A 51,450-nucleotide genomic window follows, 5' to 3' on the forward strand; every position below is an offset into this window, starting at 1 on the left:
TCCTTTAGTGTTAAAAATGGTACAATTAGTATATTTATATTTATGGCTAAATTTTTTGTCATATATTTTTATTTTTAGTTTGTACCTATTTTTAATTTGCAAATATTTTTTAATTTGTACCAATTTTCTTTTCATTTTTAATTTGTACCCATATATTAGTTTCTTTTTGTGCCCATATTTTTTAAAAGTTTTATTTGTGTTTGTACCCATGTGTATACCGTCACGTGACATTGTATATTTAATCAATGATAGAAAAATTACATATGGTTTATTTATGTTTTATGCCTAAACTTTGTATCATATATTTATATTTTTAGTTTGTACCCACTTTTAATTTGCAACATTTTTTTTTAATTTGTAGTATTTTCTTTTTAGTTTTATTTTGTACCCATGTATTAATTTCTTTTAGCGCTTATATTTTTAAAAATTCATTTTTACTCATAATTTTTAATCTTTTATTTGTACCCTAATTTGTTTATAATGTACCCATTCTTCTTCATTAATGTACCACTTTGTTATATGTGAAATGTACCAATTTTTTTAACACTATGGATACATTCTTTTGCCATTTATTATTTCTTATTTTTACATAGTTTTTATTCATTTATTCAATCAAAATATTTGAATTTTTTTATTGTAACCGTTTCTAATTGTATTATAATGAGGGATTTTAAATTTATAGGATTATAAATCTCATAAAATATCAAACAATTAATGTCAAAACTATAAAAATATAAATATTAATAGTAATATAATAAGGTGTACAAAGTCAAGGGACCTTGATCAAACTTTGAATACTATTAAGGTTTTAATCAAATAATGTTTAAAGATTAGGGACCACATTCAAAATATCTCATTTATTAATCTTCAACTTCAATGTTACAAGATAGCATCAAAATTGAAAAGAAAGACATCACTCAAACACTCAGAAGTTCTCTCTCTCTCTCTCTCTAAATATATATATCCAGACGTAAAGATATATATATATGTGTGTGTGTGCGCGCGCGCGCATGTGTGTATCTAGACGTAAAGATCTAGCTATATATATATATATATATATATATATATATATATATAGATATGTGCGTGTGTGTATCTAGACGTAAAGATCTAGCTATATATATATATATATATATGCGTGTGTGTGTATCTAGACGTAAAGATCTAGCTATATATAGCTAGACGTAATGATCATATATGATTAATCAATGACATCGTGATTAAGAAATTTAATATATACTAAAACTCAAAACTAACTGATTCACTGTTCATAAATACAGTGTGCTTCCTATTTTGTCCCAGCTAAGTTTGTTTTATTACGTTTCTGCCACGTCTGAGAAAATATATATACAATTTATTTTTTTCTTTTTCTTCTTCTCTCTTCCCTCTCGCTGCCCCGTTGCGACTCACCGTTTGAACGAGAAACCCAAAATCATCAATTTCATCTCCTTCTCCAAATCAACACAACCATACCTTCCAAAAATCTTAATCCGCACCCGAACCCTCGAACCCAGTTGGGTTTGACGTTCCCGGCGACTTTCATAAGTTTTCCGGTGGCGGCCGGCCCTGCAACCACATCTATTCGACTCAGGAGAGTCCCAACAATAACATTCGAGTTTTGCATGCTCGAATCTGCCCCTAGAACGAGGAGTTCCATAAACCCAGCTAGCGGTGGCGGTGGGTTTTTCCGACGAAGATCTTAGTTTTCTCTGACGGGTTTCAGGCCTTTCCAACCTTTTTTGGGTCCGGCGAACGTGATATTCTTACTCTACACCCTAAAATTAGCTTAGGTTGTGAATTTGGTATGAAATGGTTGAGTTTTAAAGCTAATCGGAATCTCTGTGTTTTCCGGTAATTAGCACCCCCTGGGTATGGCATAAGTTGCTTTTCTTTTCTGGCAAATTAGCATGGGAGTCTGATTGCTGCATTGCATGGATATGTGCATTTCTTGAGTTTTTTTGTTTTGTGTGTTGGATTAGTTATTGTTGTTATATTTAAGAATTTGAATCTGTTCATAGTTATTGATTTCGTATTATTATAGCATGATGCATGAATTGTGGTTTTGGGAAATTTTCTGAATAGTTTGTTCTGCTGCTGGGCTTTGAGTATCAATTCATTGGGGATTCTGAAATCAATTAACTGAGGAAAGAAGAAGTAAAAAGGGCAAGGGAGCTGTTGAGATGGTTCTCTTCTCTCTTTTTTAAATTTTAAATGATGTATTCCGGTGATATCCCTCATCAATTCAAAGTAAAAGATCTTAGATTTGAATCTCATGAATGACGAATTCGATACCAAATTAGGCTGCTTATTATGTAGCTTAGCCAAACTCGCTCTTACTTTAGTATAAAAATATTGATGTAGCAAAAAAATAATAATAATAATAATGATGTATCTGATTTTATTTTGGTGGGTCATGAATTCAATTTCTACATGGGCTCATGAGAAGTAATCTCTCATGACGGTTTGGAAATGATAATTTGTTGAGAAACTTTTTTTTATTCTGGTTGGACAAAATAGGCTGATTATCTGCAAATTTCTTGAGGTTTTCAATAGGGCTGTTTACCAACACTTTTGCATGTAAATAGTATGTACATACACATTAAGTAATTGTACTTTTTCAATCCCGCAGCATCACGCGCGGGCAATGGTTGCTAGTACAATCTAAAACCTTTGAAAGACTCTTTGATTTCTCAATTTTTGACAAGCCATGTTTTCTCCTCTGGTTCGAAAACTGAAAGCCAACAAATCAACAACCAAGTTCGGTAAAGTAACAAACCTCAACGAAAAATCAAATATTTGGCTTCTGGGTAGTCGAGAAGAAGTAAGATTTAATTACTTGTGGAAGGTTAGAGAAATTGGGAGCAGCATGAGTGAGGACATCGAGAAGCGGAGATAAAAAAGATGAGGAAGCAGAGATCGAAGGGATCACAAAGCAGAGATAGAAGAGATTGCGAGGCGGAGTGTAGGACAGCCGAGATAATGAGGAATAAAGATATGAAACAGAGGGTAAACAAAATTGTAAATAATTTGAACAATTAACATTAAAAAGCACATAACACCAATTGAAAGCAAAGAAACACCATTGATCAAATTTTTACCTCTTTTCTTCTGCCTTTGTATCAATTGTGAACAAAAATTATTTGGCTTCAGCCAGGACAGAGGGTTGAAATTTTTGGGATACCTATACACCAAAGAAATTTGTTACAATACACTGACACAACAAACAATCATTCATTAAACCTAATTAACAAATATGTACCCATTATCTTTATTCAACCATACAGTTTACCTCATCACTTGTTCTTTACTGCCCTCTAACTAATAAAGACTAATTATACATGCATTTGACGAACAATACTTAAAGTAAAAGCAAGAAGAAAGGTATTGACAATACGTCACATTTACAGACCAACAAATAGTATTAAGGATGGTTTATACATATTTTTTGCAACTATATAAAATGATTTGATCTGGCTAGGTCAAATTCAATAATTGTTGCATTAGCAAATGATTATATAGATAATAATTTTTCTCTAAAAAATAATAAACAAAGAATGGGCATTGACGGTTTCCTTACGATCTAAATCCAATTGATTAGTGGTACGTGGTCCATATCTCTTGATATATATATATATATATATGTATATATATATATATGTACACACATACATACACTACATACATACATACATACATACATACATACATACATATAGATATATAGGAATCCTTTTACAAGAGGGATCTCATTTTTTTTTTTTAAAATTAGGAACACCCTCTTAACTGTTGGATTTTACTTCAATGAAATTATGTGGTTGAGATTGTGTGACCTATGTTTTAATCTCAACCACACAATTTCATTAAAGCCAATCCAACGGTTAAGAAGGTGTCTCCATTTTTTTAGAAAAATGGGGACCCCTCTTGGTAAGGGGCCTATATATATATATATATATATATATATATATATATATATATATATATATATATATATATATATATATCTAGACGTAAAGATTTAGCTATAAATATATATATATATATATATATTTATATATATATATATATATATAAATCTTTATCTGTGTTTACCTTGACTTTGAGATATTCGATGAATTGACTATGAGTAAGAATTCTGTGTCATTCAAAATCAGTTGTTATGAAAATAATGATGCAGATATACTTTGAAAATAAGTTTGATTGCAAAACTTACATTGGGACTTACAATTAATTTACTGACGATTGATTCAGCAAATAAGAAATTGACTAGTGAAAAAGATATTGGTGCACGCAAACATCCTTGACATTTGAGAATTTAAATTGTTTACAATTTGATTTTCTTTGAATAGAGTGTGAACCCAAAGAAATTTTGATTGAGAAAAGATTTAGCTATACACACACACACACACACATATATATATATATATATATATATATATACACGTAAAGATTTAGCAAATTATTATTACCATCCACTGATTTAGCTATATATATATATATATATATATATTTGCAGTACAGGATGATCATGTATGATTAACATTGGAAATTATTACTGATCTGCTTTGGATTTTCACAGAAAGAGGGTCTTGTTTCAGTACTTAAGTATTATCATTACCTTACAACCACTGAAATTAATCAAAATATCCTAATAAAAAAAGATGAATAAGTATCTGATTTGACCATTTATGTCTTGATTGCATGCACAAACGCAGCGCTTGGTGTTTGAGAATAACAAAAGAAAACCCTTTTGAAAAGGTTTTCGCTAATTGGACAGAACGAGGTAAGTAACATTTCATCACGACCATGTTAATTCAGTACAGCAGTCTTTTGTGATTAGTAATTTAGTATGGATAAGGATTAAGGGTGGCCAGAATATCAAAGTTGCAAGCATGACCTGGTTCTCGGAGACGTTATGTCATGGAACCAAGTTTTAGTTTTATAGGTTATGCCATGCAACCAAGTTTTAGAAAGACGTTAATAAAAATAAAAATCCACCCAGAGAAGCTGATCCTCTATCAAAATCATAAATCAAATTCAGCAAAAATTCTCAAAAATCTTACAGAAATCCACTGGAATTCTCAGGAATTTTCAAGTCCTCTGAAATCTCTCACTTTTAAAATTCTAAAGATCCATCACTCCAATCTCTAAACTAAATTTTGATTTCATCTAATACTCTAGCAGTAAAGATCAAACACTCAAATGTCATGAAACCAAACCAAATCTGCTCGAATTAAATTCTAAACACTTCAATTCAATCTCAAAATTGAAAACGAACACTTCACTTTTACAAAAGTTGAACAGAGGAAAAACAAGACAAAACAAAGTCTCACAAACGGCCACATCGACAGCAAAATTGCAACAGAAAGAGGAAAAATGTTCAATCAAACCATTGGATAACATCTTCTCAGGCAGCCAAAAAAAAAACCCACAAATTCAAAACCACAAAAATCCAATCTAAAACATCGAATCACACACTGAGATGCACAAAAAAATATATTAACAAATGCGATCCAGAAGACTTCCTCTTTGATGATTCAAAGAAAAACCTCTATTTCTGCGATAACCGTATCGCACAATACCGATTTCAACCCTTTTTTTTTTTTTTTTTTTTTCAGCAAACGCCAAAAAACGCGAGCCAAAAATGAAATTTCTAGGAATCCAATTCCTTTAAACCACAAAAAACACACTGGCTAATTCACTTGGGCAAAGAAAGATGAGAAAATCAAAAGCAGCGAAAGAGGAAGCTTTGAGGCACAAAGAAAAGCAAGGCAAGAGCAGGCAACAACAGCAAGACAACCTAAAGAAGAACCAACAAAATCGAAGCAGGAGACCCGGCGTTGATGGACGCGTAGCCTAGGAGGGCAATTCCGTCATTTAACTGTGCAACAAATAGAAAAAACGCATGTTGGAAAACCAAATGAAGGGCATTTTAGTCCGTTCGCTTTGAGTGAACACTGAACGCAGGTTTAGGTTTTAGTATAGGAATAATGTGTGAACGCAGGTTTAGGTTTTAGTATAGGAATAATGTGTGCCGCCACACAACCTCCTCAATTCTATTGCCGCTTCTTCCCTCGCAGGCCTTTCGGCACTACTCAACTTGATGCAACTCTTTGCAAGCTCCGCAACTGCTCTGAGTTGCTCTCTGTTTCCCTCGTTTACAAGTTGTGCCACAACGATCTGAAAGATGTCATTTTGTTCTACAGAAGAAACGAAATGGGACGTTATGATTCTTTGATTTTCTGGTCTGTTAAAAGGCCAACGGCATCTCCCCAGTTTGAAGCCCCAGCAATACGATTCCAAAGCTATAAACATTGCTCTTATCTGTCAACTGGCCTGTACAGATATATTCCGGGTCTAGGTAACCAAGTGTTTGCTGCACCAATGTGTTCATCTGGATTCATTACTAGGGACCTGGACCAACCTCGAAGGACCAAAACCAGAGGCATTGTGCACAAAACAATCAGTTAAAAGTATGTTGGAAGAGTTGACATTTCCATGAATCATAATTGGTTTCAACGAGTCAACTGCAGAATGCATATAAGCAAGAGCAGCTGCAGATTCTGAGGCTACCTTTAAAAGGACATGCATGCCAAGGCAATGCACTCTTCTCGTCAGCGTGATGAATGTAGTCGGACAAGGTCCCATTGCAAGGGCAAGAGGGACGATCTCATTTACGTACATGCCTAGAATGAGCTTTACCGGAAAGACTTTTATGTGTTTGATGTAGCATCTACCAGTTTTCCTATGGTGATAATTATATGCCTGGTTTGTCTTTGAAATGCCATCATAACTGCAGCGTCTGAGTTCTGTGGATTTGTTGGCCAGTATACGCCCGCAGTTCTGTCAGAAGTGTTACAGTTCGGAAGCTGGGCTTAGAGTTCAGAAGCTAAGAGTATTGGAAGACTAAATTTGTAGATAAAATTTGTAAACTAAATGATGTATCATAAATAGGAAATGAACACGTTTATCAACGGTTAAATAATAAAGGAAAACTAATGAAAATGGTTTGAAAACTTTGAGTTTTAACGATAAGGACAAAATAAAGAGTAAAGTGAATAGTACCATGTTTGACTTTTTAGTGTAAAAATATGTTTTTTCGTTAAATTGAATAGTACCACGAGTTTTTCGTTAATACTCCCAAATAATAATCCATTATCAAATTCCATATTATTTTACTGAAAATATAACTTTAGCCCTTGAAACTAAAGTTTTTTTACATAAAATCCGATATAATCTTTTTATCTGAATAAAACCCAATGATTAGGCTCCACATAAGCAAATTCATTAATTTTGTTTGCCTTTACACCTTTTGCATTTTTCAGATGCCTAAAATACCCCTAATAATGTTATACGTTCCTTGAGATTTCGTCATTGTTTTTAAAATTTGCATAAAATTAGACAATTTTAATTTAATCTTGTCATTTTCTTACCAAATGAAAATCTGAAAGAGCATTATAAGATAATCTATATTTAAAAAATATAAATAAATTATTTGGACATGTGTAATAGTAATAAATTTGCCTTGTGTATGTAATGACACATGCAAAATAATTTACCTATAAAATAAAAAATGTTTTTTGATTCAAAATAAATTTATCTATATTTTATATAATAATATAGGTAAATTATTGCACACATATATATTAGTAGTAAAATGTGCCCAATATATATAATAATGCATGAAAATAATTCATCTACAAATAAAGGAAATTTGATTAAAAAATAATATATCTATTACTTTTTGTTTATGAATTTCAATTTCTTTTTTTTTATTACAAACATAATGTACCTATAATATAATTTACCTATTGTTTAATCTTATAAGAAAATAATGTATCTACTGTTTTATTTTAATGGAGATAATTTGTCTTGGTTAAATTTTTATGAAATAATTTAGGCATTGTTTAACTTTACTAAAATAATGGAACTACTATTTTAATTTATCTACAAAATTAATGCTATTTGATTCAAAATTAATTTACTTATATCTTACATATAGATATAGATAAATTATTTTTAACATGCATATATAATAACAAACAAAAAATGCCTAATGTATGTAATAATCTAGGTAAAATAATTTACCTACAACATAAATAATATTAATTGGTTCTTTATTGTTTTTATCAAACAATATTATTTGATGCAAAATAACTGATTGTACAAAGGAGTTTTTTTTTTTTTTCCATACGAAAAATGTGCCCATAATTGTTTATGAACATGGCTAATTTAATATATATATATATATATATATATATATATATATATATGTTCCTAATATTTATCACACAAGAAATGTAAAATTTTCATAGGGGGTTAATTGCTAATCATAATTAGGGTGAGTAATAATATTTATTGGCATAATTAGGGTTTTGTGGCATAAGTTGTAAATATGTGATAATAATTAGTTACATATTTGTCTACATGGTATTCTATTTGAAATTTGAATTTTATTTGGATGTTATTTGAATGTTTAATATTAGATGGATTTTTGTTTGGAAAATAGGAGTCTCAAGGGCCTTTTTCTAAAGAACCCGTATAGTTTAGGAAGTGTTAACAGTTCGGAAGCTGGGCTTAAAGTTGGCTTCTGATAATGGTGCCAACAAAAACAATGATATTGAGCTAAACAAAGAGAGTTTGCGCAGGAGATGATGTCCTAGTTTCAGAATCATCCCTTCCATCTCCATTTTTATCTTCCCTTTTATTTTTCCTAACTTACTCTTTTCTATTTTTTTAAATTTGACGTGGGATGCTCTTTCTCTCAAAGTTTTGAGAGACCAACTCCTTAATTATTATCTCCATCCATGTGTTCACTTGCGCTCCTCCTTCCGGTTTCTTCCCTTCACGCGGCATCAAATCTCTAGCTTTTTTATTCGGAGGTCAACGGTTAAGCTTAGTATTATATATATATATAAATGCACGTCATGAATCTTCCTTGGTGCAGAGAATATAATATTTTCAAGCAGTTTTATCACTAACAAGCTACAACATATCATGTATTATTAATTTAAATTGTTAATTTATATTTCAGTTTTGAGGTTATTTCTGTTTTTTGATCGACTTATTTTGACACTTATTGGCCTCGTTGTACATAATGGTTTATCTGTGTGGACTGCATTCAGAGGATAAATTTTTACGCCTCTCACATATATCCCAAAGGAAATGTTGTTGCGGACAATTTTGTTAACATGTGCTTGTCTCCAACTTTGGTATGGTATCATTCCCCTCCACTGGCAGCTCGTGCTACTTTAAAAGGACATGCCAAGGCAATGCACTCTTGCCGTTAGCATGATGAATGTAGTCGAACAAGGTCCCATTGCAAGGGAATTCATAGACTATCTCAGTTTTGATTTATACACAGGTTGTCTAGATTAATATATTTTAAAGGAATTTTTTTTGAAATGTCATATGAACTTAAATGTCTTTTTCAATTTGTCATATGAACTTAAATGCCTTTTTTTAATTTGTCATAAAAACTAAAATTTAAGCTCATACCAAATTTTTTAAAATCATTATTTTGATATCTAATCTTAACTCCGTTAAGTTTTTCATAAATTGATATGCCAAAACCTATCATTGACTACATGAAACTAAAAATAATGGAAGAATTCGTCGAATTCGTCGATTTATCCTATAGTAAAGATACTAAGCACACGTGTTTAATGAACACTTCTTGTACAACTAGAAAAAGAATATGTTTGCCATAATGTTTTTCCCTGTTATCGATAGAGGTATATATACAGCAGTATTTTCTGCAATTACATTTAAAGATCTATAACCTAATTTAATAGAGGAATACATAGCAATATTTTCTAAATTACATTTACAGACCTATAATCTAGTTTAACAATGTAGAAAAGAATCAACTAGCTGATTATACTGCCACCATTGCTCAGTATCGGCCCTACTCTTGCTAACTTTCTGTTCAAAATTATTCCTAAAATTCTTGCTGATCGACTCAGCCTTATTGCCACTCGTATTATTTCTATCTAGCAAGTGATATTTTTGAAAGGTAGACGTATTTCTGATTGCATTGGGCTAGTTTTAGAAGGGTTCCATTTTATGTACAAAAATGTTTTTGGTGGTAATGTCGGCATAAATGTCTATATTGCTAAAATTTACTTTGAATTGAAAATTTCTTCTCCATATGCTTTTTAGCTTTGGTTTTTCTCGTATTTTTGTGGACTGGTGCATGTTTTATTCAATTTTGGTAAACGGCACATCACATGTGTTTTTCTCTTGCTGTCAGGGAGTACATCAGGGAGGAGAAATTTTTAGGTGTACCGGGTACACCAAAAAAATTTCGTGTACCCTCACTCATAAATGGTGGACCCTCACTTTTTGTACCCTCAATAAATAAATAAAATCAAACCATTATGAGTGAGGGTACACGGAATTTTTTTGGTGTACCCGGTACACCTAAAAATTTCTCCATCAGGGAGACCCTCTTTCTCCACTTCTTTTCTATCTACCAAAGAAGGCTATGAGCAGGGGATTATCTTTGCTTTTCTCTACTGGACGGATGCTGCTATTTCAACTCCACGGGATTGTTGCTTGCTTCTATTCACATGTTATATATGATGATCCTTTTATTTTTTTTGTTGTGGGAATGTTCGATCTTTTCGTGCTCTTCAAAATTTCGTGGATAAGTATGGTTGTGCATGGGGGTAGTTTGTTAATGCAACTAAGAGTACTGTTTATCTTGACTTCACCTCTACCCATTGTAGAGCGCATGTTTCGAGACATCTTGGCTTTCGTTGGGGTGTTGTTCCTTTCACTTATCTTGGAGTACCCATTTTTTTTGTAGCAACCCAATGAGAGTTCACTTTCAAGCTTTTAATGCTAAAGCTCGCCTCTTGGGTTGGAAATGTAAACTTTTCTCAATGGCTAGAAGCCTAGACAACTTCAACTGGTGCAATTTATCAAATTTTGTTTCTCAATACTTTCTCAATTTATCAATTGCCAACTTGCCTTTTAAACCATTTTTTTGCTTGTGCAAAGAATTATATCAGGAGACTTGGGTTCCGAAAGTTGGTAACTGTTGATTGGAGTATGGTGTGTGGACTTAAGCAGGAAGGTAGGTGCTTTGGTCTACTCCTTGGTTTCCCCGGAATAAACTTAATACATATGATTTGGTTAAAAGAAACCTTGGTCCTGTTGCATGTGGATGAGTTTTAAGGGATAACCAGGGTCAGTTTCTGCTAATGGATTGGTCGTTACAACTCTTTTTTGCATAATTATCAACGATTATTATTGGTGTAGAGTTTGCATATCAGCAAGACTGGCATTGTCTTTGGTTGGAAAATGACTCTTTTAGTGTTATTTTCGCTCTCTAATCGACTGATTTTAGTCCTCCTTGGCCTCTTTGTATCCAATGGCTATCTGTTGACCACATTTAGAAGACGATTTTCTATGCCTCTCACATATATGTTGCGGACAATTTTGTTATCACGGGATTGTCTTCTCCAACTTTGGTATGGCATGATTTCCTTCTGTCGACAACTCATGCTACTTTGTTTTTGGACTATATTGACTTGCATGGCTTCCACTTTTCAAATTAATGTGCATCTTGGCATATAGGTTTGTCTCACTTTTTTTTTTTCCCTAACCTTATGGTGTTGTTCAACTTGTTTTGCACGTTTAGACATTTTAGGGTTGATTTTAGAGGGGTTAGGTTTCATTTTCTCACCTCTTTTCCTTGTATCTTCTTTGTTTTCATTAAAGTTTATGTCCTCCATTCTTTTTTATGTAATTTTTCTCCTCTTTTTATCTTGTTTTATGAGGAGTAAAGTATATTTTCCACTTACTAGGTGTAACTTCTTGTTTTGTTATCCATAAATTTTACCACATACACCGCTGAGATTTTATAAAAAAAATAAAACATATAATCTAGTTTAACAATACAGGAAAGAATCAACTAATAAAAGGCTGTATCAATTGCATATTCATAGAGCTGATTATACTTCCAAGTACATGGGATGTCGTAGACTTACCAACACTTCTTACTTAGCATAGCATCAACTGTTAGCTTTTAATTTTCGATTACGCATCATCGGCTCCAGCGCTTTTCTCTCTCTCTCTCTCTCTCTCTCTCTCTCTCTCTCTCTCTATATATATATATATGTATATATCCATCCTTGTACTCATCATGCGAACTGCATTTGTCATAGGCATAGGAAAAGAATCACCAATGTCGTCGTCGATCAGCGTGAAGATTTTAATTAGCTTGAAATTTGTAGTCGGCTTGTTATTGTCTACTGTTGGCATCTTCCATTGCCAAGCTTTGCCTCCTCGTTACACTTTTGTGGTAATTAGCTCATTTCCTTTCGATGCAGTTCAATTCTCAACTAGATGATGTGCAGTTGATGGTTGGATTTCTTCTTTAAATTAATATAAAATTAATTTGATCATCAACCGCCACATCATGTCATGTACAAATATGGCTTGAAAAAACATGATCTTCAGTTTGTTTGCAAAAATCAATTTTAGGTGGAAGAAACTCCATACAAACGATTGTGTAGCACAAAGAACATCTTGATGTAAACGGCCAGTTTCCTGGACCAACGTTGTATGCTCATGCTGGGTATACTGTCGTAGTGGAAGTCTGTAACAAGGGCAATCGTAACATTACCATCCACTGGTAATTCATCAACTTTATACAATGCATGTGCTCTCATCTGGCTTTTAGTTATTTTCATGATACGAGTACAATTATGATCCATCTATATTTTAGGCATGGAGTTAAGCAACAGAGGAATCCATGGTCCGACGGTCCTGAATACATCACGCAATGTCCTATTCAACCAGGAGCCACGTTTACCCAAACAATTATATTTTCCGCTGAAGAAGGGACTCTATGGTGGCATGCTCACAGCGAGTGGGATCGAGCCACCGTCCATGGTGCTATAGTCATATACCCCAAGAAAATAGCCACTTACCCTTTTCCCAAGCCTCACGCAGAATTTCCAATCATCTTGGGTATGCAAATCAATTCAAACTTCAAACCCACAAACCCACAAACCGCTTATAGAATAGCTTAAAGTGCTTCCAAATAACTAAAAATGCTTGTGACAACGTTGGTAGTTAAAAGGTTTTTTTTGGGCATTTTCTACTGGTACTTTCATTAAAAATTTCGATGTACTAAAGAAATGATTTCTCGTAGAAGAGCTTACGATCATAAGTGAACTCTATATAAACATTTCCAAATTCATGATTCTAATTTGCAGCAAATCGTTGATTTGAAAATTGTAGGAGAGTGGTGGAAGAAAGATATCGGACAACTTTATAACGAAACGATTCAGAGCGGAGGGGACGTTAATACTTCAAGTGCTTTCCTCATCAATGGTCAACCTGGCGATCTCTATCCTTGCTCAAAACTAGACACATTCAAGCTCATAGTTGATTATGGCAAAACCTACCTACTCAGACTAATCAACTCCGCCGTGCAAGAGATGATGTTTTTCACCATTGCCAATCACAACGTCACAGTTGTAGGCTCAGATGCTAGCTACACCAAGCCATTTTCAACAGATTATGTGACCATATCTCCCGGCCAAACCATTGACCTCTTGTTAAATGCTGACCAAATCCCCAACAACTACTACATTGCTGCTAAAGCCTACGTTGGCGGGGCTGTGGTTTCCTATGACAACACAACCACCACTGCCATACTCCGATACCACAAAAATTCTAATTCAGCCCCTACTGCCTTGCCTAATATTCCTTCCCATAATGACACCAACGCATCGGTTCACTTTACCAGTAAACTCAAAAGCTTGACTGATAAAAACCACCCCGTTGACGTGCCACACAAGATAACAACTCACTTGTTCTTTACACTCTCCGTCAACTTAATACCCTGCTCGAATAATTCATGTGCTGGGCCACTTGGGAGACGTTTTGCCGCCAGCGTCAACAACATTAGCTTTGTCAACCCCACAATTGACATACTGCAAGCTTACTATTACCATGTCAATGGGGTATTTGGAACTCGCTTTCCAAATTACCCACCTTTGTTGTTTAATTTTACAGCTCAGAACTTGCCGTTGTACCTACTGACGCCAAAGCGAGCAACGGAGGTGAAAATACTGGAGTACAACTCAACGGTGGAGATTGTGCTTCAGGGGACAAATGTAGCGGTAGGAGATGACCATCCGATGCATCTCCATGGATTCAGTTTCTACGTTGTGGGATGGGGGTTTGGGAATTTTGACAAGGACAAGGACCCTTTGACGTATAATCTTGTCGATCCTCCTCTTCAGAACACCATCGTTGTCCCTGTAAATGGTTGGACTACCATTAGATTCAAGGCCGACAATCCTGGTACGTAATTAATGAAGACACTCGTTATCTCTAGTAAATATATTATGTAAGGGCCATTTGATAATAACCATATCAGTTTTCAGTTTCCAATTTTAGTTTACCAGCCCTAATTAGTTATATTAATGAATGATAATTGGATCATATGATAAATTGTTCTTGTTGTTGTCGTTGTATGTAGGTGTTTGGTTTATGCACTGTCATATTGATCGACATATGTCATGGGGCATGGAGATGGCGTTCATGGTGAAAAATGGAAAGGGCCTAGGAGCGCAAATGTTACCTCCGCCACAAGGAATGCCTCCATGCCAACAATTGTTATAAAGCTTTCGAGCTGGTTATGTCCATGGCAATAAATTGGGATGGTTTAGTATTGGTGTGCTTTTATTAATAATAAAAAATAAATTAAAAAAAAACTACTTTTGTTGTGCTGTAGAAATAATTAACTGTAAAATAGAGTAGCAAAATATTTGATAAATTGTATTTCCAAAGTGCTTTGAGTAAGAAAAGTTGTGTCAAAGTGTTTGATAATTTTTAAATAAGTGGCTTGATTGTGTGCAATGACTAAAAATACCTTGAATGTAGGAAAAGTTGTACTGGGAACTCTTTGGATTGGTCTTGGCTAGGATATATATTTCAGTCGATCTTACTTAATAAGATAAAACTTTGTTGTTGATTTTTTTTTTTATCTGTATTATCACCAATTTGGGGGCGGTCGACTACGCAAGAACAAGTGGAAAATTTTCATCAAAATATGACGACCAATGCGCATTGTATTAGTACTAAAATTAAAATTTACTCGGCCTTATTTTCCAAGATTGGTTCAACTGTCAAATATATTTTGTTCATGAAAAAGAAACATTGCTGACAGCCAGCCAGATTTCATATGCAATGGATTGTTTAAAACAACTCATAGGGATTTTCTAGTACTCAGCTTAATCTGTACTATAAAGTTTTAACCGGTAGGTAATTGTTGAAAGATATTCTATTAGTCGGGGCTTCCCTTCCCCTACAATGGATTCATACTCTCAATAATTGTTGACGAGAACTAGCCGGCTTAGGAAGAATGTGTGCCGCCACACAACCTCCTCAATTCTCTTGCCACTTCTTCCATCGCAGGCCTTTCGGCACTACTCAACTGGAGGCAACTCTTTGCAAGCTCCGCAACTGCTCTGAGTTGCTCTCTGTTTCCCTCGTTTACAAGTTGTGGCACAACGATCTGAAAGATGTCATTTTGTCCTACAGAAGAAACGAAATGGGATGTTATGATTCTTCGATTTTCTGGTCTGTGAAAGGACAATGGCATCTCCCCAGTTAGAAGCTCCAACAATACAATTCCAAAGCTATAAACATCGCTCTTATCTGTCAACTGGCCTGTATAGAGATATTCCGGATCAAGATAACCAAGTGTTTGCTGCACCAATGTCTTCATCTGGGATTCATTACTGGGGACCGGGACCAACCTTGAAGGACTAAAAACGGAGACTTTGGCCACAAAACAATCAGTTAAAAGTATGTTGGAAGAGTTGACATTTCCATGAATGATCATTGGTTTCAACGAGTCTACTGCTGAATGCATATAGGCAAGAGCAGTTGCAGAGTCTGAGGCTATCTTTAAAAGGACATGCCAAGGCAATGCACTCTTGCCGTTAGCATGATGAATGTAGTCGAACAAGGTCCCATTGCAAGGGAATTCATAGACTAACATGGGAGCTTCAGTCTCTAAGCAGCAGCCCAAGAACTTCACCACATTTTTATGGTGAACTTTGGCAAGGGTGACGATCTCATAGATAAAGCGCTCGATTTGGCCCTCGTGCACTACTGTTTTCCTCATGTCTACAATCGCACCGTCTGACAAAACTCCTTTGCAATCTAATGCACTTTCTCCTAGACAAAAATTATGACTCTGGTTATAATAGGCAGCGGCCGCCTCTAGCTCCTCGGCTGTAAAAACTTTTGTGCTTCCATGTGAAGCAATATGCTGCTCTAACAATAACCCTCCATTTTGCTGGAAGAACTTGGCTTTGAGATTAATGAACTTCCGTTTCTTCACACTGGAATAAACCCCAGTGATCCCAAGCGACATAAATAAGCAAAAAATGCCAACACCTGCAAGTTTAACTTTAATTATATACTAACATATGCATCACAACTGCTAGCAAATTAAACAAATTAAATTTTATGTATTAAGTTATCAAGTATGCTAGAGAGAGAGAGCAGGGGAATTAATTGTGGATGTACCTAGAGTGAGCTTCACCGGAAAGACTTTTTTGTGTTTGATGTAGCGCCTACCAGTTCTCCTATGGTCATGACTATATGCCTGGTTTGCTTTTGAAGGGCGAAAATAATATTTTGATCGATTCACTCTAATCGTTGTGTCTCCTTCTAAACCAACAAAGTTCTGTAACGTATACATATAGACTCGTTATAAAAAAATAAAAAAAAATTGATGTTAATTTTTTTCAATTGTTATACAAAGGAGGTCAAGAAATTTTACCCCAAGATATACTGGAAAGATCAGATCATCATAGTAAGCGTAACCACTGCAGATGCCATCAAGATTTGCGAAGGGAATGGTGCCATCGGGATTACTTGTTCCTGAGAATGGTTCCGGATTTATTGGCCTGTAGGAAGTGTTACAGTTTATTATGTCAGGCCAGCGTACGCCTGCAGTTCCGAAGCTGGTGTTAGAGTTGGCTTCTGATAGCGGCGCCAACAAAAACAATGATATTAAGCTGAACCAAGAGAGTTTGCGCAGGAGATGATGTCCAAGTTTCAGAATCATCCTTTCCATCTCCATTTTTATCTTCCCCTTTATGTTTCCTAACATATTCTTTCTCTCAAGTCTCCGCTAGCTTCTAACTGAAATAGTGGTTTATACAAAATTTTGAGGGATCAATCTCCTTGTCTCCATCCATGTGTGTTGACAAATGCACTTGCGCTCCTCCTTCCTCGTTTCTTCCATTCACGCGGCATTGAATATCTTGCTTTTTTCATTCGGAGGACACGGTTAAGCTTAAGTATTATATGCATGTGATTAAAGGACGCCTGCTCCATCGTGGTCTCTTCCTTGTGCAGACTAACTTTTTCAAACTGTTTATTTTGTATATCTCGATTAATAGATCATTCTTATAAAAATTCAATTCAACCCGAAATCATTTGCCTATATTAATTATCACGATGAAATTTCGTTGTTTTGTAATAAAACAAAGTATTCGTTAATTTCTTTGAACCCAATTATATGTCTTACTTCCAATTTGGCTAATATTTTGCAAAAATAATCCATGAGGTGCAACTTGAAAAATAGACGGAAATTTTAAAATATCATATGAACTTATACGCCATTCACAATTTGTCTTATAAACTAAAATTTAAGCGATTGTCATATCAATATTCCAAAATTATTATTCTGGCATATCACTTTAACTTCGTTAAATTTCCAAATAAATTGAGTTCAAAGTTATTTTGGACTTTTGACCTCCTTTTCACATAAGTTATTTTTTATTTTTTCTATACAAAAATACATTTACACTAAAGGATGAGGGAATTGATTGGTTTCAGACCTAGGAATTTTTGTTAGTAAAAAAAACATGTTGCATTGGTTTCAAAAGCTTATGATGAACCACTAAAATAATATATTAGGCTCACTAACGTGAAATTTAGCTAAGTGAAATATTTGAGAATTTAACGTGGTCAATCATGTCGATAAAAAAATAGAGTTAAAATGCCTAAATATTGATATGCAAATAGCTTCAAATTTTGGATGAAAAACTTAACGGAGGACGAGCATGACAACATGAGCTTCAGATGGTCTAATTTCAAATTTTGTAAAAGAGTGGGTCTAAGAATTTTTGTCGGTTTGGAGGGCTTTAATCCGTGCCCCCATTATGGATTCGAAAATGGCAGCATGAGCTTCAGACGATCTAATTGGTTGGAGTAGCGCTAAGGCGGTGGTTGCTGGGAGTGATGCCATAACTAGTTGCAAGGACGATGTTAGAAATTTATTTTAGTAGGAGTATCTCGAAAAATAACTAAGAAGACATTATTATATGATGGTTTATAATCCAATATGATATCATGGATGATTTCAAATGATGGTGTATCACAATTTCAATAGTACAAAAAATTCAGTCTAGTGGTAGTGGAAACTAGCAAAGTGATGAGAAAAATATTACCACATAATAGGGGAGAGAGTTTTTCGGTTTAAATGATTAAACAAGTGCACTTTTGCTCATATAATATTTGATATGGAATGAAGTAGTATGAAGGTATGTTGAACATTAGATACATATATTTACTACAAAAATAATGCATGTATATTATATAACTGAAGTCTACAATTTAACAAACGAATTACTTGAATAGAGACATCTGCCAAAATGAGGCTTGATTGAAACGGAACGCCCTTATCCTTTCTCATAAAACCCAAGTAAAGTAATGAGTCGCCAGTATTAAAAGCCCAAAAGTGTCAGCCCAAGTTATAAGTGCCGCTTAAGTGGCGGCCAGCAGTGCCAACTCGGATCCAATAATATTCGAGCAGATTCTCGAGGTTAAACCCAGATCAGATATCCCTTTCAACCTTAGGAGAAAAATTGAAAAAACAAAAAAGAAGAAAACAAAAAGAAAATTCCTTCTTTCCACCCTGTAAAAAGAAATTTCAAAAAAAAAAAAAAAAAAAATTTCAAATCCAATAAAAAGAGGGGCCAATCACAGGTTGACAAATGACAATAAAGCAGCGTCGACAAGCGTCAAATTCACGCACACCGACCGGCCCCACCTTTCTTTTTATTTTTTTTATTTTTAAATTTCAGTCATAATTCTAAAAACCCTGCATATTTTTCCCCGTGTACTCACATTCACGCTAATTATTATATTTACATGAAAACTTATCAAAATATTTTATATTATTTGATAAATAATTGAACAGAAATTTACTTTTGGAATATGTTAGAGATTTAAAATTTTTATCCAAATTTGTAAATCAAATAACGTGTCACTAATATGAAATAAGCATGTTAATCGACATTAATTAATAATTTAATAATCAACAACCTCAAATTAAGTTTACATGATTTAATTTAAAATTTTGATCTCCTTAGTATAATCTTTACTTTTTGTGTGTGTGTTTTAGAGCAAAAGTCCATTTGCTCATATAACAATAGGACTTTGCTTGCACAAGGTATGCCAATGTGGTTACATAATACATCAACAACAAAAACATTATGTATTATTGTATTTTAGTTTCTCACACGATAATGCGTTATGGTATAGTTGATAATCACAATTTGATAGATCCAATGTATATTAATCGATAATCATAATTGGCTTTATCTTCTTTTTCATTGTTATGTGTACTATTGAGAGATTATTGGATACAGATTATCGTGCCACATCACTTGTCCGCTTGACACACAAAAGACCCCTTCGTTTAGGTATCATGTATGCCCATTTTAATGAGAAAAAAACTTAAGAAATTATGATCACATCATTTATAAGACACTTCAAAAATTATGAGACTCTTTGTATTTGATCTCACTTGCAGCCCCACATTTATCACTCTCTTTGTGAGAGTTGTCCTAACAACGCAGTCCTATCAAAGATCCACATCCATTTTGAAGGACTAAAATGTTTTTTGTTTTTTGTTTTTAAGTTTTTTGTTTTTTTTTATTTTTTTAAAAAAGGACCACTTTCACTCTTATGGGATCGGAAAGACTCACAGATGTATTTTAGTCTCTCCTAATCATCATCGTGTAATTTATTAGTGCCGGAAATTTCAAGACTTATCGAATCAAACTCAAATGTTGGAGGTTTCTCTTTTGTGTTGTGAGCGGATAAATTACGTGAAACGAAAGCCCAAGCCAAGAATTTCTTGTATCCAATGGGGTGGAACACTATAATCTAGGGCTCACCGATGAACAATTTTTGGTCAGGCACGCACCAGCAACAACATTTATACCACCGCACACGGACAAACAAAACCCAATAAATAAAAAGACGGAGAGGCGTGGAGGCAAACAAACACAAAACGGAATAAGAGGCCGAAAATTCAAACCCACAGGGCCACAGCCAATATCTATCCTCTACAATTACAAACGCAACACCGAACCAACTCGTCACTCGCTCTATCACTCGCCCGGCTCTCCTTCTCTCCTACGCCACTACCACTTCTCTACTGCTTCATTTTCAAGCTGTCTTTATTTCCCTCCCCCCTTCTCTCTCTCTCTTCTTTTTCCCCTAATTAATATATAAATAAATACCCACACACCCTTTCGCTGCTCCCTCAGCACTATTCTCTTTTCTTCTCTCTCTAGAATCTTTTCTCTCTCCTAGGGTTTCGGTGGCTTCCGGTGTCTCTATTTCCTCCTTTCCACACTGCTATCGCGCTCTAGGGTTTATCGGCTTGGGTGTCTACGATCGTCCTTCCTTCTCTCTCTCCCCCTTTCTCACTCAGTGGCTATGGCGGCTGAGAAGCTAAGGGACTTGAGCCAGCCGATTGACGTTGGCCTGCTCGATGCCACCGTCGCCGCCTTCTACGGCACCGGATCTAAGGAGGAGGTGAGTGATTGCTGCTCCTTTTCTATCTTTGCTTTCTGTTTGTTTTCCGACCAAGTGTGCTCAATTTGCAAGTGCAATCCGGGTTTTGTGCCCTGGGGTTTAAGCTTTCTGTTTGGGTTTTTAGAAGTTGAGGGGAAATTTGAGTTCTCAGACCTGGGGTTTAACTCTTGAAAACCTTCGTTGGGGGAGTTTTTACTTTAGGGGAAATTCTGGCCTAGCTTCAATGTCTTTTAGCGGGGGAACATTTGAGCGTTTGATGGATTACTGCACATTAGCTATCTGCCTATTTTTGGGGTTGTTTGGTTCGGTGGGTTTGGAAGAGAGATATGTTAATATTGTGTGTTCTCAAATAATTCATGAACTATTAAGTGAATTGGTAATTGGCTTCAGTGTGAAAGTTTGAATGATCAATCTTTCATCCTCTACACTTTCGGAACTAAAGAAACCATGATTGAGTAATGATGGTGACCTGGTTAGTCTGTGACTGCATTACATTATTCTCTTTGAGAAAATAAGAATGCATTGCAATGATTATTGAATACTTAATACCAGGATTGCTCTTTGTTTGGACGAACTAGGTTTACAAAAATATTTCAGCTTCCCTTACCAAAACAAAAAGTGAATGAAATGGGTAATGCTTTATCGATTAGCTTGTAGCGTCAAAATTAGTGTCCATATGGTATTTGGATAATGGATGCGTTGGCAAATTATATGTGTAACTTGTAGTTTTGTGGGCCTTACTTCAGTTCTCCAAGTACTTTGTGTTCTTAGATTAATTTTTCTCCATGTGTTGACATTACAGAGGACAGCTGCAGACCAGATATTGAGGGACTTGCAAAACAATCCTGATATGTGGCTCCAAGTTGTGCACATTTTACAGAGCACAAAGAACCTAAACACCAAGTTCTTTGCCTTGCAGGTCAGTTGTGTTGCATAACAATCTATAACACAGCACATATACTTTTTGTATAACATGGCCACCGTCAGATGCCCAGACAGTCCTTGCAGTAGGGCAGCGAGGCTGAAGCAGGCTTCAGACGGGCTTTTCAAAACAGCCAAAAATAGAATGCCTTTATGTGGTACAACAACAATAATAGTAATCAAGTTGACTGCTTAAGTGTGTATGTTGTCCTTTGTTAAACAAGGCATCATATAAAGGCTGCAGAATGCTTATACCATGTAATCTTGCTGCATATTCATTAGCTTTCTCATAGTTTGATGCTTTGGATAAAGATTCTATACAGCTTCCCATTACGACCTGTATAAATCTTTCTATTCGTATTTTAAGGTGCTGATCTTAAGAGGTTTTCTTTGCATCCACATATAGGTCTTAGAAGGGGTTATCAAGTACAGGTGGAATGCATTGCCTGTTGAACAGCGAGACGGAATGAAAAATTATATCTCTGATGTCATTGTACAGGTATGAATCATGGAGTAAATATATGAGGATTGCAAGTTTTTCTCATTTAGATAGTCAAGCAGTAAATTTTCTTTCTTACCATTGGTTCCTTTCATGAAGCTATCAAGTAATGAGGCCTCTTTTCGAATGGAAAGACTTTATGTCAGCAAACTCAATGTTATATTGGTTCAGGTATTTCCTTGTTCTCTCCCATTAGGATTATTGCATTTGTTGCTTCTTTTTTTTTTGTTGGTTTGTTGTATCAAGCACTTTGTTTTCTTTTCTATTTGTCTGTTGGCCTTTTCTATTACACAGTATCTGAAATTTACCTGGTATATTCAAATCTGTAATCGCTTGCTTTGGATATGTTTGTGATGTAATATATCAACATTACTCCATATACAGATTTTAAAGCATGATTGGCCCACTAAATGGCGAAGCTTTATTCCGGATCTTGTATCAGCAGCTAAAACTAGTGAAACCATTTGCGAAAATTGTATGGCCATATTGAAGGTAAGCATTTTTAATGTTCAATTTTAAACATTGAAATCAAATTGATATGGTTCATTGGGTCAGTACTAATTGCTTGAATGTTTGACCCTCAGCTTCTAAGTGAAGAGGTATTTGATTTCTCAAGAGGGGAAATGACACAGTTGAAGATTAAAGAGCTTAAACAATCATTGAACAGGTAATTGGCTGATGAATTTGGTATCTTTGTTTTTAATTGAATGGGCTTGTCTGACATGCCATACTTTTACTTGTCGATTTATTGGGTTTGTCCAATCTGTTTATTTATTCTTTTCTGTTTGATATTCTTTTTTCTTTTTCTTTTTTTCCAGTGAGTTTCAACTCATTCATGAGTTATGCTTATATGTACTATCAGCCTCTCAACGAACCGAGCTGATACGTGCAACATTATCCACATTGCATGCTTTCCTCTCATGGATTCCCCTGGGCTATATTTTTGAGTCCCCTTTGGTGCGTATAACACTTTTGTGTTGTTCTCGATTACCCTTCCAAAGGATTTATCCTTATCTTTCTATGTTGTGTCGGTATTTTACAGCTTGAAACCCTTCTGAAGTTTTTTCCCATGCCTTCATATCGGAATCTTACCCTTCAGTGTCTAACGGAGGTACATTGTTGTTCCATTTCTATTAAGAAATTTCATGGTTGTTGCACTTGTGCAAAAAGCAACAAGGATATCATGCGATATCGCTGCTTCCAATTATTTAGGCTTTATCATCTGCTATTTTGGTTTCAGGTTGCAGCACTTACTTTCGGTGAATTCTATAATGCGCAGTATGTTAAGATGTACAGTATATTCATGGTGCAATTACAGGTGTGTCAATATATCCATTTTCATTTAATGTGTAGTTAGGAATACATGGGATGATAGCGGTGTGTGGGTTGCACCACCCTTGATTTTTGGAGTGACAATAATAACCTTCTTTTTATATTGGAATCGAAAGTTTTGAAGAAAGTAACCAATAATTGATAACTATAAAGGCATAAGGATTGTTGGGGTAAGTATACTCACATAAATTGTGCATATTCTGATATGTTTACTCTTACAATATAATTTGACTTCCATCATTGTCTTATTCTTTTCCTAATGCATTTGAATTTTTTTTAATGGAACCAATTAGACTATTCTTCCACCCACCACAAACATACCTGAAGCTTACACAAATGGATCTGGCGAGGAACAGGTAAGTTTTGTCTAATGATTGTGGGCCCCAATTATTTGTGTTAGTTTATTGAGCTAGTTTCTTATGATGTTGTTTTGTCAGGCATTCATTCAGAACTTGGCACTGTTTCTCACTTCGTTTTACAAGGCAAGTTTCTTCTCTTTCACATGAATATGTTGATGTAGTGCCTTGCCTTCACAAGCCTTAAGTTAATAGTTGTAAATGAATAATGTGACTAGTGATATGGTATTTGACGATGATATTTCTATCAATAGATAATGGATTTTGTGTCCAATATTGGGTATAGGATCGTCTGCTGTTTCGGTTTATTAATCCTTAAGCATCTGTTGAGGAGTGAAGACGTTACTGATTGTCTACGTATTCTTTTCTGCAGGCGCATATTCGTGTTCTTGAAACCACACAAGAGACTATAGCTGCATTGCTGATGGGTCTTGAATATCTTATAAACATCTCATATGTGGATGACACCGAAGTTTTTAAGGTATGATTAATTGTGATGCGCTCTCTCTCTCTCTCTCTCTCTCTCTCTCTACCCCTTTGAACAGATGATTTTAAGATTTGACTTGGACTTGTTTGTTTTGACCAGGTTTGCTTAGACTATTGGAATGCTTTGGTTTTGGAACTGTTTGAGGCACATCATAATCTGGATAACCCTGCAGCATCTGCCAATATGATGGGGTTGCAGGTATTTGAATACTTCCATATTTATACTATTTGTTGCTTTGAGTTTCCGTTTTATTCCTACATAAGTGTATTCTAGTTCAATTGCAAATTTGTCATTTTGGTTTTTTTTTTTTATGTTCTACTTTGTATATTTCCTTTTAATTCCGTTGCAAGAATAACTCGTCTCGTACATAGATGCAGATGAATTTGCTTCCTAGTATGGTTGATGGCATTGGCTCACAACTTTTGCAAAGGCGGCAAATATATGTTGGTATTATGTCAAAGTTGAGGTTGCTCATGATCTGTCGTATGGCTAAGCCAGAAGAGGTTATCATTGTTGAAGATGAGAATGGCAACATTGTTCGTGAGACCTTGAAGGACAATGATGTTCTAGTTCAATATAAGGTGATAAATCTTATATTGCTGATATAGTTGTAATTTTCTAAGCTATCAAGCTCATGGTAAACTTTTCTTGTTATGAAATTATGGGTGCTAGTATCTTCTAGATGAAGTTTATTTGTTTTTCTGAATATAAAGAAGTAATAGAATATTTGATGACATGGTGGGGGATGCGAAAGAATTAGATAGCTTCTTTTCAGGTGTCATTGTCAAAACATCGTAGAGGTGTTCCTGTAATTTTGATTCAACATGATACAATGGGCGTTTTACCTTATGGTGCATTTGATTTTATTTTGGCACAAACTCAGTTTCTATGATATGCTTCTTTGTCTTAATAATAGAAAACTTGTGAATTATTTTTTATTTTCTCCCTTCAGTTTTTTCATACTTAATTCTGTTATTGGTATTATTCTGGTGTTGCAGATCATGAGGGAGACACTGATATATTTGTCACATCTTGACCACGATGATACCGAGAAGCAGGTAAAGGGTAGTTTTTTCTTTGAAGTAAAATTAAACAATAACCAAGCTTCAGTCTACTCGTTTGATTCCTTTGATGCATAACCCTGCAAGATGATGCTTGTAGCATTATGTTATCTTGCCTTGATAATTTTTCATATAATTTGAAATAGTCTTCTTTCATATGTGATCTAACTCATCATGCACCGATAGTATTCCTTTTAGTATAATCTCTGTTGTGGGGAACCTCTAAAGTGGGCTAATATTTCCTATACAGATTTCCACTGATCTTTGTCTTTTCACTGACATTGGAAACAGATGCTAAAGAAATTAAACAAACAACTGACTGGTGAGGATTGGGCATGGAACAACTTAAACACATTATGCTGGGCAATAGGGTCTATATCTGGTTCCATGATGGAAGAACAGGTATGCATTGTCTTATTATTTGAAGAATTGACGGAAGACATTTTTTTTATGATGATTGCATTATATCTTATGCTTTTTCTACAGTTATTGTCCCAGAATGTGTTTTGATGCCTATTACCCTTTGCCCTTCGCAGGAAAATAGATTTTTGGTGATGGTCATTCGTGACTTGCTGAACTTGTGTGAAATCATAAAAGGGAAAGATAATAAAGCAGTTATTGCAAGCAACATCATGTAAGTATTTGTGGTCCTACATGTTATTTTAGCTTAAGCTATAGGTTCGCTGCCCTAAACGTGTTACCAATAGGTTTTGCTGACCTCTATTTTTATACTATAAATATCCTTATAATTGAAGCTTTGCTTTGTTTTCAGGTATGTTGTCGGACAGTACCCAAGGTTCTTAAGAGCTCATTGGAAGTTCCTAAAGACTGTTGTCAATAAGTTGTTTGAGTTTATGCACGAAACACATCCTGGAGTCCAGGTGAATTCTTTTATAATCATGTTTAAGGTTGCTTTTGAAATTTTAAACATAAAATGTACATGTTAACTGTTGCAAATTTTTTATGATATTGCTAGTGTTATTTAAATTTGTATGCTACGCTGGGACTGTCTTTTTCATTGGGGTGGTCTGGGGTATTCAGTTATATGCGCATATTTTTTAATATTAGTCTTCTATAACTGTTGTTGCATATGTTTCAGGACATGGCCTGCGACACATTCTTGAAAATTGTTCAAAAGTGCAAGCGTAAATTTGTTATTGTACAGGTATTCTCTCTTATAAGTTGGCATTTTAGAATTGTTCTTGTCATAGAAGTTGAAATTGTGTATTTTGAGAAAGTAATTTTGTATTGTGTGTTTCATTACTGCTTTTGTGATTATCAGGTTGGAGAAAATGAACCATTTGTGTCTGAACTGCTGACAAGCCTGCCGAATACTGTTGGCGATCTTCAGCCTCACCAGATTCATACTTTCTATGAAGCTGTATGCCTTTCTTATGTCCCTTTTTCTACTTAGTTATATATAAAAATTTGTTATAAACAATTGCATTTTTGTTTATCATAGGTTGGTCATATGATTCAAGCAGAGTCTGATCCCAAGAAGAGAGAAGAATATCTACAGAGATTGATGAGTCTCCCAAATCAGGTATATTTGGATATACATGCAATGTGCATGACTACTTGCAAGTCCTCAAAATAGCTTGTAGCTTATTATATTTGCTTGTTCACCAGAAATGGGCCGAGATCATAGGGCAAGCACGCGTAAGTGTTGATTTCCTGAAGGATCAGGAGGTAATTCGGACCGTGCTTAATATATTACAGGTATGATTTTTCAAATTTTGTTATTTAGGTATTCTGTAGTTGTTAAACCATATCGTGGATCATGGAGATGATGTTGATAAGATTATTGATGTAGCTTTATTGTATCTTGTTTTCTCTTCTCTCTTTTTTCTGACTGTTCTGTTGTCAGTTGATCTTGTTTATGTTAGATTCTGCGGTCTCTGTTAGGTGAGCTGTTGTCTTTGTAGACAGCATCTTTCTGTGAACTTTACTGCATCCTAAGTGGGCCTTATATGTGGTCCTTTTATCCTTTCCCTTACATACTTGGTGAAATCTTTACTTCTATTTTGCAATGATTGTTCATCCTACCGTGTCATATCAATATCAAATGTGATTGTTCTTGTGGCTTTAGCCACTGTGAGTACCAGGTGTAATTCTGTTGTTGATTTACAGACAAATACTAGCGTTGCGAGCTCCCTCGGGACATTTTTCCTGTCTCAGATCTCAATGATCTTTCTGGACATGCTTAATGTGTACAGGTATGGCCAATGTTTTCAGGTGTAGAAAGAATTTCAGATGTTTAATTTGGTTTCTTTCTTCACTAATACAGTTATTCTCGGCTCTATTTGTTTTGAACAGGATGTACAGTGAGCTTGTATCTAGTAACATTGCGGAAGGGGGTCCCTATGCTTCTAAAACATCCTATGTGAAACTTCTACGGTAGGACCTTTTGTACAAATTCCTTTTCAGTTTAACATTTAAACCTCAAGTACCATGTTTGATTTATTTCTCAACAGGTCGGTGAAGAGGGAGACTCTCAAGTTGATTGAGACATTCTTGGACAAGGCCGAAGACCAACCACAGATAGGAAAACAAATTGTGCCTCCCATGTTGGATCCAGTCCTAGGTGACTATGCTAGGAATTTGCCTGATGCGAGAGAGTCAGAGGTTTTGTCACTTTTTGCCACTATCATAAATAAGTATGTTACCTGCCTTTCTTTCATTATCTTGTATATTTTGCTTTTATTACTTGCTAGATATGATACTGTCTGGCTAAAAACCACAGCCAACTAAAACAACTTGTAAGCTGCTGCCTACGTCTTTCTTCTGGCCAAGGAATTTGTTATTTTTTTCTTTAGTGTCTTCCGGTTGCTTATATTTGTATCCCTTGTTTATAGGTACAAGGGTGCAATGATAGATGATGTGCCAAGAATATTTGAAGCTGTTTTCCAGTGCACATTGGAGGTAAGGATGTGGCCTGTTCGGCAATGGTCCAGAAAAATTGTGAATATTTTTTTTGTTAGTGTTCAAAGCAATATCAATAAAACTGCCATACATATAGATGCCGCATGCATTTGTCTGGTCTTGTGCTATCCTGTATGAAATCATCTCTCTCTAGTTGTTTAGAAGTAGCTTATCGAATTATTTATTAATCTTTTGGAGTTGATGCGATCTTCAAGTAGCATAAATCAGTTATTTTGATTGCTTCTTCCATGACAGTGACACTATAGTTGGTGGCTGAACATGTTACCCTATATCCCAAGTTCTTTTTCGCTATCCCTTTCTCCATAAGCAGTAGGGGATATTTAGATCTGAGTGTTGGTGATATGCTTATTTGCATATCCTCTGATACCAAATAGCGTTTGGAGTGATGGCTAAATCTTAATATCATTAAAATTTGATTTGGCTGAACATGTTAGTATTCTTCCCAAGTCCTTATTTGCCATCCCTTTCTCCATAATGCATTGCTGAAGTGGGATTTTTGCATCTTGGTGTTGGTGTTGGTGTTGGTGTTATGTTATGTTGCATCCTCTGAGGTCTGAATCCGATACCGAAGAACCTCTGGACTGATGGCTAAAATTAGAAAATTTTATTTGTACCTTAGTTGTTATCTTTACATGTCTTTATTCTGTACCCCTGCAGATGATCACCAAAAATTTTGAAGATTACCCAGAACATCGCTTGAAGTTCTTTTCTTTACTTCGTGCCATTGCTGCACACTGCTTTGCTGCATTGATTCAATTATCGAGTCCGGTACGTGTTTAAATATTTCCCACTTGTTTGTCTTCCATTACTGTCAATGTGAGCTGGTTGGATATGAGTGATTATTGGCTTCTGCTTAAATTTTTATAATGGTCAAAAACGGACAATCAAATGTTTGCATATTTTTTGTTTACTTCAGCAACTAAAGCTTGTCATGGATTCAATTATATGGGCGTTTCGGCACACCGAAAGAAATATTGCTGAAACTGGGCTGAATCTGTTGTTGGAAATGCTGAGAAACTTTCAGGTGTGATGTCGTGTGCATTTTTGTTGGTCATATTGTAATGCCATTTAAGCTCACACTGCCTTGGTTGATTTGACAGAAATCAGAGTTCTGTAATCAGTTTTACCGTACATACTTTCTGACAATCGAGCAAGAAATATTTGCCGTCTTGACTGATACATTTCATAAGCCTGGGTTCAAGTTGCATGTCTTGGTTCTTCAACATTTGTTCAGCCTGGTATTGTATCTTGTCATACCTTCTAGTTATTTTCTTGATTCATAAGCTTGCATAAATTAAAAGTTAAATGTGGTTACAGGTGGGAAGTGATCTGTTGAAGGAGCCTTTGTGGGATGTTGCAGCTGTTCCTTATGCATATCCTAATAATGGAATGTTTGTTCGTGAATATACAATAAAGCTTTTGAGTACTTCCTTCCCGAACATGACTGGGGCGGAGGTATATAACTATGGTTACTATTATGTTTGTCCTCTTTTTTTTTCTCTTTTTCTACGTATATCACTTACCTGAAGGTTTTCTTTGCAGGTCACTCAATTTGTGAATGGACTATTTGAATCAACTGCTGACGTACCCACTTTTAAAAATCACATCCGAGACTTCCTAGTGCAATCCAAAGAATTTTCAGCACAGGTAGGATACCATAAGTATCAGTTTAGACTCCCAATTCAGAGATGCGCATTTTTTATTTGTTGCCCATTCAGTCATGGAAGATTTGGTATTCATTTACGTTGACTAATTTTTTATGTTGATGTTAAATGTTGCATCTTCTGTTCCCGTAGAACCCCAACGTCTCTTCCAATTTTTCTTTTGCTGGGATGTGGGTAATCTGGATGTTAAACGGAATGTTGTGATTGTGCAGGACAACAAAGATCTTTATGCAGAGGAGGCTGCTGCTCAGAGAGAGAAAGATCGGCAACGAATGCTTTCTATTCCTGGACTTATTGCCCCCAATGAAATACAGGACGAAATGGTTGATTCCTAGGAGGCTAAGTTTAATGATGAAGCTAATTTCGAGGACAATTGATGGAGATGCAAATGGGCGTGTTGATTCATTCCTCAGAATCTTCCAGCGCAAATACAGCATTTTTTTTCCCTAATTAGTTTCCGTTTTGTTTCTTAGTTCAAAATTAGTTGAATCGCAAAGGCGCCTTTAGTGTGCTGTTTGCACTGTTGCCTTTGAAATCTATTGGGATGGTAGTAGAGTATTTAGGTGCTGCTGATTTAGGGAGGAAGATATTGAGAAGGGTTTTGCTGGATCAAAATTAATCTTTTGTAGTTCGAACTCGTCAGGCGGGGTTCTTTAAAAGACGTTTATGTTATTTGTCTTAGGTGTAATATATACTAACCTCGCTGTGTTGTGCAGAAGTTCCTCATATTTTTTGTTTGTTTGTTCTAGTTTTCAATAGAACGTGGTTGCCTCGTCGATTTCATGAGGTTTAGGGCGCATATATTTTTGTTACATGGTAGGGGGAGTGAAATCTGTGTAATTTGATTGTGTTTAATGTATGTTTCTATTTGATTTAGAAATCCTCTCTAAGTTTTTGTTTCATGTGACGTTTCTTTCGTTTCTTCCTGGTTGCTTTTGTAGCTGAATGAGTAATACGCTTGTACTTCCCGCGAAAACAACTCAAACCCAAAGTTTCAACCCAATCAAACTTGTTGACGGGCAAAGCTCAATTGGCTTATGCTCTCTATAAACGCAAACTGATATATGTTGGTGATCAGTCTATTTACTTGAAACGAGGGAAGTTACGAATTTGGAGAACACTCTTGGACTCCATGTGTTAGTAAATGCCGGCGAAGGCGGTGTAGTAATAAATGTAGGAAAAACAATGGTAGCTTAATTTCGATACTCGTTTCATATAAGTAGTAAATATGTCCCCGCCCGTAGGGTAGATCGTTATTATTGAGCAACGAACAACTGTTACAGCTGGTGTTTATTTTTAGTGCTACATATTTATGGTCCCTCGTACTATACTTGATAATTGGACCCTGATACGACGTCCAACAGCGATTTGAAGTTCCGAGTGGAGCTGGTGTTTGACCCTCTTTATATTGTCTCTGAATTTCCTCCCACTTTCAGGCGACAAAACCATTTCCAAGCTTTTTACCAACCCCTCCCTGGTAAAAACTCCACCCTCCACATTTACCCCGATCTCAAACACGTCCTCCACCATCCTTGCATTAAGCCTCTGGTCTCCAAAAAATGGCCTATAAATCATGGGCACCCCTCCTGCTATAGTCTCCATTAGCGAGTTCATGGCCTATAAATATGTAGCACTTAGCAAAAGAGAAAGGGCCGTTCTCACAACACTAGTCTTTCTTTCCTTCTTTCAGTGATTCAGAGGAGGAGAAATGGACGGAATCTTCTAATTTACCATCATTTTATTTCCATTTTTGTTTAAACATAAAATAAATATTTATATTCAAATGTAAAAATTGGATGCGGTCTCTTTTTTTTTTTTTTTTTTTTTTTTTTTTTTTGCAATTTGCATCCATCCAGAAAATAAAGACAACGCGACCTTTCTTTGTTGGGTGCGGTCTTTCTTTCTTTACCATCATTTTATTTTATTTTTCTTTTATTTCAGCAAATTTCTCTGCCAGGCTCACGCGGGTGTTGATTCTCTCTCTCTCTCTCTCTCTCTCTAAAAATCGATCGAATCCCCTACTGATTTCTCTCTCTCGTCGACGACGAGCTCCCGATCAACTTCGTCCAACCCACGCAGACGAATAGAGAGAGAGGTCGAACTTTCCCTTTTCTTTCTTCGAGTATTGTGTTGATTGTTTCGTGGCCATGGGTCAAGCTTTTCGCAAGCTCTTCGACACCTTCTTCGGCAACACGGAGATGCGAGTACTCCCTCTCTCTCTCGCTATTTCACTCTTTTTTCCCTTTTCATTTTATATATTCTTTTGTATTTCGTCCGATTTTTGTAGCTTTTTGTTCTGTTTTCCTACCATTTTTTGGTCGTTTGATAATTATATCTGTGCAGGGATTAGGGATATCTAGGGTTCATACAGTAATGGTTTTTTTTTGTTTGCTAGGTCAATTCTTCGATCGTAGGAGTTGATGCCGTCATTAATTAGATAACATATTCATTTAGGAATTTATTTGGCTCTATATTTCTTAAATTATTCATGATTAGATAATATTCTACGATCACATTAATACCATACCCTCGCCCGATTAATTGTTCATTTTTTTTGGCAAATGATAAATTTTGTTAGATTAGATGTTAGATTAGCTACCAACGGGGTTTGAATCTACGCCGTCATGCAAGGGCTCAACAGCTTTCCACCACTGTGGTAAATGGCCACTTGCTTAATTGTACATGTTTGTATTCTTGCATCAATTACGGCTTATGTAAGTGTGCGTTCATTGTATGCTAAATCATCAATTCCCGGTTAGATTTTCATTGCCTCCATTTGATTATGTTTAGCCGGTGATTAGCATTACTCTGACCCACTTTTCATATTTGCGCGGTGGCATAGGTTGTAATGCTTGGCCTCGACGCAGCTGGTAAAACAACCATCCTTTACAAGCTGCACATTGGAGAAGTTTTGTCAACTGTTCCTACAATAGGTGGGTTTTGTTTCTCTGATCGCTAGTATCGGACTTCTTGATACATCGGGGTTTTGATGTTGGGGAGTTCTCACCTATGTAATATACGTCAGCGGTTGTGATACCGGTTGTTTAGATTTTTCGGTTAAGGCATTTCTTTCTTTGTCTCAACAGGTTTCAATGTGGAGAAAGTTCAGTACAAGAATGTGATGTTCACTGTTTGGGATGTCGGTGGACAAGAGAAACTAAGGCCACTCTGGAGGCATTACTTTAATAACACTGACGGACTGGTAATGGGTTTTCTCTGGTCTTCTTCTACTGGATCATGGTTCTTGAATATTGCTAGTCAGTTGTCCCGGTTCACCTTTCTTAGCTTTGTAATAGGTCAATGGATAGAAGGTTCTAGATATCCTTAACATGTATTATTTTCCATGTACAGATTTACGTTGTTGATTCCTTGGACAGAGAGAGAATTGGAAGAGCAAAGGCGGAATTTCAGGTTGTGTGCTCGGCAATGCGGTACAGTTTAAATACAAGTGCGCCTATATGTTTCTCACTTATCTTTCTTCTTTTCAGGCCATCATCAGTGATCCATTTATGCGCAACAGTGTCATCCTGGTGTTTGCTAATAAACAGGATATGGTATGTTGTAGTGTTCGTTTATCTGCATATTGCATGATGATGTAAAGTTCATGATTTCAACGAACATAAGAATGTGCAAGTTATTTGTGCTAGGGGTGTTCTGACTATTTGGTCTCCAAGTTAGAGATGGGACAGTGGATTATGGCCTTTCTTCTGTATTCTACAATTATTTGTGCTAGGAATTTGGGCTACATTATTCTAGATGCATGAGATGTTAACCTCAAGTATTGAGGTCCCAAATTAGAGTGCTTAAATTACAATCTACCTATTGAAAAAACAATAGTATTTACATTCAGTCTTCTTCATTTGCTTTTGGAGGTGGCCAAAACTTTTGGTCACAAGGGTAACTAAACCCCAGACCTACCCCTTCATTCCATCCCACTCATGCAACTTGAAACTCACGGGTGATAATGCTTTGCTTTTCGTGGTAGTTTATTCAGCCTATGTACCAACATAACTAACGTAATTTAGACTCTGGGCAGTAGGCTTACCGATCCCCTGTCAGAGGTCATGTACTTATTTCTTGTCATCTAGTTTATTCATGTCAAGCAATCAGCAGTCCAGAGTGCACATGATTCTGAATTGTTGGTTCCTTCTTGGAAACTTGGTTTGAGTTATTTAATTGTCGTTTTCCTATCCAGAAAGGAGCTATGTCGCCGATGGAAGTGTGTGAAGGACTAGGCCTCTATGATCTCAAGAACAGAAAATGGCACATACAAGGGACTTGTGCCCTTAGAGGTGATGGCCTTTACGAAGGGTTGGATTGGTTATCTAGCACGCTGAAAGAGATGAGAGCTGCTGGATACTCTTCAGTGGGCACCTCGTCATTCTAACAGTTGAGGTTGATGCCTTTACTTTTCAATGTTTACCAGCTTAGTTGGCTAGGCAAGTCCCCAAATAAATGTTTATTCTTTGTATTTCCGCAGGTTTATTAGGATTCTTGGGTCTGTCAATCAAAATTGACGACGAGCTGAAGAGTTGGTCATGTGTTCATCCAAAAGTCCCTGGAGTGTAATCAACTTTCCCCCCCTTCTTTTTGAGAGTTTAGTCGGTGCTTCCTCCTGGACTTGCTTTGACATTCAGACATGTAACCTATTCCGATGTATATTCCAAATCGCCAGGTTGTGCAATCGATGAGTATTTGCTGCTACTATGTAAGATTTGGATTTTGCCCCTTGAAAAATATTGTTTTGCGTATTTGTAGATGATTGATGATGCTCGACCTCAAGTCCGCAGGTGCCTACTTTTTGAGAGATAATGGGTATGATCGCTCGTGTTACGTTGTTTGTCTGTCCAAGACACACACTAGTGTCCCCTTGCATTCGCGTCCCGCACAGGCCTATTTGGATTCAGTAACAAAAAGTAATCGGGCAAACCCGCTATATGTTGATTTTTCATTTTTCACTTCCAAAAGGCTCAAGACGTTTCTAAATGCACAAAACGTTAAATCAATAGCAAAGGCATTGTACAAGCGGGCAATATAAAGTTGCTCAACAAATGCGTTAAAACAAAGCATCAGAAAAACTGTTACTACCAACTACATCAGGTAAAGCCGGAACTGACGAGCTCTCAACTACATCGCCAGAAAACTAAGAATCATTGGTCTGCACTGAATTTGCGTCTGATGATCCCACTATATCTTCAAAAGCTTCCATGGCGATGGTCATATCATTATCGATATCAGCTTGCTCTACCTCTGACATAACTTCATCCATATCGCCGCTTACCATACGTTCCACCCCATTTTGCGCTACTGAATCAGAGTGAATTTTAGCTTCTTCAATTGCTTTGTCTGGTTCAACTGAATTTTGCACCGTGGATTGTGGATATGGATCCGTTGAGGCTGTCAGCATAGATGTCACCAATAGATTCTACAAGCAAGAAAATGCTAGTTGTAATGCTACGAATCAAAGGTTTTAAGAAAACTAATATGTAAGTTGTAGCTTTTATATACTTCAATATTAGTTAAATCAAGGTGGCAAGGATTAACTTGAAAAGATAAATTATCAGATAAAAAGAACATCAGAAATCAAGGAAAACATTTCCATCAGGTTTTTGAATAATATACCTTTTCTAATGCAAGAGCAAGCTTTGAGGGATTTGGATAGATTCTTTTTGCATCCAATAGGATCTGTTTGACAAAAACATTCACCGAAAAAACAAAGAAAGATCTGGTAAAGAGATGTATATTGTAACAGAGCAAGGGAATGGTAGTATGTTAAACGTATCAAACACAAAAATGTGTGCAAGCACTCGCTAAAGGTAGGCTAACAGTGCAGTAGGGTGAAAAGAGGGGCTAGAGAGTAGTAGCAGTTTTAGAAAAGATAAGACAAATTCAACCCAACTAATTCAATAATCCCGGAGCTCGAAAAGTGTCAACCAAAGAGATGAAAGACACAATCATGAAGAATAACACAGAGATGTAAGAATACACACCTCACAAAGCCTCTGAAGGGTAAACGGAGGACCTTCAGTAAAACTATGAAGAGCTGCAATGAAGAAGCAAACCATAAGCAATTATCATTGAAAAAAGGAACTGAAAATATTATAAAATTATAAGACTGCAACACCATAGACTAGTCCAAGTACATCATCCCACCCATTTTTCATCAAAACCCAGAATGACCTAGACTGCCAGTACATGAGACACTGGTTTTAGATCACACTGATCTCACCGAATACCAAAAGGCAGTAACACATATAACAACCCACCAATCAAGTTACATGATCAGGTGAATGAGAATACCTTCATCCAACCTCTTCACCAGCTCAGGATAGGTTTCTCCTAGAGAAGCAATTTGCTGCTCACTTGCCATTTCTTCCTCAGGATAATCCAACAGAACCTTCACAAATCCAAGAATAAGAGCGATAAAGAGTTGGAAAGAGAGAGAAAGATACATAAATCATAAACAGGGAACCAGAAAGCAATCATGTACATCCATTACGAGTGTTTGTGTGCAAGTGCAAACATGCATACGGTGACAACCATAAATGGCTGAAGGCCCCACATGCTGGCATACCTCCCCATACCTGCTTCAGTTGAAAGGATAGCATGCTCTTTAATTTGTCCCAATCATGCCTGTAACATATGAATAACAAGAACGGTCAATTACCAAGCAGACTGTTTGTTTTTTGTGCATCATGCCAAAGAGTAAACACAATCAAATACACATAAATGACATGCACCAAAAATAATTTACTAATATATTAAACATAGATGAGGGAGTTACACATTGAAGATGACAGGTTACCAAAATTTCCCGGTGGATGCAATAACTTGTAGTACGCCTCTAACTTCTGTTTCAGAAACCTCCAGCTTCGACTCTTTACCTCTAAAATATCAATTTCAACAATACTTTCTTAATATGAATCAAAAACAAAACAAATGAGTAACATAAATTGCGGAAAGGAGACTTTCGAGCCCTTAATATGACGTGAAAAAGTAAATTTTCTTAACATCATCTCAATTATAGGGAAAAAACAATTACTGATCCCGAAATGATGGAAGTTACTAAAAATGCATACTGACTAGATCTCTTAACAATTGAATTTCTACTAGACTGGATAAATATACCATGATGTCATGGTATCGTCCATTCATAGGGAAAACTATATGAAAAGTAGCATGATCCCTCACTACGTGAATGTGAAAGTTCTCTGATCCTTAAAACGTCCCTCGGGGTCAATAGCACATTGTATTCTGTTATAAATGAAGAGCATCAATAAGGCCCTGTAGTGTATAGAAAACATACAACGTGTCCTTTCACAGTGGTATAATATGTTAAGCTACAAGCGCCTTACAAACCAACTTGAAATTCAAAATTAGATGATGAGAAGTATGTATTAAAACGTATAGGGAAAGAAGAGTTTACAGATTATCTACGCCGTCGGAAAGCATGGCCTCCTGTTGATGATCAGCATCACTGGTAGAATTCATTGAGGGCTGTGAATTTTCATTTGATGGCATCTCCATTTAGAGCCCTCTTAACCTACAATTCACGGTAAAAATTAAAAATCCATTTCGCTGCTGAAAAATAACATTTACTTAAATTTCTCAACTTTAACACAAATTTGAATTCCAGTAACTTGAAACTTGTAATAACTTGCACAAGTAAAAATAAAAATGCTACATCAAGTAAATTTTGAAACTTTATGCTCTCGCACTCCGTTTGGTTGCCGAGAAAAATCGAGCAAGGCTTCGCCAGATATATCAGAAAACACTAACTCGCACAAATTCTGTAGTTTACGGCACCTAAAAATAAAATACAAAAAAAGAGCAACAAAGTCTTCCATATTTTCACGGCGGGGCGTTTTCCCGGCAACCAAACAGAAAAGAGAAGATTGAGATAGAGATGAGCAGGACTTACCAAGCTTTGGGTTTTGCTGAGAGCCCAACCGAACGGGATCAAATCGAATCGCTGTTAAGAGAGAGAGAGAGAGAGAAGGAGGGGAGACAGAGTGGTGGTAGCAGTCCGAAGTGTTGAACGAGAATGGTGCCTGCGAGGCTGTCAGTAGTGTTGTCACAGTGACCAACAACCGCGGCTGGGCAATGCTCATGGAGGCCTATGGTGACTTGGGCCTTATATACCACTTACCTGACGATATTTTAAGTTAATTACGTAATGTTATGAGTAATTCGTTTAAAATGTCTGATTGTCTGTAATATTGTTTGGAAGATTCTATGTCATCAATCGATACTTGTTATTCTTATTTTGATTCCTTAACTTGATTTGTCCGATGAGAAATGCGAAACGAAAGAAAAATTCTCCTGCTTGGGAATTATATCCCAACTTAAAATCGTGTTATTATAAAATTCTTATTGCATGAAAGTTTTGTACCTTTGAAAATTAATTAGGTTTACTCTTTCTCCATGGAATTGTTGGGTTGATGCCAAATGTAGTGGGTAACGCATAATATATGGATTAAAGAATCCATATGGAAAAAAATACCATATCTTGCAGTAATTTAAGATACCTCAAAAACCTTTTTCTTAAAAGATAGTTTTTTTCCCCTATGCGGCAGGAAAAGAGATTTGAACTTGAGTGCAGAAATACGAGCATGTTATTCCATTTAACTTGAATAAGCCAAATTTTGTTATGGGATAGCGACTAAACCTAAAAGTGCATTCCTTTCCAACGTTGAATGAAGTCCAAGTTCAAATATCTCCCGTTGATTAAAAAAAAAAAGACGGTCCACCTTACCATGTTGACTGATTTGACCTTCTTGAGAAGTTTTCTTCATGCATATAGTAAATAAGTGTAGTAATAAAACAATAATTCATTCAAAAAAACCATTAACTTATATATATATATATATATATATATATATATTAATTATACTATTAAGGGGGAAATAAAAAAGCTAAAACTGCCGGAAGGCAAATTGGCCTTTTCATGATGTCTTCCAACGCATTGTGACGACAACAATATACAGAGATTCAGTTCCCCTACAACTTCATTTGACAAAACAAACATAAAAGATTTACATACAATAATAAGCAGCCGTTATCCAAAGCTATGGCTCGAATTAACAAAAAAATTGGAAAAGATACTACCTAAAATCCCTGAAAATGCACCACGAAGTTTCTTCTGTCTACTCTTAGTCTCGGTGAAATGTTTCATCGGTGACAGTTTCATCGATGTCACCATCACCGGGAAGGATGTTCAGATGCTTGACCGCTAGGAGAAGGATTTAACGAATTGGAAGGGCCATTCTCTTGAGGGGGCGCCCCACCCCACCTCAGCTCTACATCAGACGGTTCAACTACATGCACTGAGCCGTCAGTCATGCCAAGTGCAATCTGATTCGGCTCAGATGGATGAGCTGCTATAACCAAAGGGTAGCTGGGGTTTCCGCTGCAGATGATTTTCCATCAGCAAATAGCAAATGAATTTACAAATAAAAGAACAAAGGTTTCGATTCAACAAACGGCATAAAACTATTTTCGGCTCACCTGAGAGAAAATGATGGTATATAAGCAGTAGGTGCTACTCGACATCTGAGTCTTAAGGTATCAGCATCAAAAACTCCAACAGCACCGTCACAAAATGAAGCATAAACCAGTAGACCATCACATGAATATATTGCACTTGATATGGGAGCAGCGAGTGCATCGTTCGGAGACCACTATCATCACAGAGGTGACGAAAAGTCAAATTACAATAAAGGAAGGAAAAGTCAATTAAAAAATGGAAATCAAAGGACTGCCAGGTGAAAACTTACTGAGCGCAAACATTCAAGCTTGCAATCGTACACAGCAATTTGGCTTTCATGGGCAACCAACAGGTGTTTGTGATCATTATGAAACTGAACTTTTGTTTCTCCAACCATCGGGGGTTGACAACCAGCTGGTGCTTGTATGAACCTTGTTTTCTTTTTCTCCCATCCATCAATGCTCCACACACATAACTGTAATCGCGGTACAAATAAAACTATCATGCAACTAGAATTTATGGACTCAAAAAACAAATAATTGCAATTAAATAAGAGAATTAATAGTGCCTAATATTTTCCAGTTAGAGCAGTGGCTCATCATAATGATCCAAACATTGTATTCAGTCGTCGGATAACAATACTCTATCTGTAAGTGTGTGAAACACCTCCATCCATATTATTCCCGCCTTTTAATTAAGGCATTACAGCAACCTCAATGTCACTCTTGAGGTTAGGAAATAACTGCTATGCTTGTCATAGAAATAAAAACTTTAACCAGTCACTCACCTGGGTATCAGCACCTGAAGATACCAGCACATTAAGATTTTGGGAAAATGCGAGGCCTGTAATCCGATTCTGGTGACCTTTCAGTTTGGTTTTGACCTGAAAATCTCATCCAAGGTTTGGCTTGTCGGATAACCAGACAACCGAGCAAAAAAGCTAAAAGCCATCAAGCAACAATTCCAAAGAAAACCAAGGAAGATGCTTTACCTCATCAACCCTAACATTAAATATTAATATAGTAGAATCCTCCATGCCAATTGCAATTATATTATTGTCTTGAGGATGAAATGCCAAAAAAGTGGCAGCGGGAGGGGGAGATACAAATGTTGTCATGACCTGCAAAGCAATTACCAGGTGGATTCAGTCAACAAGATAAGTTAAACAGATCGCAATATGTAAGAATGGCTATGTCGGTAAGGGAATCAGCCCTGTATGTGGAGCCAGACTAAAAATCAATAGAACGAGAAGGCACAAACACAAAAATGTGGTGTAAACCTTTGTAAATGGTTCTAAAAGAAGGCATCAATAACATACCTTAAATGTCATCATGTTGAACAAAGAGACCTTCCCACCAGATGCAGACATGACGTAAGAATCATTTTTGGATAAAGCAATGCATGCAACAGATTCCTCAGCTGGTTTATTGTCATTTACATCATTAGTCATAAGAGTTCCATTGGGTGGCTGCCACAACTGAGGTGCAACATATGTACTAGCCTGAAATTTTTTTAATAGAAAAGCATAAACAAAACAAAACTGCATGATAGAAATCTATAAGAAGCACATAAGAAACACAACAGGCACAGATTCGCTTGAGGGAAAAAAATGAAGCCAGACCTTCCCGGATGGATTCCTTTCATTGCGCTGCCATTTCCAGAGCTTGTGAACAGCATTGGAGGCAAGGGCTAACAGAGCTAGGCCATTGTTGGTGTACATTAATCTCACAATCTGCAACTATAAAATAATTTCTTCAATTACGGTATTGTGGAATCTACATAGTAAAAGTAAACAATCTAGCTCATGACAGTACATACGTATCTGTTGATTAATTGGCACCAGTTTTAGAGACAAAACGAACATAAGTATGTTCACTAACCAGATAAAATCTGCTTTATTTTGGGTTAAAAAACGTAAAATTAGGGTTTTCTGTTAATCAGAATTGACAAGATCCTCTCTTGTTATTGCGGCTTGGTTTTATACTCCCCCACAGAGACGAGATATGTATAAACTCATCCAAGGTCCATCCTTCATACCTTTCCAGCAGTTGTAGAGTCGGGCAGTCGCAGAGCTTTCATTTGAGAGGGATCCGCAACATCAGAAAATTTCCAGCTCTTAATCTTGTCTATATCATCAGAAATCCGTGGTTTAACATCAACAAGCCTGCTGTTCTCCATAGTACCCTGCAGTGAAAAACCAATATAAACCAACGAACATAAAAAGCTTAAATAATTCCATATAACTTAAACTTACTAGATTACTGATAGACACAACTGGTTGTATTCTATCAGGGCGTTCCAGGGATGGAACAACAGTGTTGGGAACATTCACAATGGCGCCTATTGCATTAACCATCAGAGGCTGCTAGAACAAAATTAACAAAAGGCAAGCAATAAAACTTGACATGAGAACCTCACTGGCAAGTAGAAGCAATAAAACTTGACACGAGAATCTCGATGGCAAAGTAGAAATGTAACTATTGATAACTAATCAGACAAAAAACAAATAATGTCAGCAAGCATTTTGCAAATATGGACTTAAGGACCACAGAAGAAAACTTACCTTAGAGTTGATGGGCTCAGAAGTGCCTCGATTTTTCTCCATAGCCCTTCCCTCTAACATTCTAACCAAGCGCAAGCCATCATTATTTGCTAAAATCTTAATACCACTGTCATTCGTTGTTACAGCCAACAGTGACCCTTCTTTATTGAATCTCAACCTAGGACTAGCCTGCAAAAATTAGAAGGGCAAAACATTTAATGTGACTTATTCACTCTTCAAGTTGAATGGTATTGATGAAATGTATAGCGAGTGCTACTGACAGGCAAACCGCCATCTGCATCCACAGTTGCCAACACATTGGTATTGTCCATATCCCAGAACTTAATTTGAAATTCATCACCAGCAGCTAAGAATCGGTTCCTTGTTGTGTCAAACTGAACAACATCTAAACAGCGTTTTCTAAAACCGGTATATGTCCGTTTGATAGCCCCTTCACTCTCATTCCACTCCACCAGATAGGATTCACCTTCTTTACTTGTTCCACAGGAAAAGAGTCTGCATGCACCATATGTATCTTCATTATGTATACGTATGCATTTGGGACACATAATTAATGGCTTACAATTTAAATTGAAATTTTCAGGAAAAAAAAATAAAGACGAGGAGGGCTGAAGGGGGGAGCTGGGAAAATAGCTGTATTTTTCATCCAATAAAGCCCGCATCATTAGTAATGAAAAAGCTTCCATGCAGATATATTAATCCAATAATTTTATGTCAAACTATAATCTGCAACAGACAAATATACAATGGAGCACAAATTTTACCTGGTTCCATCTGCACTATATGACATCATAGTGCACCAAAGTCCAGGAGCATCATAGTCCACTCGTGATCCCAAGCAATCATATAGCCAAGCTTTAATCTTCCCGTCAATGGCAGTTGAAAAAATGAACTGCCACAACGAAAAATGGCAATGTTATATACTAGGTCAGGAGGATGGGAGCTTATCTGAAAAGACAAATTAGAACAAACCCCCTGATGAGCTTATAAAGATACTTAGATACATACCTGGATATTTTCTTTGTAGTGAGGGCACACTGAATACACAGGAGCTTCATGGCCTTCAAATGTATACTGTCTGCGTCCGGCTACAGCATCCCATACCTGTTGCACAGATGGTTATAACCAGGGACCCCAAATCTCTTCCAAGCATGAAACCACATCAAAGTCTTACAGCTTACCTTAATCACTCTATCATCTCCACACGTGACAATACACAGTTGCTTGTTGGGATGAGCGAATGCAATGTCATTAACACCGCCGATATGAGCATCAATCTAAAAGATGAGATAAATAATCAATAACTTGTACCTTGTTATTGCCCCCAGGAAAAAAATTATATGAAGTACAAGCTTACCTCCAAATGTTGTCTCAGTTCTCCAGTTGGATTGTAATTATATATCTGAACAATGTGCTTAGAGAATGCAACACCTGGGAAATGTAAAAGGCAGGTCATCAATGTTATGTCACAAAAAAATGCTAACTATTTGTCCCTTTCGATCAGGAGTGTACATACCCAACATAAGTCCGTCTGGTGCCCATACACAACGATTCACTGATATTGCAGCATCATTCACCAGAGCTGTCTGAATCAGGAAATGATTTTAAAGTACAATCAGTTGCTCTTCTAGATCAATATACTTATTGTACCAAAGTTTAGTATCAAGGTGTCAACTACCCTGGTCTTGGTGAAAATATCATAAGAATAAGACTCAAAATTATATCTTCCTTGAACAATGGTTATGAGTTTCTGATAGACCCAACCCCATCATGTAACTCATTACTGACGATATAGACAACAGGAAAGCAAGTAACAACTCCTATAAAGCCATAACATACAATACCTGCAACGGTGTTGATGCAGTTTGTATATCCCAAACCTTGAAAGGCTTATGTACCAACCTCTCCCGGGACCCTACTTCCCAGAGGCTGATATCACCAACATTTGTTCCGACTACAAACAAAATAATTGAGAACTTCAGAAAAATGAACCAAAAAAACAACTGATGATCAAACTATCTCCAAGTACAAACCTAGAAGAATAGTTTGCTGTTGTGGATGGAAGTCCATGCTCATCACATTAGATCCTTGACTAAGGGTACGGACAACAGCCTTAGGAAGATCATCTTGCGAATAGACATTGGAATTATGCATCACACCAGAAAAGGACACCTGAAAGACCATGGTGAGCGTAGGTATTTTCGTCATTATTTGTACTGGAAGAAGGGGGAGCAAGATCTTAGTGCTTATTACAAGTAAAACATGGTAATTGAGCTTGCAAAAAAATTGTTTCTTGTCACACCTCATCAGCTTGGCCAGTGCGAATGCGCTTCATCAAGTGCTCTGAATCAGCTGATTGATAATCAATCCCTGTAACACCTGTAGGGGTCCTTGGGTGCTTCAAGAAAGCAGCTGCACTAGAAGGCTGCATACCAGGAGGAGCTGCTGGAACAGCAGGGTGGGGCAAAGAAGGATTAGGGCTTGACATCCACCCAGCAATGGCACCAGGAGATGGGGAGACAACGGGTTGAAATGGCTGCACAACGATAAATAGTCAATCCCAAGTACTGTTAGAAATTGTTGCACTCTCTTATAGAGATGATTAGGTGCAACTTACACCATGGGCACCAATAGGAGGAACACCAATAGGAGGAAATGCGCCAGCCTTTGGAATTGGTCCTGCAAGGGGACTATTTGTGGGTGGTGGACGAGATCCGTTAGCAGTTGGAGTGCAAGAATGATCCATAAATAGTGTTTTAATATCAGGGTTTGGACGGGGATTCTTGCAAAGCTGGTGCTGCCAATTGAGACTGAAAATTCAAATATGGAAATGAGCTTGAAAAGTTTTCTCATCAGAAGTGAAAGAAAATATCAGGAAATCAGTTCTTTATTAACAAATATGAAATAACTGTGGGATATCCAACATAGGCATTGGCAAAATGTTATTTATCAGATCACTCAGTAATTATCTATCAATTAGCAATTGCAAATGTATCCTAAAATCCATAAGAGGACACTCGCTACAGGATTATCAGGCATCTAGCGGCATAACCAGAACCCTGTATAAAAAGAGGTGATCACAGCCTAATGACAAACTTGCACAAAATAAGTTAACAGAAGATGTGAGAATGACCTCTGGTTTATTAACGTTCGAAGACGTGAACTTTTGAAGGCTGGGAATGCAAGCTTATCACGAAATAATGGGTTCGCCTCAATGAGCTTTTTAAGTTCTATAAGCATGATATTCCGAGCCGATTTTGTGTCCCCATACTTGGAAAGCTGCTCATTTTGCCTGATGATGTGATACAAATAGAAAGAATCAGGGCCAAATACAAGGCAGACCTCCAGGTTAAAAAGGAAGCAACAGAGGAAAACAAGAAATACCTAAAGTTATCAAGAGTAAGCAACTGGGTGATCTCCTTGAAAAGTTCCTCATTAAATGATGAAAAAACCTTAAGGTCCTTCACAAGAATCTCAACAGCCCTTGCCCTATCCTGCCTGAAAGGAGGAAACGAAAATTAAGTTAACTAATCAAATAGCTACGTAAAGGAACATTGAGATCAAATTCTACAGCACTACAAACCGACATTTCTTTCCTTTGATTAAACAACCACCAGAAACCCATAACCGTTCTAATTGCATTTATCACATCAATTTGGTATGAAATTTGGCAGTCAATCAATCACAAATTCAGCTCTTTGCATCAACTTCAACACGTTCACCAGTGTCAAAAGCGATAGTTATGAACCTCACCTGTCAAGAGCTTCCAAATACTTCTGCTTCCTAATTTCAAAAAAAATCTTCATTGAATACCGGTTGTCTTCAACTTTAGTGAAGCCACACAAATAGCGCTCAACTTCATCCCACTCTCCAGCCTGGACTTGGTCCTCGAAATGCTTCATATTGAAGAAAAAACCGGACTCTTGCTCAAGCCTAAATGTCAAAAAGAAGCACATTACATACAAGGACACGGCATTAATATCGCGTTTAAACCCAATTTATCTTGCTCCATTTTTCTGCTGAGGAACCCGGGGAAGGAAAGGACAAATGCAAACCATAGAGCAAGCCACCACTCTGCAACATGTAAGGCTGGCTTCGAAAGGCATTTTTGTTTGGTAAGCTTCGTATCGGCCATAATACTCAAAACAACACAAAAACCCGAAACTAGACAGGTATGTTTCCAATCTTCTCTTCCCCAAATTTTCCTCAGCAGAACAAACAGAAAATCAGGCAGAACAAAACAAAACAGTACTGCGGAACCACATTTACCTATGAACTGTTTCCTTGAACTTCTCCTCATCTAAGAACTGTAAGATCAGGAATACTAGCTCCCTGCTTAACGAAGACATTGCCCCCGGTAATCCTAACCGCTCCAGCGCAAAGATCGGAAAGTAAAATCAACTGCAAATTATTTGGGTTCAACCCGAACCACTACCGGGATCCAGACAAACAACGAGAAGCCTTTAACTCCCAGAATCTATTTCTTCGTCTTCACCTCACTTCTGGTGCAAAGTAAGAAGCTTTATCTCAAACCATTCAGCAAACACCTCCTCAAACCACCAAGTTACGCAGAGAGAGAACCCACAACATCTAAATTTCTAAATGCCTCGATCTCCAGAAAAACATCCAGAAAAAGCAGAAAAATTCCACAAGTAAAAGGCACAAAATACCCACATAAAAAACAAGGCCGGAAAACCTCTCCTTCAAGCAACCCAGCTGAGATAAACCCCCCAATAAGCCTTAAATTTCAGCTTCTACAATAAAGATCCAACATTTAGCACAAACTCACATGTGGCAGCATAAATTAAACGCAAAGAACAAATATGGAGCTGGGATTGCACAAATTACTGTGGAAATCTGTCTTCCTTCACATGGCATGTAAATCAAAGCTGCGTGAAAAATAACAGAGCCTTACTGGGTCACCAGAGGGAAGTAAAATGAAACAATTTTCTAGGGTTAGGGTTTATTTCTGAAGGTATTTTGTTCTTCCTTCTCCACTTTCTCTCTCTCTCTCTCTCTCTCTCTCTACGTGTGCGCGCTTTGCTTTTAAACTCTGCAACAACCCTTTACTTTCTCTCTCTAAAAATATTTACTTTGTATCTGTCTCTTTCTCTTTCTATATCCTTATATACTTTTTTCTCTTTGTAGGACAAAGACAAGCTTGCGCTGTTTTGTGCTTTTTCTGGGGCGTTCTCTCTCTCTCCTCTCTCCTCTCTCCTCTCTCCTCTCTCTCTCACTCATAGTCTTTTCCATCATTTTTTTTAATGTTTTCCATTTATGTTTATATACAACACGCAATCCCTCTGTCTTTCTCCATTATCTCTCTCTCTGCTTTCTCTTTCTCTTTCTCTCTCTACCTGACTTTCTCACTGATCTATATTGGACTGTAGTGACTAGAGCCAGTACACGACAGGAAACCCTAGGCGAGGTGGAAATGATGAATGCAGGAGGGTCCACCATTGCACTGCCTGAGCTCGTCTTCTGATTGGTCAAATGGCTGACAAACCATCGGAAAATGTTCGACGTTTGGTTTTAACTTTTGTGTGGCCACAAACGAGCATTCCAACGGTAACATTTTATACGTGGAAGTGATGGATTTAATTGTTTTATTGTTCCAAAGCGCAGAAAGAGAGAGAGAGGCCTCATTTAGGTCGGCAGTCTTCATTTGGTTTCTCTTCCAATTTTGCCACTTCTTTAATTCAAACAACTTCAATTTCGACACTTCTAATCCGGTTTTGGCTCACATGAACGAGAGAGCGTGCTATCCACTCTTTGTTTTACCTTTCACATATTTTTCTTAAATTTTTTGCCGTTAAGTGAAATAAATTAAAAAATATCAAATAACAGATTTTGATAAAAATTGTTTAAGAAATAAATATGAATGTGCATATAGCAACGCTTTTTATATATATCTAATTGTGGATGGCTATTGAGTTTAAGTTCATATAAAATTTCGTAGTATGTGTGTATTAGGTCAGAATTTTTTAGCTTGCACTTGAGTTTGAATCTTCATTTCAATATCTACTTGTGAGGAGTACCATACCAACTTGTGACTGGTTGGTCGTGGTTGCACAATTCTATTGTACATGAATCATAAAAAATTTAAGCAACCAAGTAAACTTTCATGACAAAAAGTAAGTTAAATTACTTGATTAGAACAATTTACATGTCTACTTGCGCTTAAGTTCGAATATTTTTTATTGGCTTATTATAGTATTTATTGATGAAAGAAAATATGTGCATAACTTCAACAGCCATAAACCTCACATCCACTTTGCATAATGTAAAGGGCAAATCAAAGTGTAACATTAAATTTGAATCCTTTTTGTGATTGAAAATGATGAAAGGTGACCTTCAAGGTTACGTGGGAATTCATCTTTCCCATCGTATATCTTTAAGCAGAAAACGAAAGGGATGGAAGAAAGAAGTTCGATTAAATTATTTGATCGAAACTAATAGTTGGCAACGAACGATACGTTAAAATTAATGTCAATTTACAACATATATCCTATTGCTAGCCATTCATAGTGGATCAAACCCACAAAGCTTTCATTAGTCAACCCCAACGAAAAAACCAAAGCAATATATGGTCATTTTTTAATTAATTAAACTTGTTTTCCCTCGTCAGTACGCCTTAAGTTCATTTTAATATATAATTTTCTGTGTACAAATCAATTGAAAGTCATGAGAAGGACGGATGAACAAAATGATTGAGAGATCTTAGTAGTATAAATTAAACTATAAGATTGTTTGAGTACAAATCTCAGCAGTGTAAAATTGTAAATAAAGCTAGCTTGTCGTTAAATAATAGCTATTGACAATTGCATTGATCGGTGACGATTGAAAGGTAATATCATGGAAAATTAGTATTGCCTAGTTATTAATATTTATTAACTAAGATCTTATTAATTTTTAAATTTATTAATATACAGTCTCTACCTATATTGAACTACATTATTAATGTTGGTCTGACCGCATTCAAAGTCTTCCTAATATAAGTTTTTGTGATCTCTACCAAACATGAAGAAAAAGGAAGTGTACATCCACATGCATGTGTGCAAGAGAGAGAGAGAGAAAGACTTTGTGTCCGCAATCCATGTGATTGCTTTAAGTAACAGCAATTGACAATTGACAATTGCATTGATCAGTGACGAGTTAGAGGTAATATCACGTGGTCTAGTTATTAATATTTATTAACTAAAATTTTATTAATTTTTAAATTTATTAATATACGATATTTACTTACATAGAAATACATTATTAATGTCTATTTGATCGTATTCAAAGTCTTCCTAATATAAGCTTTTGTGCTCTCTACCAAACATGAAGAAAAAGGAAGTGTACATCTACATGCATGTTGCATGAGAGAGAAAGAGAGAGAGAGAGAGAGAGAGAGATTTTATACATAGAATCTCAATTGAGACTTTAGGCTATTTTCATTACTGTTAATTAATTTTATCACTAAACGCATGTCTCATCACTATCAATTGATTTTATCACTAAGGCATGTCTCGCTATTATCAGTTAATATTAAATTGGACTTTCTGTAGATTATCTGTGTGAAGCTCAACAATCTCAGTATTTCATGTTACCCAATATATTTACTTAGTCTTCACTCGACCTCAAGCCAAACACAAATTTTCGGTGCTATAAATGCCAGATCATTTGCGAAAGAGTCGATCATTGTTAAACTAATGTACATGTTGAGCCAAAAATTAGCATATATGTCCATTTTTGTGTAGAAAGTATTTGGGTGATAAGATAATGCATGAATGTAGATGTCGTGCTGCATAAATTATCCTTGGAAAACATACAAAACCATGCGTCACGTGTTGCTCCCTCGCCACTTTAAGCACAATGCGATTACCCTTTTTCATTTTTCTCCTTTTTCTTCGGAATACAAGGCAACCCATAAAATTAAAATAAAAAAATATTTCAGACAAAAAAATGTGAGAAATGAAAAGGACCACCATTTTTTTTATGGAAGGTAGCGATGCAAACTTCAAAATTTCGAGAAAAAGAGTCGCTCGTAGAGAAGTTTGAACAAAAATGTGAAACTCATAAAGTAATTTTCCCCACTTTTGGAGATTTTTTTTTTTTTAAAATTATGTGGACTATACTGTGTGAGTACACCACTTGTAGATATTCTGCGTCAATAAACTAAATACATGCCAAGTACTCGTTATTGCACTCTGTTCTCTTTTATTAGAGTACTTTGTGATTTTTCTTGGGTGGTGCTATTCACATATCATTTTTACTTATTATACATCATTTGAATTTTTAACCGTCAAACCGAATAAGAAGATTAAAATATAAAAATTAACAAAATTATGTGAAAAATAAAAATGAATGTAAATATCACCACCATTATTTTACGTCTTGTTAGCAATATTTACTATAGTAAATTTTTACAAATAGTATGAGGAATATTTGCCAACAGGATCCTCTTCGGATATTTTTGGTGAGAATTCTGGGGATCCATAAATCGTGTTCGTTCATCGTATATCGTACAGTTAGTTTTTATCAAGTACTGTTTGTATTTAATTTTAAATAAAAATATTTCAAAAAATTTCTGACCTTACGATGTATAATAAATGTATATGATTCACGGATCTCTAAAATCCTCATAAAGAGGATCCGACGAGAATTCAGATTCGAATATTTGAAAAAATATTGAAAACTTTAACAAAAAGCTCCAGTACTGTTCACTTTAAAGAAAAATCATATTTTTACACTAAAAAGTCAATCCTGGTATAATTTAATTTATTGTTTATTTTATTTTTATAGTTAAAACTCAAAATTTTCAAAACTATTTTCATTAATTTTTCTAAAAATAAGAGTGAAGTCCCGCCACGTTACCCTACCCTACCTCGTACTTTTTTACTAAATTTACTTCCCACTATTTTCTTCTTTTCCTTCTTTCGCATTTCCGTTGTGGTCCCACTACTTTCCACTTTTCCCATCAATAAATAATTTTGTATTTCAAGCTATCGAGAATCTAATTTATTATCTACCAGTCAATCTGTCATTGTCTTCCCCGGTGCGGAGTAGCTGTCTGCCATGGGGTGATAAGTACGAGTGCTTATCAGATCCGATCTTCGAATTGTGTTCCCACTTTTCTGACACTTAAATATTTACTCTCTTTTTTACTTCATTCCTAAGAAATTTTTTTAATTGTGACGGGAATACAAGTAGTATATCATGTGTTTTAATAAAAATGATGGGAAATTTTATTTTTTAAGTTATTAAATTTTTAGTACACA

General features: G+C 36.1%; 5 protein-coding genes, 1 long non-coding RNA gene and 2 pseudogenes across 24 annotated transcripts; 4 read left to right on the forward strand and 4 right to left on the reverse strand.

Annotated features, from left to right (window-relative positions):
- Positions 1-1,390: 1,390 nt before the first annotated feature.
- LOC148698912 (uncharacterized) lies at positions 1,391-2,401 on the forward strand. Its single transcript, XR_015966825.1, has 2 exons — positions 1,391-1,754; positions 2,083-2,401. It is a non-coding gene; the product is annotated as an uncharacterized LOC148698912 (long non-coding RNA).
- Positions 2,402-6,003: 3,602 nt separating this feature from the next.
- LOC148698913 (wall-associated receptor kinase 5-like) lies at positions 6,004-7,372 on the reverse strand (annotated as a pseudogene).
- Positions 7,373-12,187: 4,815 nt separating this feature from the next.
- LOC137721020 (laccase-15-like) lies at positions 12,188-14,643 on the forward strand (annotated as a pseudogene).
- A 481-nt stretch (positions 14,644-15,124) lies between these two features.
- LOC137721427 (putative wall-associated receptor kinase-like 16) lies at positions 15,125-17,316 on the reverse strand. Its single transcript, XM_068460518.2, has 3 exons — positions 16,817-17,316; positions 16,561-16,720; positions 15,125-16,428 (listed from the first exon to the last, which is right to left on the reverse strand). Exons 1-3 carry the CDS (start codon positions 17,147-17,149, stop codon positions 15,377-15,379), a joined length of 1,545 nt encoding a protein of 514 aa, XP_068316619.2. The 5' UTR covers positions 17,150-17,316; the 3' UTR covers positions 15,125-15,376.
- A 2,984-nt stretch (positions 17,317-20,300) lies between these two features.
- Positions 20,301-31,017, forward strand: LOC137719964 (protein EXPORTIN 1A). 2 transcript variants are annotated; one of them, XM_068458944.2, is made up of 32 exons: positions 20,301-20,874; positions 21,677-21,793; positions 22,202-22,294; positions 22,394-22,465; positions 22,679-22,786; positions 22,879-22,961; positions 23,113-23,251; positions 23,337-23,405; positions 23,535-23,612; positions 23,920-23,982; positions 24,064-24,108; positions 24,356-24,463; positions 24,569-24,667; positions 24,841-25,050; positions 25,468-25,527; positions 25,822-25,932; positions 26,067-26,164; positions 26,303-26,411; positions 26,630-26,695; positions 26,813-26,911; positions 26,993-27,073; positions 27,160-27,249; positions 27,661-27,746; positions 27,847-27,927; positions 28,005-28,187; positions 28,386-28,452; positions 29,131-29,241; positions 29,390-29,497; positions 29,574-29,711; positions 29,791-29,928; positions 30,016-30,120; positions 30,350-31,017. In XM_068458944.2, exons 1-32 carry the CDS (start codon positions 20,776-20,778, stop codon positions 30,470-30,472), a joined length of 3,237 nt encoding a protein of 1,078 aa, XP_068315045.1. In that variant the 5' UTR covers positions 20,301-20,775; the 3' UTR covers positions 30,473-31,017. The 2 variants fall into 2 exon arrangements, with proteins under 2 accessions (XP_068315045.1, XP_068315046.1); XM_068458945.2 differs by having other exon boundaries at positions 24,847-25,050.
- A 1,003-nt stretch (positions 31,018-32,020) lies between these two features.
- LOC137720441 (uncharacterized) lies at positions 32,021-34,888 on the forward strand. Of its 3 annotated transcripts, none has more exons than XM_068459510.2 (7): positions 32,021-32,341; positions 32,980-33,070; positions 33,224-33,339; positions 33,489-33,548; positions 33,626-33,691; positions 34,333-34,532; positions 34,618-34,888. In XM_068459510.2, exons 1-6 carry the CDS (start codon positions 32,285-32,287, stop codon positions 34,522-34,524), a joined length of 582 nt encoding a protein of 193 aa, XP_068315611.1. In that variant the 5' UTR covers positions 32,021-32,284; the 3' UTR covers positions 34,525-34,532; positions 34,618-34,888. The 3 variants fall into 3 exon arrangements, with proteins under 3 accessions (XP_068315611.1, XP_088546427.1, XP_088546428.1); XM_088690301.1 differs by having other exon boundaries at positions 32,051-32,337; XM_088690302.1 differs by lacking the exon at positions 32,021-32,341 and adding an exon at positions 32,710-32,793.
- Positions 34,889-35,115: 227 nt separating this feature from the next.
- On the reverse strand, positions 35,116-38,246 carry LOC137720440 (uncharacterized). Of its 2 annotated transcripts, XM_068459508.2 has the most exons (9): positions 38,059-38,192; positions 37,822-37,943; positions 37,564-37,680; positions 36,943-37,023; positions 36,722-36,770; positions 36,438-36,534; positions 36,128-36,180; positions 35,760-35,822; positions 35,116-35,562 (listed from the first exon to the last, which is right to left on the reverse strand). In XM_068459508.2, exons 3-9 carry the CDS (start codon positions 37,662-37,664, stop codon positions 35,281-35,283), a joined length of 726 nt encoding a protein of 241 aa, XP_068315609.1. In that variant the 5' UTR covers positions 37,665-37,680; positions 37,822-37,943; positions 38,059-38,192; the 3' UTR covers positions 35,116-35,280. The 2 variants fall into 2 exon arrangements, with proteins under 2 accessions (XP_068315609.1, XP_068315608.1); XM_068459507.2 differs by lacking the exon at positions 37,822-37,943 and having other exon boundaries at positions 38,059-38,246.
- Positions 38,247-39,059: 813 nt separating this feature from the next.
- On the reverse strand, positions 39,060-47,443 carry LOC137720054 (protein TOPLESS-RELATED PROTEIN 2). Of its 15 annotated transcripts, none has more exons than XM_088690309.1 (25): positions 47,036-47,441; positions 46,457-46,941; positions 45,941-46,120; positions 45,572-45,685; positions 45,321-45,479; positions 44,805-44,997; positions 44,490-44,723; positions 44,221-44,359; positions 44,032-44,141; positions 43,704-43,773; positions 43,545-43,618; positions 43,369-43,464; positions 43,196-43,291; positions 42,952-43,079; positions 42,448-42,682; positions 42,188-42,355; positions 41,879-41,986; positions 41,662-41,808; positions 41,246-41,362; positions 40,943-41,125; positions 40,616-40,744; positions 40,412-40,507; positions 39,914-40,099; positions 39,645-39,817; positions 39,060-39,546 (listed from the first exon to the last, which is right to left on the reverse strand). In XM_088690309.1, exons 2-25 carry the CDS (start codon positions 46,534-46,536, stop codon positions 39,339-39,341), a joined length of 3,423 nt encoding a protein of 1,140 aa, XP_088546435.1. In that variant the 5' UTR covers positions 46,537-46,941; positions 47,036-47,441; the 3' UTR covers positions 39,060-39,338. The 15 variants fall into 15 exon arrangements, with proteins under 15 accessions (XP_088546435.1, XP_088546452.1, XP_088546457.1 ...); XM_088690326.1 differs by having other exon boundaries at positions 41,246-41,356; positions 47,036-47,438; XM_088690331.1 differs by having other exon boundaries at positions 41,246-41,356; positions 47,103-47,302.
- Between the last annotated feature and the right edge of the window lie 4,007 nt (positions 47,444-51,450).

This window comes from Pyrus communis, chromosome 1, assembly GCF_041283825.1.
Source record: "Pyrus communis isolate YQ-2024b chromosome 1, ASM4128382v1, whole genome shotgun sequence".
Lineage (NCBI taxonomy): Eukaryota > Viridiplantae > Streptophyta > Magnoliopsida > Rosales > Rosaceae > Pyrus > Pyrus communis.

Coding starts and splice junctions, on each gene's coding strand:
- LOC137721427 (XM_068460518.2), bottom strand. CDS start 17,149: ATGTTAGGAAACATAAAGGGGAAGATAAAAATGGAGATGGAAAGGATG. Junction 16,721..16,816: donor TCTTTCCAGTATATCTTGGG/GTAAAATTTCTT, acceptor TATACGTTACAG/AACTTTGTTGGTTTAGAAGG. Junction 16,429..16,560: donor TCCGGTGAAGCTCACTCTAG/GTACATCCACAA, acceptor TTAAACTTGCAG/GTGTTGGCATTTTTTGCTTA.
- LOC137719964 (XM_068458944.2), top strand. CDS start 20,776: ATGGCGGCTGAGAAGCTAAGGGACTTGAGCCAGCCGATTGACGTTGGC. Junction 22,466..22,678: donor TCAATGTTATATTGGTTCAG/GTATTTCCTTGT, acceptor CTCCATATACAG/ATTTTAAAGCATGATTGGCC. Junction 29,498..29,573: donor AAATGCTGAGAAACTTTCAG/GTGTGATGTCGT, acceptor TTGATTTGACAG/AAATCAGAGTTCTGTAATCA.
- LOC137720441 (XM_068459510.2), top strand. CDS start 32,285: ATGGGTCAAGCTTTTCGCAAGCTCTTCGACACCTTCTTCGGCAACACG. Junction 33,071..33,223: donor GTCAACTGTTCCTACAATAG/GTGGGTTTTGTT, acceptor TTGTCTCAACAG/GTTTCAATGTGGAGAAAGTT. Junction 33,692..34,332: donor TTGCTAATAAACAGGATATG/GTATGTTGTAGT, acceptor TTTCCTATCCAG/AAAGGAGCTATGTCGCCGAT.
- LOC137720440 (XM_068459507.2), bottom strand. CDS start 37,664: ATGGAGATGCCATCAAATGAAAATTCACAGCCCTCAATGAATTCTACC. Junction 36,535..36,721: donor TATCCTTTCAACTGAAGCAG/GTATGGGGAGGT, acceptor GGATTTGTGAAG/GTTCTGTTGGATTATCCTGA. Junction 35,563..35,759: donor TTGCTCTTGCATTAGAAAAG/GTATATTATTCA, acceptor TCTTGCTTGTAG/AATCTATTGGTGACATCTAT.
- LOC137720054 (XM_068459054.2), bottom strand. CDS start 46,536: ATGTCTTCGTTAAGCAGGGAGCTAGTATTCCTGATCTTACAGTTCTTA. Junction 44,142..44,220: donor ACAGCAAACTATTCTTCTAG/GTTTGTACTTGG, acceptor TTTTGTTTGTAG/TCGGAACAAATGTTGGTGAT. Junction 43,080..43,195: donor ACTACAAAGAAAATATCCAG/GTATGTATCTAA, acceptor TCGTTGTGGCAG/TTCATTTTTTCAACTGCCAT.